The sequence below is a fragment of the Apium graveolens genome, chromosome 1, assembly GCF_009905375.1.
Source record: "Apium graveolens cultivar Ventura chromosome 1, ASM990537v1, whole genome shotgun sequence".
In the NCBI taxonomy this organism is placed as follows: domain Eukaryota; kingdom Viridiplantae; phylum Streptophyta; class Magnoliopsida; order Apiales; family Apiaceae; genus Apium; species Apium graveolens.
Genome location: NC_133647.1, coordinates 176,125,085 through 176,197,173, shown reverse-complemented (window position 1 = coordinate 176,197,173; position 72,089 = coordinate 176,125,085). Strand labels below are relative to the sequence as shown.

General features: G+C 36.6%; 1 non-coding gene across 1 annotated transcript; it reads left to right on the top strand.

Annotated features, from left to right (window-relative positions):
• Positions 1-43,356: 43,356 nt before the first annotated feature.
• Positions 43,357-43,463, top strand: LOC141682401 (small nucleolar RNA R71). Its single transcript, XR_012559778.1, has one exon. It is a non-coding gene; the product is annotated as a small nucleolar RNA R71 (small nucleolar RNA).
• The last annotated feature ends 28,626 nt before the right edge of the window (positions 43,464-72,089 follow it).

Below are 72,089 nucleotides of genomic sequence, written 5' to 3'. Positions count from 1 at the left end.
AGGAGTTGAGAAAGGCGAAGATTAATGATCTCAGAGCTGCAATATTTCAAACTGGTGAAGATACTGCAGAACTTAAAGTTGTCAAACGGAGAATGATTGATGAACTCAGATATGCTGAGAAATGTTTGTTGAGGAATTATCTCAGAACAACTCCTGACATCAGAGAGATCAGAAAATGAAGAAGCCAAGTCGAAGATCTACAACTGCTTAAATTCTGATGTTTATACAGACTAAAGTTGTTATCAGAAGTTGAACTGGTAAAAGCTTTAAGAACTGTAAGTTGTAGTTATCTTGTCTAATTCTCATGCATTTATACTTAATGTTTTTGACATCATCAAATATCTGTTAAACTTGTATATTTTGCTAATTTACAAGTTGGGGGAGATTGTTAGATATATTTGATAATGTCATGGTTAATATGTTTTATGTTTAGATTTCAGATCTTATTTGAACAGGACAAATCAGTACTTAACTGATCAGTACTTATACTGGACGTCAGGACTTAAGGGACATCAGTACTTATGTTATCAGGAGATAAGCATCAGGAGATAGGTGTCAGAACTTAAGTGCTGAAGGACGATCAGATAAGGACAGTAGCTGATTAAAGTTAAGAAGATCAAGATAAACATAAGAAGAGATATGCATGAAGAAGGAATTCCATAAAGAATGGAATACTTGGAAGAAAAGATATCTGATTGATATATATTAGGAAGCAGAATTATATTCCATATCAATTAGCGATTATCTTGTAACTGTGTAGTATATAAACACAGACATAGGGTTTACACTATAAGTGTTATCATAATCGAAGTTATTATTCTTTGTAACCCTAGCAGCTCTCGTGATATTGTTCATCACTGAGAGATAACAGTTCCAGATTGTAACAGAGTTTATTGTTTCAATAAAGTTTGTTTTCTGTTACATAAGTTCTTGAAATTCGATTTGATTGTAATAAACACTGTATTCACCCCCTCTACAGTGATATTGTGACCTAACATAAACCAAGACTTATACATGGTAATCTACTGAACTAACTCCCTTATTCTCAAAAATACCCTTGGGTGAGATCATCCTTACCTAAGGTACAATTATGGCAAAATAAAAGAAACTACACTTCACAACTCACAAATCTTCATGCTTTTGAAACAACAAGGTATATATTTTTTTTTATAAAAGATAACCATGAATTATTACCATACAACAAGAAGCATAAATCAATATTAACACATTATTCCTACTGAAATTAAGGCTCTCTAATAAAATCTTTCCAAATGATCAAAATCTTACAACAAACTAAGAGAAATCCACATGCATGCATGCCTTCGGGTTTTTCAATCCAAAACAACACATTTTCTACATATGTTCTATCATAAAATTGACATGCAAGCCTAGCATAAGATATACCTAGATGATCACTTAGCATGCAAGGAGTTTTATCAAATTTTCACCATAAAATTCAAGTCATTATCACATAAACATGCAAAAATTGAACAAAACAACAAGAATGATCTCAAGGACCATTCATTCGGCTCCCATATGGTCATGGCCGAATGAATTGGAAGGAAATGGCCATTTCATCAAGAGTTTCCTTCTCAAGACTTGGCACTTATCCATTCCTTGTAGTCCTCTAAAAAACAACCTTAAATCCATAAGAATCAAGATTGTATTTTGAGTTTCACTAAAACCTTTACATGCAACCTTTTAAACTTAAACTTTCTACTCAAAACTCTTTGAAATATGAGTGATCATGGTATGAGAAGTAACATTTACTTATGTAAAGAGTGGAAGCTTGGTTGAGGATTGAAGAAAAAAAATGGGGAGGGGGGTTCGGCTTTTAGCCGAGAGTGAGAGTGGAGAGCCGAGAGGAGGGAAAAAGAAGGAGGGAGGTGTGGAATGGTGGAGTGAAAAATGAAGTGGTAATCATATTTGTTTGGTTTTTATGCTTTTGATTTGACCCCAAGTGAGTGGATTTAAGAAATGACACAAGTATCCTTCTAGCTAAAGTTAGGTAGATTTGCATGCAAGGACAAAGTGGTAACTTGGTTAGTAGAATGAAAGTGAGTGGGGTTGGAAATGTCTTCCTTGCCCCTTAGTTAAATGGAAGAGTATTTGCATGCAAGGATAGCTATGTAATTTGCTAATTATAACAAATAAAATTTGTAAAGATTTATTTTTATAAAATAAAATACAAGTTCAAAAATTATAAAATTTATACCATAAAATAACTTGGATTTTTAGAGACTTTTTAAAATCATTTTCACAATTTGTGAACAAAATACTTTTTAAAAGAAAATTTTCCAAGACTTAGAATATTCCTTATAAATCAAAAATAAAGAAATTAAATAAACTCTTGCTTTGAAAAATCATATACTACATAAAGCAAATTTATAGTGCAGAAATTTTCACTCACACAAACGTACAATCGTTGAATATATTTTATTCGGCTTTATTATTATACCAAATCCACAAATAATATTACACGAAAGTACCGGTCGTAACAAATTGCATACCAATTCCTGTTAACCAAACTGTGCATAATAATTCTGCTGCAATGAATGGTTTCAAAGGTCCAACTCAAATGACTAAGGATGAATCTGATATTCCTAAGTCAATTGAGGTCAAACCTAAGAAACAGAAAAAGAAAGCTAACAAGGCAGGACCCAGGGAAACTTGAGTACCAAAATCAACTTGATCTGATTTTGGTGTGTGCAGGGAAACAGAAAGAATCTATGGTATTTGGATAGTGGCTGTTCAAGACACATGACTGGAGATTCTACCCTGCTCACAGAGTTTAAGGAGAGAGCTGACCCAAGTATCACTTTTGGAGATGACAACAAGGGTTATACTGTGGGATATGGCTTGATTTCAAAGGAAAATGGGGTAAATGGGCAAATTTATCACTGTACTTTTCGAAAACTTTCACTTGGGTCACCAACCCAAAAAAGCTTTCAGTCAAACACTTAAACAATAAAAATATTTCAAATAGGTTACTGCCGTTAGTGCCGTTAAGTTGACTAACGGAAAAGTGACGTGTAACTGATGTGGCATCAAGTGTACTTTCGAATTCATCACTGAACTTTGTATCATTTTCAATTAGGTTATCGACTATTTTTTTTAAAAAGCTTTTTTTTTAAAGTGAAATCTAGTTAATTATTTCAAAAATCCAAATTGATTAAATAACATATTTTTATTGATATTTTTTTCAACATCGACAATTGTATCTGACGGATAAATTTTTTGAATATTTATTTTTTTCCGAATAATAACACCTTAATTAAAAATTTTACGTACTTATTTTTTTAATATGCTTGAAAATCGATATAATCAATTTTTTGACCTTACAAATTTGTTTGAACATGTTTGATCTAACAAACGGTACATTTTATTACAAACTTAAAGATGAAAACTTACAGAGAATGAAAAAATATTTTCAAAAAATGATATTTTCTGGACAAACTTAAAGTATGAAACTTATTGAGAAAATAATTATATAAGAAAACTTTAAAATAAAATATACCTCTTAAATTTATAATAAAATGTTTTTTATTTTTGTTTGAGTATATTTCAATAAAATATAATAATAATCTGTTTTTTAAAAAATATTTTTTTTGGTTAAAAAAATAAAATTTTATTTTTTTTTAATTTTTTTTGCGACTCAGTGACCAATTTGAAAGTTTTCGGATTGTTTAACGGATCTCCGTTAATAGTCAACGCATTTTAACGGTCCTGCAAGAATTTTGGAGTTTAGTAATGTGATTGAAAGTTTTATGTAATTCAGTAATGCGAATGAAAACTTTTTTGGGTTGGTGACCCAAGTGAAAGTTTTCGAAAAGTACAATGATGAATTTGCCCATTTACCCAAGGAAAATGTCATCATTGAGGAAGTTGCCTTAGTGGATGGTCTCAAACACAACTTGTTGAGTATCAGCCAGCTTTGTGATAAAGGCAACTCAGTAACTTTCAATTCTGAAGCCTGTGTTGTAACAAACAGAAGGAGCAACAAGGTGGTTCTCACTGGAGTGAGAAAAGGAAATGTGTACCTAGCTGACTTCAACTCACCAAATGCTGAATCTGTTACTTGTCTTCTTAGTAAAGCAAGTCAGGATGAAAGTTGGCTATGGCACAAGAAGCTATCCCGTTTAAACTTCAAGACCATGAATGAGCTAGTAAAGAAAGAACTGGTTAGAGGCATCCCTCTAGTGGAGTTTTCTAAAGATGGATTGTGTGATGCCTGCCAAAAGGGACTAACACTGTATTCTAAGGATCAAGTCAAAAAACGTAGTTCTTGGTTTGTGGGGTGAGACCCCTTATATAGGCATGTAATGCCTTTGAATTGGATTAGGGTTAGGAGACTTATGTACAAGTCTCAGATTTAGAGTGGACTTTAGAGTCCTAGAATGCAGGAAATTGATTCCTTGTCTCATGGGATTTCTCGGAAGTCAATCTCCAAGGAATTGTATCCTTATTTGGATTTTACTTATTAGCTGGTTTTACCCCTATTAATTAATCACGAAATTAATTAATATTCAGGGTTTTGGGCCCTTTAAAATGGGCTTTATCGACATCCAAATCGGGCATAATTAATGCCATATTAATTACACACTTAGGGTTTATTTTACTCTCTATCATTTGCCCCCCCAACTTCTGGGAAATCATACAGGATTTTACAGAAGTTAAGTTAATATTTCACTCTCAATTAAAAAATTTCTCTCAACTATCTCTCAACTCTCTTTTTACTAAGGCGATTTCCAGTGCTCCTTTCCACCGTTGCTCCACCATCTTCAACCTTTTTCTGCATTTCAAGCCTCCTTTCCAAGCACTTCAATGACGAATCGCGACCTCGCTAGGCTGGCCAAGATGAACACTTCCAACCGAGGTACCCTCATTCAAATCTGTTCTCCGTATACATCTATAATTGATATGATTAACACTAGGGGGATGTTGGATATATTTGAGATGTCATGTCTAATATGTTTCATGTTTAGTTTTCAGATCTTAACAAACAGGAAATATCAGTTCTTACCAGAATTAGGACTTACTGGAAGTCAGGACTTAAGGATATCAGGACTTAGATTATCAGAAGATAATATCAGAAGATGGATATCCGAACTTAAGTACTGGAGGACTAATAGTTAATGAAGGAAGCTGATTTACAGGAAAGAAGATCGAGACCAATACAGAAGAAGATATGCATGGAAAGAGTTAGGGGACTAGAAGAATTATATAAGATATCTGATTGATATATTTTAGGAGACATAATTATATTCCATATCAATTAGAAGTTATCTTGTAACTGTGTGTCTATATAAACACATACATAGGTTTACACTATATGTGTTACGATCATCGAGAAGATCATACATTGTAACCTAGCAACTCTCGTGATATTTGTTCATCACTGAGAGAGGACAGTTCCATTATAACAGAGTTTATTATATCGAATACATCTGTTTTCTGTTACTTGTATTCTAAATCGATTTGATTGTATTCTACACTGTATTCAACCCCTTCTACAAGGTTGTGTGACCTAACAAGTGGTATCAGAGCCTATCTGTTAACACACATACAGTAAAGATCCAAAACAATCATGTCTAAAGAAGCAGAAAATCCAACCAAGCCCGCCAAAACTGAAGAAACTCCAAAGACTCAAACCCACCGTCGATATGAGACTATCAAGGTTCCCATGCTGAGACCTTCTGAGTATCCCATATGGAAAGTGAAGATGGCTATATTTCTGGAAGCTACAGATCCAGAATACCTTGACATAATTTATGAAGGACCGCATAAGGCAACCAAGCTCTCTGTTGTAGTTGCAGATCAGCCAGCAAAGACCATACCAAAGGAGAAAAGTGAATACACAGCTGAAGATATCTCATCTATTGCCAAGGATGCAAAGGTAAGACATTTGCTGCATAGTGCCATTGATCATGTCATGTCAAACCGGGTAATTCAATGCAAGACTGCAAAGGATATATGGGATGCTTTGGAAACAAGGTGTCAGGGAACTGAAGCAATCAAGAAAAACAGGAGGACTATACTTACTCAAGAGTATGATCACTTTGACTCAAAAAGTGATGAGTCATTAACTGACTTATATGACAGGTTTGTTAAACTCTTGAATGATCTATCACTGGTGGACAAGGAATATGATATTGAAGATTCAAATCTAAAATTCCTTTTAGCTCTTCCTGAAAGTTGGGATTTGAAAGCTACTATTATAAGAGACAACTATGCTCTTGATGAAACTACTCTTGATGAAATTTATGGTATGCTCAAGACTTATGAACTTGAGATGGATCAAAGAAGCAAGAGACATGGGAGAAAGTCAAGGACAGTTGCTCTTAAGGCTGAGGAGGAATCCCCCAAAGTGGTTGTCTCAAAGAAAGGCAAAGGAAAGGCTCTCATCATAAATTCTGATTCAGAATCATCAAGTTCTGATGATGATGATTCAGAAACTGAAAGTCTACCTGAAGTAGATGCTGATGAAGATATGATGAAGCTGTGTGCTCTTATGGTGAAGGGTATCATAAAGATAGCCTACAGGAAATTCAGAAAGGGAAAGAAGTTTTTCAGGAAAGGTAGAAGTTCTGATAAGAAGGGCTTCAGAAAATCTGAAGGCAAAGGAGGAAAGTCTGACATAGGAGATTACTCAAATGTCAAATGCTATAATTTTGGTGAGAAAGGCCATATATCTCCTGACTGTAAGAAAGGAAAGAGTGACAAAGGCAAGGCTCTTGTCACAAAGAAGAAAAGCTGGACAAACACTTCAGATTCTGAAGATGAGGAGAACTATGCCTTGATGGCAAATGCTGATAGCAGTTCTGATGCTGCTGAGTTAAAGGTACCTCAAACAACTTATGCCTTTCATACTGATGATATTACTGAGTTGAGATTATTTCTTAAAACCATGTTTATTAGTTATAGAGATCAAACTTTAACATGTGAAAGATTAACTTCTAAAAATCTTGCTTTTAAAAAGAGGAATGATTATTTAGAAAAAGAGTTAGTCATGTTCCATCAAACTCAGAAAGAAAGAGATGATGCCTTTTATGTTAGAGATGAATTGCTGAAAATGAATAAATCTCTAAAAACTGAGTTAGAAAAGGAGAGAGAGATTATCAGGACTTGGACTAACTCTGGTAGAACAACTCAGGATATACTAAGTAGAGGAAACTGGAAAGAGGGCTTAGGTTATGGAGATGATAAAAGTGAAAAAGGAACTGAACAAGTTAAGCCAATTATTGTTAAACAGACTACTAGGCCAAAGGTAAATCCTGATAAATTTGTAGCTAAAACTGTAAAGTCTGATTCTGAAAAGATGAAAGATATTGAGACATAAGTGATAGTAGGGTCAACTTCTGACAAATTAGAACATGATAGACCAACTGAAGTTAACATAGGCTTAATGACAAAGAAGCAGCTTAAACATAAGATGAAAGAAATTACCAGTGTGAACAAGGTAAAGGAAGCTAGGAAAAATAGGAATGGAAAGGAAGGTGTGAATAAAAGCAACAACTATATACCTGTTCCTAATGCTCCTAGAAAGAAATACGATAACTGTGGAAACTCTAACCATCTTGCTTCTTTTTGCAGGAAGAATAAGAATATAAACTCTTTACCTCGTAATTCAGAAGTTAAGAGTCAGTCTGTTAGGTTTAAGCCACAAAATCTTTGTTTTCATTGTGGTATATGGCATTCCATTTATACTTGTAAGGAATATCATAGTTTGTACTATGATTATTATCAGATAAAACCTTCTTTGAAAAAAGTTGCTTTAATTCCTTCTAGTGTACAGTATGATGCAAAGTCTGATACTATAAAATCTGATAAGAAAAATGTAACACCCCCAAATCCGGGGTCGGGGATCCGGGTTGTCACGAGTTCCATTTCCCTTAAAAACACCCAATCTTAATAATTAATCAACTACTCTGTACTGTGACCCCACAATAAACACACACACCACACGTTATAGTCTCAGAGATGAACATCCAAAAATAATCACAAGTCATTTTATTCCACAATTATCTGCCAATACACCTTAAAAGGTTTTCTGAATAAATTTACATTTTCTTTGCCATTATTACAATTCATAAATATACATAATCTGGTACATCAAAAGTTGAAAGCCTAGCCTATTGGTAGTTCCTACCTCAGCTACAGCAGCATCAACGCTTCCAGAAGACTGCCGAACGTTTTCTAACCTCTTGCGAATCGGGAGCTTGGTCCGGTTCATCTTGTCTATATGATGTTGTGTGATGAAAGAAGAAAGCAAGGGTGAGCAGCAAGCCCACCAAAATAATATGTATAATGATTAACAATATATGAGCCTTCTCATAATACTCATAAAAGTCTTGGTCAAAAGAAATGAACCAAGTTTGATATCTTAATGCGATGAAGTCGCAAAATATTCAGTATATATACATATATACTTTTCAAAATCTTGGAAGTCCTCTTCCATGCATAATATACACAAAGTTCCAGTTTATAACTGTATAAAAATATCGTTGCAAGGTGATCTCATATATCTAACCTTGTCTCAACATTTTTCTGAAAATCTTTGTCATTCATAAGACAATTATTAACTAGATACAAGTTTAAAAGATGAAGTTACAAGATACTCCAATATACTTATATCTTTTCCAAATACTACTTGAACTACCACCGTTCAAGATATACTAGTTTCAAAAGTTCATCACCTAGATGAGACTACAAGACAAGATTTGAATAGATTCAATCTTTGAATATCTTTATAAATAATGAAGTTACGAGATACTTCATTAAGTCCCGATATATATATATATATATATATATATATATATATATATATTCATATATATCTCCCATACATTTCCTGAAAACCTCTGTCATGTAAAGTATGGACAGAGTTGCAATATCCAATGAATTTGGAAGGAAAAGAATTTTGGCATAAACCCGATATCTTGTTGATCAGGCAAAGATACCAATAAGTAACCTTTTCTACTAGTAGATGGATGAATCCCCCACCGGTCATCACCCTGGCCACATAAGGACCTTGTGCTGGACCGCCACCCGGCCTCTTACGCGTTGATGGACTGCCACCCAGCCACTTACACATTGATAGACCGTACCCCGGCCTGTCGCTTATGCCAACTCAATTAGATGGGCTTACTTCCCGAACATTGGGCAAGTAATCAATTCATTCATCAAAACAGCAACCTTGTTGCGAATATAAAATACACCACAGAGCCGGATCCCTTAGATTTTTGAGCGAGTATTCAAGTTCCCTTAAAATGGAAGATCTTGAATTTGAAAACAAGTTTTGGGATCCGCTCTACCTTTTAAATTCATTTTGAAGACTCGAAAACATTTTTAAGAATGTTTGGATTAATGCTGATTTAATAAAATAAATCAGTCCAAATATGAAAGAAATATCTGAATATTATTATTAAAATAATATTTCCATAAAGAATAATTGAGGTAGAAGTTGGAAAACTTATAATTGAAATGAATAGCAAATAATCAAAGATATACTTATTAAAAAGTAATATCTTTATTTGAATAATCAAAAATAAGTTTGATTATCGACACCTTATTCTTTAATACAATAAAGAATATTATTAAATAATAAGCGGAGTCATAATACCTCGAATGAATATTATAAATAATATTCATTAAATAAAATAAGGGAGTCATACATCCTCAAATGAATATCCAATTAATAATCATTAAATAATATAAACTGAGTCATAAGCCCTCGAATGAATATTCAAATCATATTCAAATAATAAAATAACTGAGTCATAACCCTCGAATGAATATTCAAATCATATTCAAATAATAAAATAAACTGAGTCATAACCCTCGAATGAATATTTAAAATAGTATTCAATTAATAAAATAAAAGTTATCGAATAAACCTTATTCGATTAATAGTTTGGAAAACTATAACCATATATATATAAAAATATATATATTATACTCGGGAACATCGACTCCCGGTTTAGAAATATGTTCACCTTTGGGTCCCCTATACTAAGGGTATACGCAACTACTGCTTATCTCTATCATAGGTATTATGCAACTATAAGCATTGAAATCAACAGATAGATAACCAGATTACGAAACAGACATGCATATATACCATATCAGCATGCTCCAATATATCGTAAAATTTGCTAATAACAATCATGCACTTATCACAAGATAATGCATATACATATATTTACATCACAACAACAATATAACGGGTAGAAAACTTGCCTGAGTGCTCCCGGATAGACTTACGCTTAGAGTGGGTCCGATAACCTATGAACAACAACATAAGTCGGAATTAAACCCCGGTCGCTTAAGAAACTAGACTTTAACCATTTAGAGTCCTAACGTTCGCTTTCACGCTTAACGATTTACTTAAGTCCCTCGAGTACCCTCGGCTCCACCTTTTTTAATAAATTAACCATTAAGGGTTTTAAGGCGATTCTTTCGCGAGTACCTTACCAACTGCCTAATACACTTTACATAAATGTTCCATACTCCAATTAGTCCTTTAAGGTCTTTAACCAAGGTTCCAAAGTAAGGCGAGGGGAAATGATTCGTTCGCGAAACGCCGTTACTTAAAACGGTCGTTTCTCCTAAACCGTACATCGGAATCAAACGAACTACATATCAAAACGAAGCTCGTAACATGAACTACCTAAACATGGCAATGGTCAAAATCTAGCAGGGGGTTCTCGGGTCCTAATGTTATGCACAAAAGCAGTCTAAAAAAAATCGGACATTACGGCGGCTATATTTACGCGATTTCCCAAATTTAAACCATTCAAAAACCATCACAATTCAACCTCAAATCAATCATACAACCAACATCCATCCAAACCACATCATAATAGCCCCAACAAATCCACATTAACAATTTATACTTGTTCCCCACATGAACTAAAAGCTTTACTTAGGTTCTTTAACTAATTAACAAGATTTACAACTCCAAAAATACCACAAAACCAACTAATCTCTACAAACTCAACCAAACTTTAAACAAACAAGCCTCATGCTTCACATATACTATATCAATCATATTCATTCCTAATTACTCAAAACCAAAGCTAGGGTTTGGAGTTTATACCTTCCTTGGAGCTTTTAATCCATGAAAGATCCTTGAAATGCCCATGGAAGCCTTAATCTAACCTCCTACAAGCTTGTTCTTTCAAAGAAATCAAGAACACAAAAATTAATTTCAAGAAAGTACTATTCACCATCTTCTTCCATGATTTATAGAAAAAGATTGACTTGGAATTAGAAGCTTAAACTTATAGGAAGTATGTAACTATCCATGGGGAAGCTTAGATAAATACCTTGCTAAATAGTAAGTGGTGGAGCTTGGATCTTCATTTTTTAAGAAAAGGGGCCGAGAGCTTCATGAAGAAAATGGGGGTTCTGTGTTTTTTGATGAAAATGAAATGTTTTGGCTTGGTTGGTTGCTTTTTGTCTTGTTTTTTGGTTAATTACCTTTCTAGCCTTGACTTTGTGTGGTTTTAAATCAACCACATCTCCTTCCCCTTATGTCATGCTTATGTCACATTGCTATGTCATCATCCCTTCTAATCTCTTTGATTAGTTTCTAATTGTTTGCCTAATGACCGCTGATCTGTTATACGGTTCGCTTAACTTTCGTTTTCGTTTATCGTTTGAAGGATCATACCCGGGATCTTATTACTTAGGTTCCCTTAACCTTTCTCAATACATTATATTCCTTTTTATGATCCTCTATTATAATCCTTTAATTTAAATCCTTTTTATCCTGTTACCTTATACTCAATTCTCTCCGTATCTAGTGGATTTCCGGGAAAAATCAAAGTGTTCGGAATTGGATTCTGACGATCTTTACATACACTTATATACCATATAGAGTACTAATAAAATCTCAGAATATCCATATCAGAACCACTACATAGTGTGGCATGAAAAGTTTTCTCATTCAGCAAAAACACTATTCATAAGGGTTTCAAAAATTTCCAAAAATTGGGGTTATTACAGTCTCCCCTCCTTAAAAGGATTCCGTCCCGGAATCAAATAGAAAACAAATAGGGATACTCTCTTAGCATTACACTTTCTAACTCTCAAGTAAATTCTCCCACATTGTGGTTCTTCCACCAAACTTTGCCTAGTTTGATAACCCTTCTCCTAGCACTTGTTCCTTTTCACTCTATAACCCTTCCTGGTTGCTCCATATAGGTTACGTCTGGTTGCATGTCTATGCGCTCATATGCCCCTATTTATCTGGCATTCGAATTACATTTCCTTAACATTGATATATGGAACACGTTATGACTTGTTGCAGGTTCGGGGGTAAGGCTAGCTCGTAAGCCAACTTCCCAATCCGTCTTAGTATCTCAAAAGGTCCAATGTATCTTGGGCTTAGTTTTCCTTTCTTTCCAAATCTCATTAACCCCTTCCAAGGGAATACCTATAACAACACTAGGTCCCCTACTACCCATTCCTTGTCCTTTCGTGTCATATCAACATGCTTCTTATGTCCATCTTGGGCTACTACCAGCCGTCCCCCGATTAGGTCTATTATATCCTTGGTCCTTTGGACTACTGCGGGTCCGAGCATTTTGCGCTCTACAACTTCATCCTAACATAAGGGGAATCGACATTGTCTTCCCTCAAAATCTCATAAGGCGATATCTCAATACTGACATATGATCTATTGTCGTGAGAAAACTCACTCCGCGTTATGTGATCATTCCAATTTCTTTCGAGTCTATTACCCAGACTCTCATCATAGCTTCTAGCATTATAGCTTTTGCTTCTCAATACTCATTCTTTTCTAATTCATAGTCATTACTATCTTCCGTACATAATACTATACTGGTTACACTTTTGCTCGTTAGCGTTCTATAACCTTTTAATAACCACGTCAACCTTAGTATCACGAATGTGTTTCCATTCCGAATACCACCACAACTTTACTACTCCTTTTTCAGCTGTTTCTATTTTCCAAAGTTTGATCAATCATATAGAAGTAAAAGGATTTATTGAGAGATCACTATGATCATGAACACTTGTTATATCGCATAGTTAGTACAGAAGGTGGCCAGCCTTTAGTACTTGACAAGCAATTAAACAATAGATGGTATCCTACTAGGCTTCTATCACACAGATAGATAGTCATTCGGTAATACCTCCCCTTTTGGAAGGGTTGTTCTTCTCAGCTTACATGAAATGAACAGAAGAGAAAAGAACGAACTGAAGAGAATTGTATATTCGTAAAAAAAAAAAGAAAAATTTTATTGCCATAAAATATCTGGCTTGAAATCTACCTCTGAACTATAGAGATTTGTCATAGGAGAACAAAACATATATGTATTTATATCAACATCAAGTATTATAGCATCGTATTTCACATGCCTAAATATTTTTGCTATTCCGTCCATCATTCTATGGACCCATGCTCTTCCTCGAGCTTATACACAATCACCTTTGAAACTCCCTGGATATCGAAAATCGAATCTGGGATCTCATTCTAGACATCATCGTTACTAGAATTCTATGCTTGCACCGTAACCTTCCTCATATAGTAATACGACTCTCTTTTTATAAGAGGGAATAAATATTCAATAGGTAGATACTCTACTTAATTAGTCTATCAATGATAACTTATACACTACCACGACCCGATTAGTGGTACTCAATCTCAACATCCACTCCAATACAACTCTCACGGTTGTAATTAGCTCATTACTTGCAGAATCATTGCTGCATTACTATGGTCCACCACTGACCTACTGTCGTCATTCACTTTCCATGAAATCTTAATATCTAACCATACGGAGTCCATACATGTCGTATAGAATACTTGTAAGGAGTTAACATAATCACCAATCATAATTCATGAAGAACACTCCAAACTCTGACGTACTTTCATGACATGAAGTAGATAAAATTGCAGAAGAGTTTCAGTCAAAGCAACGATAGCAGGTTAATACCATTCTTAATCGTATGCCTTAAATAGAAGATTTAACTCAAGGGTTCGTCTAGTCCTTTTTGAAACATGGTCCTGGCTTATCTCAAGATAGTATCTTCTGAGATAGATAGCCCGCTCATGGCGATTACACGAATTAAACCTTTACCAACTACTATTACGGTTGGGTATTGCACAGTCATCAGAAGAAATGTCAATCTTCCAAACCATAATACAACCTTCAGCTTTAACCATCATCACTGTATTCCTTTGGCACAAGCGCCTATAATTATCCTCTTACCTTTAAAATGTCGGCCACCTCTTTGGCCTTTCCTGATAGTAAAATTTCCTTACAGTCAATGTCATTTTAACCACCTCCAAATAAATTTTCTACCTCCTTTCAATCACAGCTTATGTGAAGATGTTTTCCTTAAAGTCTGATGGGTAAAACAAAAAATTTTATCACCATTTTTCCATAAGTTATTGCCTCAGTCTTTAGAGGTTAATCACTGTCACGACTGACTCTCAATCATACTTAGAACATCTTTTATCTTAGGCCCTAATTGCCCTGAACAATTTCGACCTTTACTGGTTCGATCCATACTTTCTCGTGGTTTAACACGTGCCCCACTTGGCATCATTATAATTACGTCATATTTCCTTTATCAACATTTCTATTTTTGAGAATTTTGAATATTACCTTTCTCCTTGTAGAATTCCTAAGCTTATCCTTAAATCCTTCATCAGGTACACCCTAGGCACAGGGCATATCAAGATACCATTTATTAATACCAGAATCATAGTCTATATACTTCTGAAAAATTTCTCCACTGATTCTTAAAGGTTGTTGTTACCTTAACCCTTTCCAAATCATACTATCAAAACTCATACTGTCCCTATTAAGGGTGAAATGCCACCCTTTATGCATTCCCCTAGGATTCATTTTAAGTTACCGATGTTCTATCCTTAATTCCACCTTTAAAAGGTACCTGCATCCTTCCATGGATAAATCAAGTCATATATCCCTGATAAGGGTGTTTTATTCAATCATTCCCACCTCGATAGTATATGCCTAATTTCACAATAACATCCTTATTCAAACTGAGGTCAACCCATATGGCCTTCAAAAGATAACAATGTTTACCCGCTTTTCTTTCCTAATTTGGTAATGACAACAGGGAGGTTCTGGAAGATATTGGTCGTGTTAAACGTGAACTTCTTCTTAATAATTCCTCATTTACTTTTGTTGTTTATCTCAACAGTCACCTCAATGGTGGGATATCTTTCATACCTGGCGTCTCCCTTTCTGGGTATCGAGCCACCGGTCTTACACTTCACATTCTTGAAGGTCACTTCCTTCATCCAATTTTCCTAATTTCTTACTTCCTTGTCTCCTAAGTCTATCCGCGTCTCATTATTTATCCTTCAAACTATCTCAAGATTTCCTCGAATCCTCCCAACTTACAGGGGATAGAATATATGTATCTCTTATTCCTTCAATCATCAACTTTAACTCATGGTGAATCACCCTCATCCTGACGATGACATACTTTTCTATTTCTATTGCTACGAGTCTTTAGGGTTTCCTCATACCCAACTCCCTTATCATTCCTCAAACTCTATTGCCTTTATATTCCTTTCCTCTTCAGTTTTTTTTATTTTCCTTTCTCTTATCATTATTTCATGAACCAACACAACATAAGCATTGATTTCAAACATCCCGTCATTCTGGATTCGTGTCCTCAGAACGAATCTTGATAACTTTTACAACTTAGATTCCTAATTCATCATACTCGTCTGTCTTTGCTCTGGCTCTAAAGCTTTTACGCTATCTCCATAACCTTGGGAATTACTTTCCCGAAAACAATTGATTGAACTTTAATCAGTTTATTCCAACCTCTGGCTCCGTGCCTTTCTTGGTCTTTCACCAGCGGGTGGTCTCTCTCTTAGGAGGGTAAGTGACAAAAACAGTCTTTTGTGATTCGTCAATCATTTAGAATCTCAAATGATTCCTATATTTCCTTTAGCCAGGCTCTTGCCTCGACTGGGTCAACCTGTTCCTTGGAACTCTGAGAGCTTAGCGATTTAAAGGTCATGAAAGAATTTCCTACCACATTGTTTCCTCAAGGTGGTGGTTGGGGATAATAGTCTAAGTTCTTTTTAGACAGGTCCATGAATTGTCGTATAGGAGTACCATCTCGGGTCTCCTTTCCTTACTCGACTTTCTGTTTCCTTAGTATGAAATGTCTCATCCGTCTCCCATACTAAGAGTTATCTTATACATTAAAATCCTTGTTTTCCACTTCATTATATTCTGGGTTCCTTATATCTTAATTACGACCTCCCTGATTATCACATTCAGGGTTTGCCCTTAATCTTATTCCTTGAACTATGACTTTCATCTAAGATATCATCTTTAAGCTCTTGAACATTTGGAACCCAAATTCTGTAGGAATGCCTCATTATTCCCTTATTATCTTTCTCGGTATTAATCTCTTATCTATTTGTTGGCTCTCTGCCTTCATTCATCACTTTTTCTGGAACAATATGTTCTTTTCCAATAATTCGGACTGTATTGCAATCTCAAACATATTTTCGGTACCGGCTCCGGTTACCTTCACTTCTATTTCCATTTTCTCAAAATCTCTCATAAACTCTCCCAAAGACATTATCATCTTGAGTTTCTCCTTTTTACTAAGGGCATCAGCCACCACATTGGCTTTCCCTGAATGATAAAGAATCTCCCAATCAATATTCTTGATTAGCTCTAACCGCCTCCTCTAGCGTATGTTGAGCTCTTTCTACGTGAAAATGTACTAGAGCACTTATGGCTTGGGTAAATCTCGCACTTCTCTCCAAACAAGTAGTGCCTCAAATCTTTAGGGCAAAACTATTGCCACGAGCCTAAGCTCATGGGTGGGGATATCGAATTTTATATACCCTTAATTGTCTTGATGCGTACGCGATTTCCTTGATGTACTGTATAAGAAGCACCCTAATTCCTTATGTGAAGCGTTACTACAAATCACAAAATCTTCTTTTCCATCCGGCAATGCCATCATAGGGGCCATCACCAATCTTTGCTTCAGTTCTTGAAAGCTGTTCTCGCATTTCTCTGTCCATTCAAACTTCTCAGTCTTACAAGTAAGCCGCGTTAAAGGGGGCTACTATCTTTACAAACTTGAACGAACCTCCGGTAGTGACCGACCAATCCTACCTCTGGTAGTCGACCTAACCATGGTCATCAATTCACCAGCGGTCCTTTATTCATTCTTGTCAGGATCCTCCATGGGATCCTCCTCAGCAATTATCCCTTCTAGGACAACATCCTCAACCGCTACATCCTCAATATCAACTTCATCCGGTCCTGCGTTAGGACGCTCTATTGGATCCACAATCTGATCTCCAATAACTAATAAAACATCACCGCGTTGTTGCTCCTCAACCTCAGGGTTCGGAGTCCCGCTACTATATACGACAACGAACTACACTTCTATCACGATATTTATAAGGGTTCCCATAAGGGTTTTAACTGTCAGTAATACGTTAGGTAGTCTGACTATGAACTTGGCAAGAGTTCTTATTATCTTAGTGAACTTATTATCTTAACGTCACATCATCTCTAAGGTTTATAACGCTTAGCTCTGATACCACTTCTGTAACACCCCCAAATCCGGGGTCGGGGATCCGGGTTGTCACGAGTTCCATTTCCCTTAAAAACACTCAATCTTAATAATTAATCAACTACTCTATACTGTGACCCCACAATAAACACACACACCACACGTTATAGTCTCAGAGATGAACATCCAAAAATAATCACAAGTCATTTTATTCCACAATTATCTGCCAATACACCTTAAAAGGTTTTCTGAATAAATTTACATTTTCTTTGCCATTATTACAATTCATAAATATACATAATCTGGTACATCAAAAGTTGAAAGCCTAGCCTATTGGTAGTTCCTACCTCAGCTACAGCAGCATCAACGCTTCCAGAAGACTGCCGAACGTTTTCTAACCTCTTGCGAATCGGGAGCTTGGTCCGGTTCATCTTGTCTATATGATGTTGTGTGATGAAAGAAGAAAGCAAGGGTGAGCAGCAAGCCCACCAAAATAATATGTATAATGATTAACAATATATGAGCCTTCTCATAATACTCATAAAAGTCTTGGTCAAAAGAAATGAACCAAGTTTGATATCTTAATGCGATGAAGTCGCAAAATATTCAGTATATATACATATATACTTTTCAAAATCTTGGAAGTCCTCTTCCATGCATAATATACACAAAGTTCCAGTTTATAACTGTATAAAAATATCGTTGCAAGGTGATCTCATATATCTAACCTTGTCTCAACATTTTTCTGAAAATCTTTGTCATTCATAAGACAATTATTAACTAGATACAAGTTTAAAAGATGAAGTTACAAGATACTCCAATATACTTATATCTTTTCCAAATACTACTTGAACTACCACCGTTCAAGATATACTAGTTTCAAAAGTTCATCACCTAGATGAGACTACAAGACAAGATTTGAATAGATTCAATCTTTGAATATCTTTATAAATAATGAAGTTACGAGATACTTCATTAAGTCCCGATATATATATATATATATATATATATATATATATATTCATATATATCTCCCATACATTTCCTGAAAACCTCTGTCATGTAAAGTATGGACAGAGTTGCAATATCCAATGAATTTGGAAGGAAAAGAATTTTGGCATAAACCCGATATCTTGTTGATCAGGCAAAGATACCAATAAGTAACCTTTTCTACTAGTAGATGGATGAATCCCCCACCGGTCATCACCCTGGCCACATAAGGACCTTGTGCTGGACCGCCACCCGGCCTCTTACGCGTTGATGGACTGCCACCCAGCCACTTACACATTGATAGACCGTACCCCGGCCTGTCGCTTATGCCGACTCAATTAGATGGGCTTACTTCCCGAACATTGGGCAAGTAATCAATTCATTCATCAAAACAGCAACCTTGTTGCGAATATAAAATACACCACAGAGCCGGATCCCTTAGATTTTTGAGCGAGTATTCAAGTTCCCTTAAAATGGAAGATCTTGAATTTGAAAACAAGTTTTGGGATCCGCTCTACCTTTTAAATTCATTTTGAAGACTCGAAAACATTTTTAAGAATGTTTGGATTAATGCTGATTTAATAAAATAAATCAGTCCAAATATGAAAGAAATATCTGAATATTATTATTAAAATAATATTCCCATAAAGAATAATTGAGGTAGAAGTTGGAAAACTTATAATTGAAATGAATAGCAAATAATCAAAGATATACTTATTAAAAAGTAATATCTTTATTTGAATAATCAAAAATAAGTTTGATTATCGACACCTTATTCTTTAATACAATAAAGAATATTATTAAATAATAAGCGGAGTCATAATACCTCGAATGAATATTATAAATAATATTCATTAAATAAAATAAGGGAGTCATACATCCTCAAATGAATATCCAATTAATAATCATTAAATAATATAAACTGAGTCATAAGCCCTCGAATGAATATTCAAATCATATTCAAATAATAAAATAACTGAGTCATAACCCTCGAATGAATATTCAAATCATATTCAAATAATAAAATAAACTGAGTCATAACCCTCGAATGAATATTTAAAATAGTATTCAATTAATAAAATAAAAGTTATCGAATAAACCTTATTCGATTAATAGTTTGGAAAACTATAACCATATATATATAAAAATATATATATTATACTCGGGAACATCGACTCCCGGTTTAGAAATATGTTCACCTTTGGGTCCCCTATACTAAGGGTATACGCAACTACTGCTTATCTCTATCATAGGTATTATGCAACTATAAGCATTGAAATCAACAGATAGATAACCAGATTACGAAACAGACATGCATATATACCATATCAGCATGCTCCAATATATCGCAAAATTTGCTAATAACAATCATGCACTTATCACAAGATAATGCATATACATATATTTACATCACAACAACAATATAACGGGTAGAAAACTTGCCTGAGTGCTCCCGGATAGACTTACGCTTAGAGTGGGTCCGATAACCTATGAACAACAACATAAGTCGGAATTAAACCCCGGTCGCTTAAGAAACTAGACTTTAACCATTTAGAGTCCTAATGTTCGCTTTCCCGCTTAACGATTTACTTAAGTCGCTCGAGTACCCTCGGCTCCACCTTTTTTAATAAATTAACCATTAAGGGTTTTAAGGCGATTCTTTCGCGAGTACCTTACCAACTGCCTAATACACTTTACATAAATGTTCCATACTCCAATTAGTCCTTTAAGGTCTTTAACCAAGGTTCCAAAGTAAGGCGAGGAGAAATGATTCGTTCGCGAAACGCCGTTACTTAAAACGGTCGTTTCTCCTAAACCGTACATCGGAATCAAACGAACTACATATCAAAACGAAGCTCGTAACATGAACTACCTAAACATGGCAATGGTAAAAATCTAGCAGGGGGTTCTCGGGTCCTAATGTTATGCACAAAAGCAGTCTAAAAAAAATCGGACATTACGGCGGCTATATTTACGCGATTTCCCAAATTTAAACCATTCAAAAACCATCACAATTCAACCTCAAATCAATCATACAACCAACATCCATCCAAACCACATCATAATAGCCCCAACAAATCCACATTAACAATTTATACTTATTCCCCACATGAACTAAAAGCTTTACTTAGGTTCTTTAACTAATTAACAAGATTTACAACTCCAAAAACACCACAAAACCAACTAATCTCTACAAACTCAACCAAACTTTAAACAAACAAGCCTCATGCTTCACATATACTCTATCAATCATATTCATTCCTAATTACTCAAAACCAAAGCTAGGGTTTGGAGTTTATACCTTCCTTGGAGCTTTTAATCCATGAAAGATCCTTGAAATGCCCATGGAAGCCTTAATCTAACCTCCTACAAGCTTGTTCTTTCAAAGAAATCAAGAACACAAAAATTAATTTCAAGAAAGTACTATTCACCATCTTCTTCCATGATTTATAGAAAAAGATTGACTTGGAATTAGAAGCTTAAACTTATAGGAAGTATGTAACTATCCATGGGGAAGCTTAGATAAATACCTTGCTAAATAGTAAGTGGTGGAGCTTGGATCTTCATTTTTTAAGAAAAGGGGCCGAGAGCTTCATGAAGAAAATGGGGGTTCTGTGTTTTTTGATGAAAATGAAATGTTTTGGCTTGGTTGGTTGCTTTTTGTCTTGTTTTTTGGTTAATTACCTTTCTAGCCTTGACTTTGTGTGGTTTTAAATCAACCACATCTCCTTCCCCTTATGTCATGCTTATGTCACATTGCTATGTCATCATCCCTTCTAATCTCTTTGATTAGCTTCTAATTGTTTGCCTAATGACCGCTGATCTGTTATACGGTTCGCTTAACTTTCGTTTTCGTTTATCGTTTGAAGGATCATACCCGGGATCTTATTACTTAGGTTCCCTTAACCTTTCTCAATACATTATATTCCTTTTTATGATCCTCTATTATAATCCTTTAATTTAAATCCTTTTCATCCTGTTACCTTATACTCAATTCTCTCCGTATCTAGTGGATTTCCGGGAAAAATCAAAGTGTTCGGAATTGGATTCTGACGATCTTTACATACACTTATATACCATATAGAGTACTAATAAAATATCAGAATATCCATATCATAACCCCTACATAGTGTGGCATGAAAAGTTTTCTCATTCAGCAAAAAAAATATTCATAAGGGTTTCAAAAATTTCCAAAAATTGGGGTTATTACAAAAAATGTTAGCATAAACTCTGATGTTAAATCCGCTGCAAATGTTAACAAACTTAATAAGGCCAAAGGATCCAAGCAAGTCTGGGTCCTGAAAACTAACCATTAGTGGTCTTTGTGATTACAGGGCAACAGGAAGAACATCCTAGTTATGGATAGTGGATGTTCAAGACATATGACTGGAAATAAAGCCCTGCTATCAGAGTTTGTGGAGAAAGCTGGCCCAGGAGTTTCTTATGGAGATGGCAACATTGGAAAAACTCTGGGATATGGCAAGATCAATCTTGGGAATGTCATCATTGAATCAGTAGCTCTAGTCTCAGGACTTAAACACAATCTGTTGAGTATAAGTCAAATTTGTGACAGAGCTTATCATGTGGATTTCTTTGAAGAACACTGTGAAATTATAAGTAATTCTACAGGCAAAGTGGTTCTGAAAGGTTAGAGGCATGGTAACATTTATGAAGCCAGACTTTCAACAAGTACTGATGGTTCTGCTATCTGTCTATTGAGTAGAGCATCAATTGAAGAAAGATGGAATTGGCACAAGAAACTCTCTCATTTAAATTTCAACAATATAATTGAGCTTGTAAAGAAAGATCTTTTGAGAGGACTGCCAAAAACAGTATTTGCTCCTGATGGCCTTTGTGATTCATGTTAGAAGGCAAAACAAAGAAAATCTTCTTTCAAGAGCAAAACCGAGTCATCAATTCTTGAGCCTTATCACCTACTGCATATTGATCTATTTGGTCCAGTCAATGTCATGTGTATTGTAAAGAAGAAATATGTTATGGTTATAGTGGATGAGTTCACAAGGTACACTTGGGTGTACTTCTTGCACAAGAAGAATGAAACTGCATTTACTCTAACTGATCATGTCAGACAGCTGGATAAGTTGGTCAAAGATTCTGTTAAAATAATAAGGAGTGATAATGGAACTGACTTCAAGAATTCGATTATGGAAGAGTTCTGCAAAGAGCATGGAATCAAGCAGGAATTTTCTACACCTGGAACTCCACAGCAAAATGGAGTTGTAGAAAGAAAGAACATGACTCTGATTGAAGCTGCACGAACTATGCTTGATGAAGCAAAGTTGCCAACCTATTTTTTGGCTGAAGCTGTGCAGACTGCTTGTTTTACTCAAAATGCTACACTCATAAACAAGCATGGAAAAACACCATATGAGATGGTGAAGAAAAAGAAGCCAAATTTGAAATACTTTCATGTATCTGGTTGCATGTGTTTTGTTCTTAAGACTCATCCTGAACAGCTGTCAAAATTTGATATAAAAGCTGATGAAGGAATCTTTGTTGGATATCCACTTTCCACAAAAGCCTTCAGAGTCTACAATTTAAGAACAAGAGTTGTCATAGAATCTATCAATGTCTCTTTTGATGATAAGAAGATTACTGGACTTGAAGATTTCGATGATCATGATCAGCTAAGATTTGAGAATGAAGATTTAAATTCTGATTCTGGAAATTCTGATGACTTAAATCCTGATCCTGTAAGTTCTACCGGATTAAGTTCTGATGTCATTGAAACTGTGGTAACAACCCCAAAGGAAAATGCACCTGTCCAGGGGGAGCAAGCTGAAGATCCTACCACATCTCAAGACTCTCGAGAAGCATCAGAACCTGTCACTGACTCTTCAAGTTCTGATTCATCTAGTTCTGATTAGCCAAGTACTGATAATTCTGGAAGCTCTGATTCTCCAACACCTGAAAAATCAAACTCAAATTCTGAAGTCTCAGAGAGCATAACTACAGGAGGAGCATCAGAAAATGCTAATGGAGACAACATGGATCATGGGGGAGGATCCAGTTCTAGAGATCAACTTCCATCTGCAAGGAAAATGACTAAAGCATACACACCTGATTTAATCAATGGAGATCCTGAAGCAGGTGTCAGAACTAGAACTGCAACTTCAAATGAATGTCTCTATAATTTCTTTCTATCTCAGACTGAACCAAAGAAAGTGGAAGAAGCTCTTTAAGATGCTGATTGGGTGCAAGCAATGCAGGAAGAGTTAAATGAATTTGAAAGAAATAAAGTCTGGACCCTAGTGCCAAGACCAAAGAACAGATCTGTTGTAGGCACAAAATGGGTATTCAGAAATAAAACTGACAGTGATGGCATAATTACAAGGAATAAAGCAAGACTGGTTGCTAAAGGCTACTCTCAACAAGAGGGTATTGATTATGATGAAACATTTGCACCAGTTGCTAGATTAGAAGCTATAAGGATCTTTTTGGTTTATGCTGCTCACAAGAAGTTTAAAGTCTTTCAAATGGATGTGAAAAGTGCTTTTCTCAATGGAGAATTGGAAGAAGAGGTATATGTTGAACAACCTCCAGGCTTTGTAGATCCTAAATTTCCCAATCATGTCTACAGGCTTGACAAAGCACTTTATGGCCTTAAACAAGCTCCAAGAGCATGGTATGAGACTTTAGCTCAATTCTTTCTGGAAAGTGGATTTCACAGAGGCACAATTGACAAGACTTTATTCTACCTCAACCATGGAAAGGACTTACTTTTGGTGTAAATATATGTTGATGATATCATATTTGGTTCTACAAATTCTAAACTTTGTGAGAAGTTTGCAAAGCTAATGCAGTCAAGATATCAAATGAGTATGATGGGAGAACTCAGCTATTTTTTGGGCCTTCAAGTCAAGCAAAATGATGAAGGCACTTTTATCTGTCAATCCAAGTACACCAGAAATTTACTGAAGAAATTTGGAATGTAAGATTGTTCAACTGCATCCACTTCCATGGTCACTGCAACCAAGTTAGATAAGGATATTGGTAAATCAGTAGATATTACTAACTACAGAGGTATGATTGGCTCCTTACTCTATCTAACTGCAAGTAGACCTGATATCATGTATACTACCTGTCTTTGTGCAAGATTTCAGGCTGATCCAAGAGAACCTCACTTAATAGCTGTGAAAAGAATTTTCAAGTACCTTAAGGGTACAGTTGATCTAGGATTGTGGTATCCTAGGGAATCATATTTTAAGCTAATTGGTTACTCAGATCCAGATTTTGCAAGATGCAAAATAGACAGGAAAAGCACTAGTGGAAGCTGCCAATTTCTTGGAGGCAGATTGGTTTCTTGGTTTAGCAAGAAACAGAAGTCAATTTCCACATCAACTGTAGAAGCAGAATATATTGCTGCAGGAAGCTGTTGTGCACAGATTCTTTGGATGAAGAATCAGTTACTGGATTATGGGTTAGAATTTTCTAAAATCCCTATTTACTGTGATAATCAAAGTACAATTGCTATGACAGGTAATCCAGTTCAACACTCAATGAAAAAGCACATCAGCATTAGATACCATTTCATAAGGGAACATGTGGATGAAGGTACAGTGGAATTGCATTTTGTTCCAACAGATCAACATCTAGCAGATATCTTCACAAAACCCCTATGTGAAGCTACTTTTATAAGATTGGTAAATGAACTTGGAATGGTTTCAGGTTCTTTCTCTAAATCTGCTCAGTTTTTGTTCTCATGTATCAGACTTTATGATCAGTGTTTATAAATTGTATAATCTATATGTAATCTGTGCTTAATTTGAAAATTCATTAAATGCCGATTGTTATCTGATGTGGATATATATACTCTGATAAGTGTTTTGAATGTTCTGTGACTATTCAATCCAATGAGGATAACTGTGCTAGATGCTGACCTAGTAGTCTTTAACATACTAGAAATCGCATGTTTGAATTAGTTGTTGATGTGGAAACTCATTAACACAAGCAGATTCTGATATTGAGCTTACTCAAGTTTACTTTGTATATCTTATTACTAAGTCATAAACTAGATTCTTGTTTCTTATCTGTCAAATTCTGATGTCAGTAAATCTTAAGAATGAACTAAGTGCTGATAAGCCTCACTTATCAAAAGAAAAGAAAAGAAAGAAAAGAATAAAAGTCAGGTACTCCTTTGAGATCTAGAGTAAATATGTGGAAGGGAAGACCCAAGTGCATTGCTGGTATTAAGTAATATGCATTAGAAAAGCAAAAAATTTTTTGGTGACTTTTCACACTCTATGATTACTGGAGAAATACTCTGATAACAACATAAATTCTGATAAGCAGTCGTGACTCACTTACACTGAGAAGCCACTGTAAAAAGGAATTTCAAAAGATGCATAAAATGAGCACAAACAGTTGAGGTGGACTCTTGCATAATTTTTTTATAGTAGACATCATGACTGATGACATATTTTAAGCATTTTTCTCAGTTATGCCTTATTTCTAAGATGTACTGAGGTTTATCAGACTTTAATATTTATCTGATATTTTGCTGAATGCACACACACTTTCACTCCATATGAATGATGAAAATTACTGTGGTGATTAAGTTGTTGTTGACAAACAGTTAAGTGTCATTTGCATAAATTCTGAGGACAAGTTCTGATGATTAAACTCTGAAGAAAACAAGTCAGTATTTGTATGAAGAATTACAGAACAAGATATTTACTTTTTGAGAACAAAAGCCATGTTCTGATGACTGTTAACATCTGATATAAGTTAAGTTCTGATATTAAATCCTGATGGAATCCTTGATGCTTACGTGGCATTATTCTTTACTTGACTTATTTGTGGTAAAATCTGAAACAGTCATATTTAAATCAGAATATATTTGGGTAAGATAAAAATAGTCATAATCATTTTGGGTTAGTGGTAAACGTGTATGTCTTGAAAACCTGCATGTGCTCGGTAATTATTGCCTATTTTACGTGCCCATTAACTCCTGCTCTAACCGTTTATTGACTGTTCACATGTTGCCAGGTGTAAAGTGTATCCCATGCTTCAAATATATAACTGTTAAGTGGAGAGATTATATATATGGGAGTTAAAAGATTTTCTAATCTTTTACTTACTTTTCTATTTTTATCTCTTTTATTCTCTCTCTTTCTAATATTCTCTGAAGCATTTTCTTTCAGGACTTTTAACAAACACTTTGTAAACACCCTCTTTCTCACTTAATTTCTTACAGAGATGGCACCAAAAGACGTGATTTTCAATGGAGCTAAGTTTGTTCCTAACAACTACTCCGCCATTCTTAGTAAGGCTGAAGCTCCATCGAAACTTCACTTCATTCAGGATTTTCTCGCTAATTCTGATATTGGGTTCGCTCTGACCCAACCTGATGCAGTCTCTGGAACTCAAGTGCTGAAGTTCTGGAGAAGTGGAGTATATGATGATGGTGGTGCTCAAGGGTCCCCAAGTATAATCTTTACAATAGGGGAGGATGAGCATGTTGTAACCTTGGCTATAGTACACCAAGCACTTCAGTTGCCTGAAAATAGAGGCTATACAACTGTTGAGAAGCCCATTCTTCAAAATATGATGGCCAGTCTGGGGTATGAAAAGACATTGGCAAAGCTGGGTCAATTGAAGAGACCTTACATAAGGAGGGAATGGAGTTTCTTCTTTGACTGCATCACCAAGGCTTTTGCCAACAAATGTTCTAACTTCGATGCAATCCCTATATTCAGTCAATAAATCGGGTATGCTCTCATTAATCAAACTGATTTTGATTATGCAAGTGCTTTTTTAGGTTTCATTGAGGATAGGATGACAAAATATAGGAATACTGTCTATTTTGCTAGATTCTGTCAACTTATTTATAGTTTTTGTTGTGATGATAAGCCCCAATCAGCTAGTGAATTAATTCCATCATTCAGACTAGCTAAAAGAGCTTTTAATGACTTATTATCTACTGATAATAAGAAGGTTGTGTTAAGACCCCTCCGAGTTCCTTTATCTGTCAAACAAGCCTTAATAACCTATGATCCAGTTAAATACACTGCACTATATCCTGATGTCCAATCATCAGAACCTCAACCGTCAGCACCTACCACCTCTACACAAAAACCTCAAACTTCTCAACCATCAGCACAAACAACCAGAACTTCATCTTCCAAACCTTCTAAGAGGACAAAGTCTGTTCCTCAACCTCCACAAAAGAGAAGGAAGATGATTCTCAGAGATGAGTCTGCGAGTGAAGAGGAAACAATTGAAGCACGGGTTCATGCATCTGAACCTGTGACAGATGTAGCTGAGAATGTTACTTCTCAGAAAGAAACAGCAGCTCAAAGTACTGATATTTGAAATGAAAGAAATCTGTAAGTTCTGTTGCTGCTGAAGCAACTCCTTCATTGGCAAGGAGATTGAAGAAAATGAAGGCTAGGAGGTATTTGGCTAAGGCTCCATCAGAAGATACTGAAGAAGTTGAGGAAGGGGATCAGGAATCTCTGATCTCACATGAACCAGTTATCATTGAAGCCCTTCCAGCTCAAGCCAAAGATATTGCTAATGATACAGTTGTTACCCCTCTTGTCTCTCCTATTAAAGCTACAGATGATGTTAAAGAACAAACTGAAAATTCTAAAAAAGATGTTCATAATTTGAATATACCTGAAGTTCTTTATCTGGTAGCTCCATCTACATCTAAGACACCAGCTCCGGAGATAAATTCTGATCCTCAGAATTTAGATGATGTTATTCCTGAATCTCCAGTTGCTTCACACACCGTTGAGCTATCAGAACAACATGAGTCTTCCTCAAGTTCTGATGACAGTGTTTCTGCTGAGCATCCAGTTCCTAATCTGGGCAAGGAAGAATTGGTGAAGAAATTTGTTGAAAAGGAAACACCTATTCCTTGGGAAGATACTCACAGAGGTGTTGAGTGGACCAAGAAGTGGAATGAATCAGATTTTATTCCATGTTCTAAAGTTCTGACAGAGCATATTGCAAAAGCTGATGAGTTGCTCATAAATGCTGATTTTAAGACACAACTCAAGATCACAACTCTGTCTACAAAACATCTTTAAGGTCTACATACTTCTACTCATGAAAAGGTTGATACACTCATAGAAAAAGCTGATAAGCTCGATCTATAGCTCATGCTTGATAAGAATAGATATATCAGACCTATTTCTAAAAAGGTTGAAGCTATTGAGAAAACTCAAGAGGAGCAACAGACCCAAATTGCTGAGGTCCTGGCTAATCAAGCTTCTCAGAAAGCTCAATTGGATGAAATCCAATCTTCAGTTGAACTTCTTCTTTCTCTCTTACTTCCTGATGATGCCAAAAAGGGGGAGAAGGTATTTAAGTCCAAATGCTCACCTACCTATGAACTGAAGAAAAAGGATGATAAAGGTGATGACCAGGGAAACTCTGAAAAGAGCAGAGGTCAAAGACAAGTTCAAGGAAAATCTTCTATTCAGAACAAGTCAAGTTCTGATGATGTGAATGCTCAAAGACTGAAGTCAAGTGCTGATAAATAAAGTCTGATGTCAAGTTCTGATATTCTGATTCAGTTAGGATCTGAAGACTCTCAGAAGTTTTTGCAAACTCTGAAGTTAAAGGGGAAGCAGACTACTGTTTATTACAAAAATCCTAAAATTCAGACACTTGATGAGGAGATAGCTAGAAGATTATTTCTGAAACACAATACAAGAATGGATTTAGAAACTCTCAAGGAGGAAGAAGCTAAATTTGCTGAGAAGAGAAATCTTAAGTCTAAAGCTTCTGATGTAAAGAAACCTCCAAGGCCTAAGGAAAAAAGTATTGTAATCAAGGAAAAGTCAAATTCTGAAACTTTAAAGTTCTAGACTAGATCACAGACTGAGAATGATCCCAAAGACAAAGGGAAAGGAAAAGTTGATGAACCAACCAAGCCACTGGACTTGAAAACTTTTCAAGATCTGATGAAACCCTTGTGCAAAATGGTTTAAGTAACTGATGATAATCTTGTTGAAGATGAAACTGTTCAAATTCTGAAAAGAAGAAAGATAATTGAAGAATCTAAAACAACCTCTGACACTACTCAAGTTGTTGTTCAGAATAAAGGACAGCAAGGTACAGAAGAAACAACTAATTCTGATCAAGCTATCAAGACATCAACTACTGAATATGCTCAAGTTGATTTGAAGAAAATGACAATTGCTGATAAGAAGAAGCTGTTATGGAAGAAAGCTACTCCAGTTGAACCAAAATCCAATCTCATGATTAATCAACTCGCTACATTTGGGTTGAGAGCCAAGCAACCTAGAGATAGAGTTGGATTAGGTTCTGACGAAGAGAAGATTCAAACAGGAGTAGAGGCTACTCTAAGAGATCCTTTCATGTTGACAGACAAACCATATGAACAAATTAAACAAAGGCACCTTGACAAGGTGTTGTCTGCTCAAATTGTGATAGATGCTCATGACAAAGAGAATCTAAAAGAGAAATTGATCTTATTTCTCAATGATGGAAGGACTTATAGACTAGCTGATACTGATGTACTAAAGAAGTTTGTCAGAGAGCTTCAACATATTCACTATCTTCTGGAAGTAAAATGTGATGTTACAAGAAGATGGTCAGAATACATTTTGAAGGCTATAAGAGATCTATTCAGAATCTTTGGTACAAAGACTTCTCATTACAGTCCAATGATTACTGAAGGTGATGGAAGAGAAATTCCTATGCTGAAGAATTCTGCTAAGGTGGAAGTTATTCTGAAAGGAAGATGCTTATGTTATAATGAAAACTCTTCACATTCTAAGGTTATCAGACTTGGTGATGGACTTGAAAGAACATCCATTCAAGCTCTCAGAATAGCCATTTATCAAATTGGTGATAGTAAAGAAGAAGAAATGATGCAGGTCGAAGCACAGTTAGCTGGAGTTCTGAGGAAAGCTGAAGATAATCTGATAAATGATTTTGTTAAGAATCATTATGGATTCAGATTGATTCAGTGATGTTGGTAAAGCTGGATGTTTTGTAAGTTGTAAATAATAGTCTTATTAAATTCTTATTGTATTTGAACTTAAATATTTTTGACATCATCAAATCTATTAACTTGTACATTCTTGCATAATTTACAAGTTGGGGGAGATTGTTGGATATATTTGAGATGTCATGTCTAATATGTTTCATGTTTAGTTTTCATATCTTAACAAACAGGAAATATCAGTTTTTACTGGAATCAGGACTTACTGGAAGTCAGGATTTAAGGATATCAGGATTAGATTATCAGAAGATAATATCAGAAGATGGATATCAGAACTTATGTATTGGAGGACTAATAGTTAAGGAAGGAAGCTGATTTACAAGAAAGAAGATCGAGACTAATACATAAGAAGATATGCATGGAAAGAGTTAGGGGACTACAAGAATTATATAAGATATCTGATTGATATATTTTCGGAGACAGAATTATATTCCATATCAATTAGAAGTTATCTTGTAACTGTGTGTCTATATAAACATAGACATAGGTTTACACTATATGTATTACGATCATCGAGAAGATCATATATTGTAACCTAGCAGCTCTCGTGATATTTGTTCATCACTGAGAGAGGACAGTTCCATTGTAACAGAGTTTATTATATCAAATATATCTGTTTTCTATTACTTGTGTTCTAAATCAATTTGATTGTATTCTACACTGTATTCAACCCCCTTCTACATTGTTGTGTAACCTAACAAGGGATGAATATCCTTCCCTTGTTGAGTTAGATCTTATAACTACGACAACACCTTTCACGAACTAGACGGTAGAATAGCTAGTTACAATAATTTGTATAAACTTCCTCCTTACCTTAGGATTACTCCGGCCACCCCGGGTAATAGAACTTGCAATTGGGAGGGGGACACTATTTTTATTTATCGAGGAACCCTAGTTGCTGGCCTTAGGTTCCCCTTTCATGAATTTATCCCCCTCCTTCTTGTAGATGTTCAAATAAATCCCCGTCAAATCCCTCCAAATGCATGAAGGAATATTCTTTATTTTATGGTTTTATGCCTTAAAAATAACTTCCCCCTCTCAGTTTCCCTTTTTAGGAAAAGATTTCAAATTTATAATAGTCCTTTAACCCAACCGGGCTCGGTTTTTATCCTCCAAAGGCCCATGTGTCCACACATTTTTTATGGTAACTCCATTGTCAAAACAACCCAAAATGGAGAGATGAGTTTGTTAGGCTAACTTGGGCTTGAGGCGATTGAGCCAGTTTATTTCATAGGCCCTTTTGCAAGGTAGTTGACGGTAGCCCAGCTAGTATTAGGCTAACCGACGAGGAAGAGGTCGCTTATCAAGCCCTTACCGCGGATAACGGCCAAACAAATACTTGGACTCTTTTAGAGGAGTTTTCTTTGAAGCAAGTTGGTCTTTCTCAGGCCAATGATAAGGGTAACTTTACCTGTATTTTTCTTCATTTTTTTTACTATATTATATTTTAATCACTCATGGGTTTCAATGTTTATTTTTCAGCTTGCGAGGTCATTAATAACATTAACAGGCCCAAGGACGGAGAATCGGGCCGCCAAAAGAGGGCCAAACTCAACAAGGACCCAAGGGGCAAACCTGACGGGCCTTCATTTTTAAATCCTCATATTCCTGAGGTTTCCCTAGGAGATGACGTGGATCCCCCAATCAAGGGGCATGCTTACAGGCCCAACTGGGGCTTTAGAAGAGGTGATACGGTGGTTGGGTCAACCAAACATGTGAAAGACTGGTCTTTCCACTCTATCACTCCCCAGGACTACACATAAATTGTTACGGGGAGTGATATTGAGTCAATTGAGCACTTGGGTTCTCAGGCCCAAGCTTCGGTAAACCTTATCTCCTTTTCTTTCTCCTTTATATTTCCCTTTTTGTTGTTGCCCTTTACTGAATTTTTCTCCTTTTGCAGAGTAATGCCTACTTCTAGGCTGCACTCCACCAGGCCAAGTCCTGGAAAGGTAACTCTGATGAGTTTGAGAAGGAGATGAACAAATGGAAGGAGAGGACTGAGACCCTTGATAAGAAGCTGAAGAACAAGGGCGAGGAGCTGTTCAAGGCCCCTGCTGAGCTGGTTAAGCTTCAGAGTGATAAGGAGACTCTCATCGACGAGTACATGGAATCCCAAAAGTTCAAAGAATTAATGAAGATACATGATGAGGGTCTCTATCCTATCCAATTCACGCAAGGATGGGATGCTGCGGTGAAGGCGGTGATGGAGAAGCATCCTGGCTTAATAGAGGCCAAAGATTTTATCAGCCCTGAGCAGGCAGAGACTGAGGATAGTTTGGACGCTCTCTTGGACTCTCCCATGCAGGAAGATCACATCCTTGACCCTAGCATTAATTCTCCTCCATCCTCCACAACAAAATATGCAGAGACTTCAGCTGATGCAGAGGAAGGGGCAACGAGGGGGAGAGGGACAAGGATGACTCTACTAGGGATGAGTAGAGATTTTACTTAGCCTTTTATGGCTTTATGTATTATCTTGTTGTATTTTGAACTTAATAACCTTCGGGGTTTATTTATGTTACTTCCTTTATCTACATTTCTAAAATATTTTACAATTTTCTTCCTGCTTCACTTGCTTGTTATATATATAGTTTTCCTTTCAAGTCTTTTATAAAGTATTACTTTAACTCAAGAGTTTAACCTGGTTTCTCAAAGTTTTAGTATTCAACTCATATTCTGGTATTATCAATTGGAATATAAATCCCAAGGAGTCAAATGACTTAACAAAATTGAATATAAATCCTAAAGAGTCGAAATGACTTAACAAGCTGGAATATAAATCCTAAAGAGTCGAAATGACTTAACAAACTGGAATATAGATCCTAAGCGAGCAAAGTTTCATGGTGCTTTTGAACCTTGTTGCTGCTTTAACGAGCAAACACTTCCTTTTCAACGAAATATATATAATAGATCTTTAGATTTTGAGCATGCCAAGTCCTTGGTATTTCTTCTCCTTCCATAGTCTCTAACTTGTAAGATCCTCTTCCTTGAACGCTCTTAACCTTGTATGGTCCTTCCCAATTTGGGGCGAGTTTTCCTTTCTGCCCGACTCCTGATGCTTCAATCTTTCTCAAGACCAGATCTCCTTGCTTAAAGAACCTTTCTTTTACCCTCAAGTTGTAATTAAATGAGGTTTTTTTCTAATACTCCATAATCTTTGTATGTGTTGCATCTCACACTTCATCTATTAAATCCAGTGCTAGTCTTTGACCCTCCTCATTTTCCTCAGCATTGAATGCTTGAATTCTTGGGGATGAATGCGATATCTCTACCAGTACGACCACTTCTGCCCCATATGCTAACATAAATGGGGTTGTTCATGTAGTAACTTTGCAAGTGGTTTTATAAGCCCAACGTATCGGAAGTATCTCATCCACCCAGCCACCCCTGGACTTTTCAATCCTTTTCTTTAAACAATCCAGAATAATCCGATTTGCCACTTCTACTTGCGCATTGGCTTGAGGATGAGCCACAGAAGTGAAGTGCAACTCAATTTCATTCCCCTCACAGTATTTCCTAAACTCCTCATCATTGAATTGTGTTCCATTGTCAGTTACCAAGATTCGAGGAATTCCATACATGCACATATGCTTTCCGTTAGGGCTAAAACATGCGCTAATAATTCACGCAAGTATACGCGTTCGCAAGTAATAAAGAATTCTTTCTAGTTCGTTCCCACAGAGACTGGTTAGGTTAACTTTGTGATTTATGCACTTATGCAACAATGATATGGCTATTATTCAATGCTAAGACGAATAACAAGTTGGTTTTGATTATAACTAAGATTAACTATTGAGAGTTTACACTAAAGAACATTAACTAAGAGATTAAAGAGAGTTGAATAATATATGATACAAACATGGGATTCTAATTTCATTAAATTCTTCATTCAATAGCCTTATTATTCTTAACCTTATCATGTAATGGTGATAACACTAATCAGATAACACGAAACTGATAAACGCCAACTTTCCTTGCACGAATAACATACTACCAGACATCCATAAAAGAGATATAAGCTGAGTAGACACCAATTATATTGAGACCCTATATGTCTATAGAATTTGACAACATAATGGTTTAATGAGCAAGTTATCTATCGTGATTACATAGGGCAAGTAAGATGGTTAAAATTACCTACGCATCATGCTTAACAAATACATGAACCTATGCTAGCATGGCAAGTTCTGAATCCTTAAATTCACTGTCGCTTCATTAAAGATTAACACGCTATCTTATAAGTTCGCGATGCTCATAAGACGAATAAGCACAATCAATACTAGGTTATCATACAATCACCACACATCAAGGCATCGAAATAAATTAACTAAAGAAATCCATAAATAAATCCGCCAGAACCCCACGATAACGATTAGCCCATAATCGGACTCATCATCAACGTGGGTTCCGATGAAAGCATGGTATAATAAATGTAGTCTTTATACTGAATAAATAATAAACCAAGTACGAAACAAGAGTATAGGTTCACGAATAAGAAAACTAGCATCCAAAGTTATAACTTAGAACAAAGAATCACAAGTATAAACTAGATCCTCTTCGCCTTGGTTGAATTGTGCTATACAGTCTTCTTACGCCTTCTCCTTGAGCTCTGGTACGTCTTCTTTTTGAAAAATAAACTTTATTTATGTATATATATATGCTATAGAATTAACCAGGGCTTCAAACTCTCAAAATCCAAGTAGAAACAAAATTTTATCATCCCGACTTGGCGCGGGTGCGCGCTTCACCAGCGCGGGCATCCTGAGTTTCTGTTCTTTGGGCACGGGCGCGCGCTACTTCAGCGCGGGCGCGCCGTCCTTTTGGATAAAATTCTGATTTCCTTTCTTCTTGCTGATTTGAGTTGGTCTTTTCACGATCCTTTATTCTCGACACCATCCTAACACCATATTAGCTTCAAATCAATGCCAATTCACATGTATTCCTGATAAATGCCTGAAATGCAAAAACACTATAAAACACGTTAAAAACACCAACAACTTGAGTACAAAAAACCAATTCAAAGATTTATGGAGCATTATAAAGTGTCATAAATGTCACTCAACATACCCCCAAACTTGAATCGATGCTTGTCCTCAAGCATAAACAGATTCAAAGAACAAGAAATAAAAATGCATGAATGCAACTATATGAATGCAACGATCCCCAAAGAATAACTAAACCAATCAACAAGCAACATCTCAACAAATGCAGTTATTCGCACAAAGATCAATGAAACCCTACAAATCAACTTACAAGACAGAAACATGCATGTGTGCAAATGCTTACAGATATACCATCGCAACTAGATCAATAATCATGACTCACTACTCATCAAAGCAATCTCAAGGTTATAAATAAAATAAAAGCTAAACTCAAAATAACTTATAACATTTCAATTCTTATATCGGAGTTTTATATGGATTCATGCTTTTATTCACAACATCAAAACAACACAAATATGCTTATTTGACCGTGCAATGAGTGAGGTCCACAAAAGACTTATACAATAGTACCCATGTAGCGAGCGTTGGGTTAGCGGATCCCAGACTATAAAAGCCTTAGGTCACTAGGCACAAAGTCTCCCAAGAACTTAATAACTCGAGTACTAAAGAGCCCACTCGTGATCAATTATACATAACACCTATTTTTTTCTTTTTCTTTTTTTTTTCTCTTTTTTTTCTCTTTTTTTTTCAATTTCTGAATGAGTTCGTTTCGCTTCATCTCATTCAACTCTAGACTACTCATATAAATATGAGTCGGCTATTAGCCATTTGACACCTAGCCACAACAACTAGCAATGAAATCCAATTTTCTCCAATTTTTAAATATTCATGTTATTTTATCATTAAGAGAATATCCTAAATTTTAAATATAAACAAGCGATTCAACTTTGACAAATAATTAAACCATGACCATGATCTAGCACTCAAGCAACCTATAAGACTTAGTGAAATACAATTGTCTCTAGCATGCAAATCAACTCGATACGACTTAACATCACTAAATGCGGCATCACTACACTAACATCAATATCAAAAATCAATCAGAAAAATCATCTAAGGGATCACGTTATTATGCAAATGCATGAACTATATGAACAAACTATCATAAAAACTACAAAAATAAAAAAAATTATATGGCAAAAATGCAAATATATGCACTAAACTATCATGAATATGCAACTATATGCGACTCACATAAAACACATTCCTTAAACTACTACCCCAAACTTGAAATTTTCACTGTCTTCAGTGAAGGTAATATTAAGAAATCAGGCATACCTACTCAGAATCAGGATCCTCACCCTCAACGAGTGAAGTGTCAGGCGTGTCTGGAGGTGGATACACCGAGTCCTCACCGAATACTGGCCCCTGGATGTCAACTCCTGTGGCTCTGAATGTAGTCCCCAATGCCTGGTGAGATCACGTGCAAACCGACTATGGATGGCATGCATCCTATCCATCCTCCTAGCTAAACGCCTATACTGCGCCATGCTCATACCAACTCCAACATCTGCTTCCTCCTGGTGCTGCTCCTGTGATGAACCAACTTTTTCACTCAACTGAGATCTCTAACCGGTTCTGCTCGTCTGAGTCGCCCCAACAGTTGGCCTTCCACCTGGAAGATGGTCAAAAGAGTACCCAAGCCCTTTCAGATCAGGCTTTCCTCCATCCCATTCTTGCATAGTCAACAAAGTGGTCCTATCAATCGGAGCACTCGGAAGCTGAAGTTGCTCGTGTGCTGGCCAATAAACACAAACTGCCACACAAAACTTCGTCACAATGGACGCATAGGGTATAAAACTCGTAGTACTCCCTCACAAGAATCTCAAAATCCCTTGGTGAATAACCATACTAAGGTCCACATAGTCCCCCTGAAGAATACCCCATAACAAACGTACACGCTCCACAGTAACATCATGCACGTGAGAAGATGGCATGATATTAGCACAAATAAAAGAATTCCATGCACATGCAAACCTGTTCATGCACGAGCAGGGAACGTGGCATAATCAGTCGTGCCCCTCTTGAACTTTCAGTGAATCTCAGGCACACACAGAATAGCAACTATCAAATCTAAATTAAACTCCTCCGGAGTCTTCTCGTTCCAGTTATCCTGACCGGGCCTCCTCTCGGGCTGATCAATCACCCTCCTTATCGCCTCAACACTATACTCCACCGTCATCCCCTCACAACGGTGAAACCATTCTTCTCTACCTTAGCATTAACATAAAACTCACGAACCACACTCATGGGCACAGCAGCGGGTGCCTCGCAAGAAGAAACCCATCCCATCTCCAAGATCATCTCCAACAACTTACCATCTTTCCCCGATGGCAGAAAACCATGCTTCTTGGCTATAGGTTTCGAGAGAAGCCTCGTATACTCAGCCTCAACCTCGGGAGTTGAAAATCTAGGCCTCACACCACCTGCACTCGAAGAATCAGTGGTGCTGATGCTTACTTGAGTTTGGGTGCAATTGGGATTGAATAAGAGAGAATAAGAGATAAGTGTTTGAGAGAGATTTGTTTTTAAGAATTTGAGAAGTGATGGAGAAGTTTGTGTATAAGTGTATGTATATATAGGAGATTTTGAGATAATTAGATATCGAATAGAAGCGGGAATTGATTACGGGAATAACGGGAATAATAGGTTTTATTTGGAGAGGGAAATTTGGGATGTGAAAGAGTAAAAATCGGGTGGGAATTGATTTTGGAATAAAGTCCCCGATTTTTCTCTATTTACTGCTGTATATTTTTTTTCGGACACTGGGGTTCAGCGCGGCCGCGCGCCAGGTAGCGCGGGGGCGCCGTACTTCTGACATTTCAGCGCGGCCACCCCACCAATCAGCGCGGGCACGCACAGCTTCTGGAAAAGTAGCGCGACCGCCCCGCCTCCATAGCGCGGGTATGCCGTGCTACTGAAGTTGGCCCTGTTTTTTTTTTTTGATTTTTTTGTGCTTTTCTCGTTCTTTCTTCTTCCTTTATCTACTAATGTACAACAAACTTGGGTTGCCTCCCAAGAAGCGCTTGATTTACGTCCTTATCTTGACGTAAAAATGCGAGATCAAATGGACAACAAAACGGCACTAACCACCTCGCGGTTTACCGTGTCACCATAGTAATGCTTCAACCTCTGACCATTTACCTTGAACGCTTGGCCGGATCATTCTCAAAAATCTCCACCACTCCATTTGGAAACACAATTTTGACAACAAACAGCTCTGACCACCTCGACTTCAACTTTCCAGGAAAAGACGAAGACAAGAGTTAAACAAAAGAACTTGTTGTCCCGGCACAAATGATTTGAGCACTAGACCCCTGTCGTGCCACCTCTTGACTTTCTCCTTACACATTTTGTTGTTTTCATATGTTTAAAGTCGACACTCGTCGAGTTCATTCAATTGAAGCATCCTCTTCTTACCAGCTGCATACAAGTCAAGATTCAACTTCTTCAAAGCCCAATACACTTTATGCTCTAGTTCCACCGGTAAATGACACCCATTACCATAAACCAACTGATACGGTGACATCCCTTGCGGCGTCTTGTACGTTGTTCGATACGCCCAAACAGCTTCATCAAGCTTCAAAGACCAATCTTTTCCCTATGGACACATGACTTTCTCTAAAATGCGCTTGATCTCTCTGTTAGATACCTCAGCTTGACCATTCGTCTGAGGTTGATAAGATGTAGCAATGCGATGATTCACATAATACCTTTGCATCATAGCAGTGAACTTACGATTGCAGAAATGCGACCCCTCATCAGTAATTATGACTCTTGGAGTTCCAAATCTTGTGAATATCTGCTTGTAAAGAAAATTAAGCACTACTTTCACAACATTTATCGGCAACGCCTTGACTTCAACCCATTTTGAGACATAATCAACCGCCGACAAGATATACTGATTGTTATATGATGAGACAAATGGCCCCATGAAGTCAATTCCCCAAACATCGAAGACTTCAACCTCAAGAAGCACATTAAGAGGCATCTCATCCCTCTTGGACATATTACCCACACGTTGACATCGATCACATTTCAAAACGAACTGATGAGAATCTTTAAATAAAGTCGGCCAAAAGAAACATGCTTGAAGAATACGAGCTGCTACCTTTTCTCCACCATAGTGTCCTCCATAAGCCGTTGAGTGGCAATCCCGCAAGATTACCCCCATTTCGCTGTAAGAAATACATCTCCTGATGATTTGGTCAGCTTTTTGTCAAAAAAGAAATGGCTCATTCCACATGTACCACTTCACTTCATGTAGAAACTTCTTTCTTTGAGCGTGAGTCAAATTTGGAGGCATAACGTTACTCACAAGGTAGTTCACAATGTCGGCGAACCACGGTTCTTCTGCTTGCACTCCAAATTATTGCTCATCGGGAAAAGATTCGTTAACCAAAGACTTATCTCGTGAAGTTGCATTTGGATCCTCTAAACGCGAGAGATGATCGGCAACTTGATTTTCAGTCCCTTTTTCTGTCCTTGATCTCTAATTCAAACTCCTGAACTAAAAGAACCCATCGAATTAATCTAGACTTCGAGTCCTTCTTCGAGATGAGATATCGAATTTCAGCGTGATCAGTGAAAACTGTCACCTTCATCCCAAGCAGATAAGATCAAAATTTCTTAAAATCATAGATAATAACCAAAAGTTCTTTCTCAGTAGTGGTGTAGTTCAGTTGAGAACCATTAAGAATCTTACTAGCATAGTAGACTACATGAAATATGTTGTTCTTTTTTTGCCCAAGAACTGATCCAACTACATAGCCACTTACATCGCACATCATTTCAAACGGTTCAGACCAATCAGGTACAGTTATGACAGGTGCCGTAATCAAACTCTTCTTCAATATCTCAAAAGCAGCAAGGGACTCGTCATTAAACTTGAAAGGAACATCTTTCTCTATCAAATTGCACAACGGCTTCGAGATATTAGAGAAGTCCTTGATGATACGCCTATAGAAACCCGCATGACCAAGAAAACTGCGAATTCCCTTAACAGAAATTGGTGGAGGAAGATTTTCGATAACCCCCACCTTGGCTTTGTCCACCTCAAGACCCTTACTAGAAACCTTGTGACCAAGAATGATGCCTTGGCGCACCATAAAATGACATTTCTCCCAATTGAGAACCAAATTGGTCTCAACGCACCTTTTCAGCACTAACCCAAGATTGTGCAAGCATTCATCATAAGAAGTTCCAGAGACCGAGAAATCTTCCATGAATACTTCTACATTATTTCCAATCATATCAAAGAAGATAGCCATCATGCATCTCTGAAAAGTGGCTGGTGCACCACATAATCCAAAAGAAACTCTCTTAAATGTAAAAGTACCAAAAGGACATGTGAATGTAGTTTTCTCTTGATCTTATGGAGCGATACAAATATGATTATAACCCGAATAGCCATCCAGAAGACAGTAGTAATCATGCCCAGCCAATTTATCAAGCATCTGATTAATGAAAGGAAGAGGGAAATGATCTTTCCTTGTAGCCTTGTTCAGCTTTCGATAATCCATGCAAACTCTCCACCCCGTGACTGTTCGTATAGGAATAAGCTCATTCTTCTAATTTGCTACCAGAGTGATACCATCTTTCTTTGGCACACACTGAACTGGGTTCACCCATGAACTATCAAAAATATGATAGATGATCCCTGCATCTAGCCACTTGAGGATTTTCTTCTTCACAACCTCTTTCATGATCGGATTTAGCCTTCTCTATTGCTCAACAGTAGGCTTGCTTCCTTCCTCTAGCAGAATTTTGTGCATACAAGACGAAGGGATGATTCCCTTGATATCTGCTATGGTCCAACCAATTACCGATTTGAATTCTCTAAGAATTCTCAAAAGATTTTCCTCGTTGCTACCTGAAAGGTCAGATACAATAATAACAGGCAAAGTAGATGCATCACCTAAAAACGCATACCTCAAATGTTCAGGTAAAGGCTTAAACTCAAGAGTAGGAGCTTCCTCAATAGATGGCTTGAGGCACTTTGGAGAACTTTTCAGCTCCTCCAACCCAAGAGATTCAAAAGGCATATCCATCCTTCACTTCCAGGTAGAAGCATTTAAATATTGCAAATGCTCATCACCTTCGTCCTCTTCAATATCGGAATTCCCTAACAAGGTCTTTTCTAAGGCATCAGACCTTAGCAATCGATCAAGTTCTGAAGTAACCATATAATTGGCCATCTCCACCTTTAAACACTCCTCATTTTCCGTAGGGAATTTCATGGCATTGAACTCATTAGAAGTTATATCCTGATCCAACACTCGCATGGTGAGCTCACCCTTCTGCACATCTATCAAGGTTCGGCCAGTAGTCAAGAAAGGTCTTCCCAAGATTATGGGAATCTTCTTATGCTCCTCGAAATCAAGAATTACAAAATCAACAGAAAAGATGAGTTTATCCACCTTGACCAAGACATCCTCCACAATACCTCGTGGATATGTAATAGAATGGTCGGCCAAATACAAAGTCATATAAGTAGGTTTTGGATCAGGTAAGTCCAACTTCTTAAAGATTGACAAGGGCATCAGATTGATACTAGCTCCCAAGTCACATAATTTTTTTTCAAATGACACTTTTCCAATGGTGCAAGGAATAGTGAAGCTTCCAGGATCTTTAAGCTTTGGAGGCAACTTCTGTTGCAGCACAATACTACATTCCTCCGTGAGAGCAACGGTCTCTAAGTCATTAAGCTTTACTTTCCTTGAGAGAATAACTTTCATGAACTTCGCGTAACTAGGCATTTGTTCAAGAGCTCCAGTGAAAGGTATGTTGATGTGAAGTTTCTTGAACACCTCCAGAAACTTCTCAAACTGCTTATTCAGATTTTTCTTTTGCAGCCTCTTAGGAAAGGGAGGTGGAGGATAGATCTGTTTCTCCCCTTTATTACCCTCAGGAAGAGTGTGCTCAACAGTAGTCTTCCTTGGTTCCACTTCTGCTTCCTTCTGCACTTCTTCTTCATCCACAACTTCAGATTCTGGAGTCTTAACTTTTTCAGGATTTGCAACCTTTCCAAACCTCAATATAATTGCCTTAACATGCTCCTTAGCTTCCTTCTTGCCTGGTACTTCAGTGTCGCTAGGAAGCGTGCGAGGTTGATGATTCAGTAATACATTATCAATCTGCCCAATCTGATTCTCCAAGGTCTTGATAGAAAGAGCTTAGCTCTTGCACATGAGCCTCAACTCCTCCAATTCAGATTTTTCATTAGCTTGAGGTAACTGTTGAAGTTGAAGTTGTTGCCTAGGGGCATATTGCGGTTGTTGAGAACCAGGAGGGTTATGCTGCTTTGCTGTGTATGGTTGATAAGGTTATTATACCGTATTCTGATTGTTACTCCAGCTGAAGTTAGGATGATTGCGGTTGTTGAGATGATAAGTGGCTGGAGCTTGCTACTGTGATCTCTGAAAGTTGCTCACAAATTGAGCTGATTCGCTAGAAATAGCACAATTCCCAGTCTCATGTGCCCCCGCACAAAGCTCACAAACACTAGTGATTTGATTAACTCCATAATTAGCCAAAGAGTCCACTTTTATCGTCAAAGCTTGAAGTTGAGCAGCTATAGCAGTAGTTGTATCCACTTCCAGAATTCCTGCTACCTTGCCTTGCAACATTCTTTGTGTTGGATTCTGGTATTCATTAGCTGCCATTAGCTCAATCAACTCATAAGCTTCATTATAGCTTTTGGCCCTTAAAGATCCACCAGACGCTGCATCGAGCATAGGTCTAGACTGTGCACCTAAACCATTATAAAAATAGTTAATAATCATCCAATCAGGCATGCCATGGTGTGGGCACTTCCTTAACATCTCCTTATAGCAATCCCAAGCCTCACACAGAGATTCTCCATATTGCTGCGCAAACTGAGTGAGAGCATTACTGATTACAGCCGTCTTTGCCATAGGAAAGAATTTAATGAAAAATTTTTGAGCAAGTTCCTCCCATTTGGTGATTTACCCTGGTGGTAGAGAATGTAACTAACACTTTTCTTTATCCCTCAGAGAGAATGGGAAGAGTCGCAGCTTGATAGCATCTTCAGTCACTCCGTTGAACTTGAAAGTATCGCAGATCTCGATGAAATCCCTGATGTGCATGTTGGGATTTTCTGTAGGAGAACCCCTAAACTGAACTGAGTTCTGTATCATCTGAATCGTGCTCAACTTGATCTCCAAGGAGTTAGCCTAGATGGCTGGCTTGATGATGCTTGACTGAATATCATTGATCTTAGGCTAAGAATAGTCCATCAAAGGCTTCAAAATTTCTGCTTGATCTCCCATCACTACTAAAGCTGGTTCGTCAACTTTCTCTTCTTCCTCTACTTTCTCTTCGTCCTCGACTTTCTCTTCTTCCTCAAAAACTTGTCGATGAACCACTACAACTTCTTCCTCGGATTGATCCAGAGTTCTCTTACGAGACCGCGAACGCGTTTGCATACACGCTCGCTAGAGTACCTGAAACACGACAAGGAAAAGAGTAGGTAAGTAACAATGTCCGAGTCATTGAAATTTAACGATCACTGATGACAAACACATAAACTAAAAGTTAACACCGAGTCCCCGGCAACGGCGCCAAAAACTTGTTAGGGCTAAAACACTGCGCTAATAATTCACGCAAGTATACGCGTTCGCAAGTAATATAGAATTCTTTCTAGTTCGTTCACACAGAGACTGGTTAGGTTAACTTTGTGATTTATGCACTTATGCAACAATGTTGTGGCTATTATTCAATGCTAAGATGAATAACAAGTTGGTTTTGATTATAACTAAGATTAACTATTGAGAGTTTATACTAAAGAACATTAACTAAGAGACTAAAGAGAGTTGAATAATATATGACACAAACATGGGATTCTAACTTCACTAAATACTTCATTTAATAGCCTTATTATTCTTATCCTTAGCATGTCATGATGATGACACCAATCAGATAACATGAAACTGATAACGCTAAATTTCGTTGCACGAATAATATACTACCAGACATCCACAAAAGGAGATAGAAGCTAAATAGACACCAATTATATTGAGACCCTATATGTGTATAGAATTTGACAATATAATGGTTTAATGAGCAAGTTATTTATCGTGATTACATAGGGCAATTAAGATGGTTAAAATTACCTACGCATCATGCATAACAAATACATGAACCTATGCTGGCATGGCAAGTTCTAAATCCTTAAATTCACTGTCGCTTCATTAAAGATTAACACGCTATCTTATAAGTTCGCGACACTCAGAAGATGAATAAGCACATCCTATACTAGGTTATCATACAATCACCACACACTAAGGCATCGAAACAAATTAACTAAAGAAATCCATAAATAAATCCGCTAGAACCCCACGATAATGATTAGCCCATAATCGAACTCATCATCAACGTGGGTTCCGATGAAAGCATGGTATAATAAACATAGTCTTTATACTGAAGAAATAATAAACCAAGTACGAAACAAGAGTATAGGTTCACGAATAAGAAAACTAGCATCCAAAGTAACAACTTAGAATAAAGAATCACAAGTATAAACTAGATCCTCTTCGCCTTGGTTGAATTGTGCTATATGGTCTTCTTACGCATTCTCCTTGAGCTCTGGTACGTCTTCTTCTTGAAAAATGAACTTTATTTATGTATATATATGCTGTAGAATCAACCAGGGCTTCAAACTCTCAAAATCCAAGGAGAAACAGAATTCTGTCATCCCGACCTGGCGCGGGCGCGCGCTTCACCAGCGCGGGCGCGCCATCCTTCTGGATAAAATTCTGATTTCTTTTCTTCTTGTTGATTTGAGTTGGTCTTTTCACGAGCCTTTATTCTCGACACCATCCTAACACCATATTAGCATCAAATCAATGCCAATTCACATGTATTCCTGATAAATGCCTGAAATGCAAAAACACTACAAAACACGTTAAAAAAACCAACAACTTGAGTATAAAAACACCAATTCAAAGCTTTATGGAGCATTGTAAAGTGTCATAAATGCCACTCAACACTTTCCCATATGAATTGTGCAACTTGCTTGGTTGTTGTCTTGGCTAAAGGCTTGGCTTCGATCCACTTAGTGGAGTAGTCAATTTCCACAATCAAAAATTTTCTTTGAGCAGTACCCATCGGGAAAGGCCCAAGAATATCTATTCCCCATATAGCAAATGGGATTGGGGAGTTTATGGAAGTAAGCATCTCGGGTGGCTGCCTTATTACAGGGGCATGCTTCTGACAATGATCACATCTCTTCACATTTTTTTAGCATCGACCATCATTTCTGGCCAGTAAAAGCCTAAACGAGTAATTACATGGGCTAAGGCCCTGCCCCCCAAGTTTTGACCACATATACCTTCATGTACCTCTTTCAGGGCTAATTGGGCCTCATCTGGCCTGAAACATCTTAGATAAGGGATTAAGAGAGACCTTTTATAAAGAATCCCATCAATCAAAGAATACCTTAGGGCTCGTACAGACAATTTTCTCGCCTCCATTACATTACTAGGAAGCCATCTGATTTATAGATGAGCCTTAATGGGATTTATCCATGATTCTTCAAGCCCTATGAGGGAAACTAGATTGACATCTATACTTCGTACTTTTAAAACACGGAAGTACATGCTTCCAAAACTTTCTTCTATTTCCGATGAGGCAAATTTGGACAATGCATCGGCCTTGGAGTTTTCTTCTCTTGGAATGTGCTCGACATTTTACTCATCAACTTGAGTCATTACTGCTCTTACTAGGCATACATACTTTGCCATTGTTTCGTCTCTTGCTTCAAACTCTCCCTTGACCTGAGATATCACAAGTTTCGAATCTCCACACACTTTCAAATTTTTGACTCTCAATATTCACGCTAGGCCAAGGCCATCTATCAGAGCTTCATACTCAGCTTCGTTATTTGTAGTTGGAAAATCTAACTTCATGGCATATTTAATCAAGAATCCATCGGGGTTTTGTAAAACTAGCCCTGCCCCGCTTTAATTTGTTTTTGATGCTCCATCAAAATAGAGAACCCAGAATTCCTTTTCCTTGTTCTGTTCACCTTCATTCTCCTTCTTTTCCTCTTTGTCCCGAGGTCCAGTACATTTCTGCCCCAAACCTCTTGCTTGGGGATGGTACATTCAACCACGAACTCAGCTAAGGCCTGAGATTTTATTGCCGTTCGTGGCTTATACTTTATGTCGAATTCTCCTAGCTCAATGGCCCATCTAATCAATCTTCCACTGGCTTTAGGACTGTAAATGATGTTTCTCAAAGGCTGATTTATTTGTACCTCAAACTTATGAGCTTGGAAATAAGGACGCAACTTCCTTGAGGCCATCACCAAGGCTAAAGCAAACTTTTCAATAATCGAATCAGCTCAGCCCCGTGCGGAATTTTATTGACATAATATATGGGTTTCTGGACTTTAAGTTCCTCCTTAACCAATACGACGCTCAAGGCATTATCTGCAACGGCCAATATAAGTACAAAGTTTCATTAGGAATAGGTTTGGCCAACAGCGGTGCTCGAGTCATGTATTTCTTAAGCTCCTCACATGCCACCTGACTTTCTTCTGTCCATGCAAAATCTTTCACATTCTTCAAAGCCTTGAAGAACGGAAAACACTTGTCCCCAGACTTGGATATGAATCATCCCAAAGCTGCAACTCTTATAGTGAGTTTCTGCACATCCTTTACGGAACGTGGAGGTTCCATATCTAAGATGACCTTTATCTTGTCCGGGTTGGCCTCAATTCCCCTTTTGGAGACCATCAATCCTAAAAAATTTCCAGATCTCACTCCGAAAGCACACTTTGCAAGATTTAACATCATTTTGTGGTATCTCAGGACCTCAAAAGCTTCCCTTAAATGGATTATATGGTCAGTCTTCCCAAGTCTCTTGACTAACATGTCATCTACATATACTTCCATAGTTTTCCCAATAATAAAGATCTTATTTACCAACCTTTGGTAGGTAGTCCCGGCGTTCTTGAGACCAAATACCATAACAAGATAACAAAAAACACCAAAGTTAATGATTAATGATACCTTCGAGATGTCATCCTTATACATTTTGATCTGGTTGTAACCGCTGAACCCATCCATAAAGCTTAACATTTCGTGACCTGCAGTTGCGTCTATTAGAGTATCTATCCTTGGGAATGGGAAACAATCCTTTGGGCATGCATCATTCAGATAAGTGAAATCCACACAGATTTTCCACTTTCCATTAGCCTTCTTTACCATTATAAGATTTGCTAGCCATTCCGGAAACTGTATCTCTTCAATAAAACCAGCCTCTAAGAGCTTCTCTACTTCTTGCTTGATGGCTTCCTATCTTTCAGGGGCGAAACTCCTTTTCTTTTGCTTCACGGTTTTTCGATTAGGATCCACATTCAACTTGTGGGTGATCAATTCCAGGTCTATGCGGGGCATATCTGTCGCCGACCACGCAAACACATCATTATTCTCTTGCAAGAACCTTACTAACTTCCCTCTAAGGGGATCCTCTAATGATGCTCCTATGAAAGTCACTTTTTTGGGGTCTTCGGGAGCCAAGGGAACAGTGATCAAATCTTCCGATGGCTTTCCTCGTTTTTCATCATTCTCACTGATATCCAGGTCTTTGATAGGCAAGATTTTCCCCCTACTCCGCCTGCCCTCAGCGAGGCTACATAACAACTTCTGGCCATCTTCTGGTCTCCCCTTTCTTCTTCTATTCCGTCTCTAGTTTGAAACTTGATTACAGAATGGTAGGACAAGGGGAATGACTTATAGGCGTGTATACCTGTCCTACCCATGATCGCATTATTTGTTGATCCAGCCTTCACCACCAAAAAGTTTAACATCTGCGTGGCCTGTCTTGGCTTCTGACCCATTGTTAAAGGTAGCTTAATTATCCCTTCCACGGGGCATTCGACTCCAGTGAAACCATATATTGGCATATCAGTTGAGTTCAATTGGGAGTCATTATAACCCATCCTTATAAAAGTATCATAGAGTAAAATATTTACCGATGCTCCATTGTCTACAAGGACTCATTTCACCGGGTTGTTCCCTATTACGGGTGTTATGACTAAGGGATCATCATGGGGAAACTTGACCCCTTCAAAGTAGAAATCATCAAACACCATTGCTACTCCTGTACTAGCCCTTTTTGGAGCTTCTCCTACTTTATGCATGACTTCTCTAGCATAAGATTTCCTCGAGTTCTTAGAGGATCCTGCAGCAGTTGGCCCTCCAAAGATTATATTTATAACCGATCCTCGAGGTTGAGGATTTCTCCCCTGATCATCTTGGTCCCTCCTACGATCATCAAAGTTCCTTCTTCTACTATTGTGTTTCTCTCCGTCCCCAATATAATTACTCAATCTTCCATTTCAGATTAGGAATTCGATTTCATCCTTCAATTATCGGCACTCATCGGTGTCATGACCAGCGTCCTTGTGGAATCTATAATATTTGCTTTTATCTAGCTTTACGGGATCAACCTTCAGGGGTTTAGGCCAAGGAACATCCATATATTTCTCGATTTCCATCAAAATTTGGCTCCCATGGGCATTCAGCCTAGCATATTCGGTAAAATTTGTCCAGACCCTCCCTTTTTCGGGGTTGAGTTAACGACTTTCTCAACTCTAGGATACTTGTCATTGTTATTGTATTCTAGATCAGTCTTTTGCTTCTTGTCCCCAGCGGGCTCGTTGTTCACCACCGTCTTCTTCATAATTTCCTCCACCTTGATATACTTCTCGACCCTATCTTGGAGCTGTAACATGCTTTCAGGGGGGCGCTTAGCTAAGGACATCTTGAAGAGCTCATCTCCAGTTCTCTGCTGCAGTGCTATCATAGCTACCTTGTCGTCAAGATCTGGGACCTTCAAGGCTTCCTTTGTGAATCGATTCAAATAGTCTCTCAAGGACTCCTTTGCTCCTTGCACAATGCTCATGAGAGATGTTGAACCTTTCTCATGTACTTTACCACTGATAAATTTCTTGATGAAAGCTTGACTCAAATCTTTAAAAGATCCAATCGAGTTTGGAGGTAGACGATTGTACCACCTTTGAGCCATACTCGACAGGGTTTGAGGAAAGTCTTGACACTTAATAGCATCATTCACGGGCTGTAGCAACAGGGCGTTAGAAAATATCCTAACATGATTAGTGGGATCCCCTGTTCAATCATAAGTATTTATAGTCGACATCTTGAACTTGCTTGTGATATGGGTGTTCATGATTTCTGCCGTGAACGGCGGAGTTGGATCGTCTGGATCCCCGAGGGGGAGCAACTCAAATGGGTTTCCCCGGGGAGCATCCGCTGATTTTCTCCTAAGAGCTTCCTCTAAATCGATGATCTGGGTGTTTCCCCTAGTTCCCCTAACTCGGTTGGTCCTTGTTGGCTGCCTAACCTGACTTCTCTCCATGTCCCTCCTTAACCTCAGGACTTCTGCCTCATGGGCACGTATCATTTCCTCAAAAGTCTGAGACGCCACTCTTGTGCCACCTGAAACACGGGTTGCCTGCCCCCAATGGGCTCAACATGCCTCCCTCCAGCGGGCTCCTTATCCCTCATTCTCCTCTTATGATGGGCGTCCTCATCGGTTGATTCTCCATTTTCGTCGGTGGTATAGGGTCCTGATACATCCCTCTTATTGGTGATTGGTTGCAGACCTTTAAGATAATTAGGGTCAAGCCAAGGCTGGGATCGAGGTGGTAGGGGTGGCTTGCTCCCTTCTGCCTCCAAGTAGATCGGCATCCCATAGGGGGGTTCAAAGGTGTGTGATGTACTGTAGTTGACATCTCAAAGCCCACAGATTGAGTTCCCAATGGTGCATTCATATTTGAATTTTGAGGATTTACCCCTAGGATCGGGGGTGGATGTAATTCTAATCGAGGATTCAATGGATCCGTTGTCACTTTGGAGTAAGTCGAGTGTGGGGGAATCTCAATAGCGGATGAAATAGTTTGAGTGGTCCCAGCCGGTGTTCCTTCAGGGACGTTACTTCTACTCTGGGTTTTCACCATGGTTATTTCTCTTTTCCCACAGACAATGCCAAATATTATGGGTAAAAAACTAGAGTGAATTTAATGCTAGGGTTCGTGAGCTTTAAATGCTCTATTTGACTGTTCTCGTGTTTCGTGACTCAATCTTCCTTCACAAGATGCCTACGTACCTTGCTGTATGCTAAGGATCAAGTCAAAAAATGTAGTTCTTGGTTTTTAGGGTGAGACCCCTTATATAGGCATGGGATGCCTTTGAATTGGATTGGGTTTAGGAGACTTGGTGTATAAGTCTCAGATTTAGATTGGACTTTGGAGTCCTAGAATGCAGGAAATTGATTCCTTGTCTCATAGGGTTTCTTGGAGGTCAATCTCCAAGGAATTGTATCCCTGTTTGAATTTTACGTATCAGTTGGTTTTAGCCCTATTAATTAATTACGAAATTAATTAATATTCAGGATTTTAGACCCTTTAAAATGGGCTTTATGACAACCCAAATCGGGCATAATTAATGCGATGTTAATTACACACCTAGGGTTTATTTTACTCCCTATGAGATATGATTTAATAAAGTAACTTTAATATTGTCTTTTATTATAAATACATTTAAATTCAATTTTTTATTTCAAATGTGATGTTAAATTTAAAACATATTTATGTATCATGACTTTATTAAATATGCATTAAAAATTTAATTTAATATAAAAATATTAAAAACTCCGATTACCGCAACGATCCTCGTTTTCTGTTCGGGCGAGGATTTTGGAACAAAATAATCTCAGTTCGGAATCGAGGATCAGGGAGTGGGTTAGGATAAATTAGGAGTGGTGATAGAATACATTGACCCCGAATTAACCGATACCCATCCCTAACCTAAACAAATGATAAAGATGGTGTTCGTGTAATTTCGTTAGCAGCAGAAGTTTAACCCAATAGTTTGCATAATTTTTTTCCCATTATTCCCTCCCTTATCTCCCCTTTTCTAAATACAGAAGGTTATTATTTTAATACAGAATTGTATCCTCAGTACAGCTCCGCTTATCTACTTTTGCTCTATGGATAGACATGTTGTGCTCATGTGGGCAATTAGGTGTTATACGAAAATCGCGGATTAACAACAATGTTGGGTGTAGATTTCTTGGATGCATATTTGGAACTAATGTTGCAACTTTTTCCAATGGGATGATCCATCAAACTTTCTTTCTTAGGTGTTTCAACATAATTTCACAGTTATTGCACAAGATTGACGAAAATGTTGAGATGTTGAAGTCGGCGGATGCAAAGAAGATTTCTCAGAGGAAGTGGGTTTTAAGAATTTACTTGCAATTTTTTGTACATAGATGCTTTTCAGGTGGATTTAGTGTTTTTATTTCTAAATGTTGTTCAAGTATTGTGGTAGTTTTTCTACAAGTATGCCTCGTAATTCATCAATCTTTCAATATAATCCTAGTTATTGTTTAGTGATTTTTGTTCATATGTTGTAATGTTTGTTTGAACTGAAATTTGGGCACAAGAAAAAAGCATAAAAACCATAATAAAAATTTAGTATAAGAACACAACATTAAAATTCATAAATTACTAGATGATAAATATATAGGTACATAAACATTAATTTTATTTAAATAAATTCTTAAAGACTTTGGCTTATGATGGCTTAAACGATGTGGTTGATGGTAAATGGCGACTCCGTCGTCTCAACGACCTGCCTTCTACACCAACATAGTGATTTATCATGGCATTGTCCGCTCCATAAGCTTTGGATGTAGGTTTGATGTCCTTGTGAGTTCACACCTCCCCAAACAGCACCTTGATCATGTCCACGAGCATAATTATTAGACGTCTCTCTTGATTCTATACATTTGAAAAATAATGCTCCCTCCGTCCCCCGGGATTCTTTACATTTGAAAAAGATTGATCGACACGCATTTTAAAACACACATATACTCCAACTTCATAACTTATTTTTAAAATTTTCTTTTTCTAAATAAAAATTAAATGTTCAAACTTTTATTCTAAAAAATAAAATTTTAAAAATAAGTTATGTAACTCTACTTTGTATACACCTTAAAATGCGTGTCTACCAATGAAAAAGAAATGTAAAGAAATGAGAGGGACTGAGGTAGAAAAAAATTTATATTATACAAACTAATTATATCTAGTACTTTCTTTTATACTCATTATATACATTAAAAATTGATTGATCACACCACTTTACCCATTTTTCTGACCCACTAAATTATATTTTTTAATCTCTGCTTCGAACCCTTAACGTATAAATTTCAATGAGACAAAGCGAGTATTATCTTCTCATATAATCCCGTATTATTGGTTGTATGAGTTGATGGGTTTGTACAATGCTGGATCACCAATAATTTTATCAGAATGCACATTAGTTTCAGTTTGTGGTCTTTGCTGCTTGATCCACCCATATTTTTCATGCGGTTCAATACCAGATGCATCTATTGTATTCCATATTATATGTGTTAGAGGTCCACCCATTCCCGACCCAAAATGGGGTAGTTGGGCCGATGACAAAGAAAGCTGGGCTGACCAAAAGAGATCGGCCCTTTAAAGAAGATAGTGGACCAGCCCAAGAAAGGCGATGACGTGGTCATGAGCCACAACATCCACTTCCCCTATTATTGAACAACCCAAAGTCCCCCGGGTGAAACGTTAATAATTCAGGTTATATACATGATGATGTTATTTTATCAACACGCACAATACATATTATAGAGATTATCTTGTATCCGATTTACTCACAAAGACCAGTTAACTTATTCTCATACCGGAGTTGAATCGGGTGAGGGTCATCCCTCACATTCTTCTCTTTGCAGGCCGAAGTCAATTCATCTGAACGAAGATTGGTCAGCAAAAAACTGGTTTCAACATTTGGCGCCGCTTGTGGGAAATACAAGATTAAGTCATGATATATGAGATGATGACTAATAGCAATGATGAACAGGGCCCTCGGGGGTTCACCGATTCGAAAACTAATCCTACAAAGCAACCTTTAATTACCCCTCGGAATTTGAAAATTAATTTCGATGAGAAAGTCGATATAGTCTCAACTCCCAAAGAAAAGGTGATGCTAAAGAAATTGAGGGCTGAAAAGAAAGCCAAAGAGAAGGGAAAATCGAAAGAAAGCGATGAGGCTGAACAGGAAAAGGCCAAAAAGCGAGAGGCCGATGCGCTGAAGCTTCAAGCTATAAATCTATAACGTGAGGAGTTAGAACTCGAGGAGAAGGCACTTAGGGTGTCAGTGGAAGAGACCGAAGGGGTTAAGAATTCTCTAAAAGAGAAACGAGTCCACGTTGAGGAAGATAAGTCCATGCATTCTGACTCACACCACAGAAGGAGGAGAATGAATGTTACATTGACTTTGGACTCTGACCAGGAAGAAGAAGAGGATATGTCTCACACTAGGTTGTCCAGACTCGAAAAAGCCATGTCTGGGGACATGAAGTTTAGCCTTGAACCGGTGGTGACCGAAGAGATAGAAGCATACCATCCTCTTCCATGGGAAGAGAAAAAAATCCTGAAGATGACTGAGTTCAATGTGAGGGGGGATCCCGAAGACCATTATGACAAGTACAAATTATTGATGACATGCATGCGCCACAGTCAAACGATGATGTATAAGATGTTCTGGACATACTTGAAAGGAGGAACATCAATGTGGTATAAATTGCTTCGGCCACGTTTGATCTACTCCAATGAGCAGCTGAAAGAGAATTTCATAAGGCACTATTTACATCTGTATTGAAGAGAAAAAGACACTGAGACCTTCATCCATTTTAGACAGATGACGAACAAGTCCCTAGGAGATTAAATGTCCAGGTTTAAGGAGGAAGCATGCATGAATACCAGCCTAAAGAAGACAAAATCTAAGGGGTATCTGACCACTGGACTGGACCCAATTAAAGGTAAAAAACTCATATTTTTGCTTTATGATTATCCCTCTAAATTCCTAAATGACATATATGTGAGATGTGAGAACATTTAGAAGAAAGTGGAAATTATGGAGGGGTATAGTGAACCCCGAAGGGACGATAATAGGATTGATGGAAAGAAACATACTGATCGGGGCCTGAAAAGGCGTGAAGATAGAGATTCGACCGCGTTCACCCCCCTTAATGCACCAATATCCAAAATTCTCCATGAAATTAAAGGCAAACTAGGCTTCGTCCGTCCTGCCAAAATGAAAATGGCCGATCAGAAGAAAAATGCCGACAAATACTGTGACAACCATCAGGATAAGGGACATAATACTGATGAAAGCTTCCACCTGAAGAAGTTGATAGAAAAGATAATCAAGGGCGGAGAGCTGAATGAGTTTGTAAGGGATTTGAGAGACAAGTTGGAGCAGAATGATGCAAGAAATAGAGGAGCCAAAGAAAGGTATTTGGGGGAGGTCAAAATTATTTTCGGAGGTAGTGCCCTCGGTCTCGATAACAAGAATGCACAGAAAAGATATGCATGTCAAAGCTATAACTTGTACCAGTTCAGCCCTGCTAGGTATGTAACGCTTTCCAAACCTGGGTCAGAAGTTTAGGGCTTACAACACACACACACAATATATATAAACCTGTATATAAAATATTATATGCATTGACCTTTCTTTACACAACCACGGATCGCAACAGGTTCAAGTATAAAAACAAGCCACAACCTTATCTTTTATTATATCGTACCAAAACCCAACTAGTTCAGCTTATAATGATATCGTTCTTACAATCTTGCATAACTCATCTATAATTTAAAGCTTCTGCTGGCTCGATACAACTTAACCTGGAATCCTAGCTTGCACACTGGACTGGAAAATCTCGTTACCAACAATTTCCTTTTCAACTGTTGAAAACATAAAAAAGTTTGCAAGAGTGAGCTAACTAGCTCAGCAAGTCATAATATCAATAACTGAGGTTAAACAATAATCAATTGAAATGATTCAGAAGAATCAAGTTTCTGAATAGGCAATGATTACAATTGGATATTTACTTTTCATTTTAAAAATCAAGGTTAGGCTGCTGATCAGTCACGCACTAACCCCGAGCAAGGCTCCCAGCTTTGCTTTATATACTGGATCCAAGACACACATTGGCCTATTATGATCACGAATCTGGTTCGACCACGAATCTGGTCCACATTTATAAAACCATCCAATTCTAAAACAATTCAATATGATAACCAATGTAAATCAATAAGCTGAATCATAAATAATATTTATCTTGAAGCATAGGGTGATTGACAATACCATGAAGGTATAACAAGAAATTCAAAAAGATTGGCTTTCAATCAAGGAAAGAATCAGAAAGTAGAAGACCAAGGGTCCAAGGGTTCCAAGGATTGGTCTTCTGTTAAACAAGGAATAAGGGTTGGTATGTCAAGCAATTTAATATAGGAAATCAGTATATGGTAGATATGTATTTGTGGAGTAGTATCATATGTGTCTAGCTCGTATCTGAGAATTCAACAATCAATGGTTTATGAAGAATAAGGCTTATGGCTCAAGATCAATAAGAATCAGGGTTCAAGGTTGAACAGTTTAAAGTGCTTGCAATATAAAACATGAGTTATTTTGAATAATAGAAACATGTTATGAGATAGTTCGAAAATATTTGCAATATATCTTGAAGAAGGTTCAGAAGTACTTGCCTTATCACAGATGATTTCCAACTTTACTTGTATTCATCTCATAATTTTACTCATCAATCACTTTTCTTCTCTTTCTATGCCTTGCTTCAATTTATCAATCACTTGCCTTCTCTTTCTACGCTTCCGTTCTATTTACGGATCATTGGCTTTCTTTCCTATGCCTCGCTTACACTGCTAGGCATCATAAATATCTATTAATACTCAACCTCATATCATTCTAATTGTCACATAGACATCATAAGCTTTCATCTACCCTTCGTTTCACCTAAATCCGACGTACGGATTGAAAGTTATAAACAAAACCGTCAAACAATGCACATACAGTCATATTATCCATCAATCAGATCACATATAACACGTAACACGTACGATATTCAATTAAAATAATTATTCGAAGAAGATTCGGGGTTAAAATGATTTTCCAGGTATTTAATACGAATTTTTGAACATTTTTCGGAATTAAAACGGATCTCCGAATCATTTTATAATTAAATAACAGGGTTCGAACACCCAAATATGACTTTAAAATAATTTTATAATAATTATCGAGCCTTGAAAATAATTTAAAATAATATTTTAAAGCTCGAAACTATTTTTCAGGATTTTTAAATCAAAATAAATAATTAAATCTAATTAAATAATCAATTAAAATTAATTAATTACTAATTAAATTAATCAATCAATTAATATTTAAATTAATTAACTAATTTAATAATTAATTATCAACTAAAATTAATTAAGATTTATTTTTATAGTTAAAAATAATTTTCAAAAATTAAATTAGGAATTTTTGAATTTTTTTAAAAATAATAAAAATCAATTTCTGGAAATTAAATAAGCAGAAATATAAATTTTGAACATTTTTTAAACTGAAATCCTATTTTCGTAAATTTTGGAAACTAAAGTACAGGATTTGAAAGTTTTGAAAACTGCAGGGGTAAAATTAATAATAACATAAACGTAGGGGGCAGAAGTGGTAATTTACCACCTCCTTCCCCACTCGCCGTCTCCGGTGGCCGGAAACCATGGCCACCGCCGGAGCTCGGTGTTTTCTACTCCAATCATCCCCAGATTTGCACCACAACCTCAGGACATGGCAAGGAATTTGATTGTGGTACTAATTGCGTCTAGTTCACGGCCTTCTAACCGGAAAACGCTTCATCGAAGACGGTGACGGCGTTTTTTCGGCGACCCCAAATCGATTCCAACTCTCTTTTTCTTTACATTACTCTGTTGCAAACCTTACGATCTATCAATTGGTAATATCCAATAAGGCCCAGGTGTAACAGATTAAAAATCCGGCAAAAATATGAGTTTTCCGGTGGAATTATTCAAGAACACCAAGAACACTCAAACTCGAAGATCAAACTAACTTTTCTACATGTTATTGAACTCCAAATTAGTCATATAATATACCAAAATGACCAGGGAGAAAAGATCTACTTGATTCTAGAATCAAATCACACAAACAACATCAAGAACAAAAATTCATATTTTAATTCTTAAATAATTTGAATTAAAATAAATAAATAATAAAATCACCTTGATTTCTGCACTAAAATGGTTGATTGATTCAGAAAGAACTTTTCGAGAGCTTCGATTTGATATATGGCACGCCCGAATCAGAGTTCGATAACGCCTTTGTTCGTGCGATTGATTCTCAAGAACGTAACGTTTTTAGGGTTTTCTGTGTAAATTCTATATTTCTACTGATCGATTATGATTATACGAATAAAATGAAATAATAAAAGGGTTATATATATATATATATTTATGGAATACTGATTCATGTTGGATCGTTTTGGATCGATAAATTAGTTACTTAGCGCCTAAGTAACTGCAAAAATGATCCGATTTGATACCCGTATTGGATAATTATTTAAACCGGGCTTCATATAAAACACTTTATATGAAAACAACATAATAATATCCCGTCTTTTGATAATACGGGTTTTGTTGATTCACCGAAATGATTATTGTATCGAAAATCTTGCGCCGGGCCGCGCACGGGTCAAACCGTAATTCGGATTGAAAAAGTCAAAACACGGAAAATGTCCGGAATTACCAGATTAGGCTAGGAAGGAATTATCGGAAGAGTTTCTGGTTGTAAAAACGTAAAAACGGTTGAAGTTGGACGATTCCCGACTTTATAAAATAATTTTGTAATTATTCAGAAAATAATTAATAAATTAATAAATCAATATAAAATCATATAACGGTCCAAAAATTACCAAAAAAATATCGTAATTATCTGCATTTTATTCTGGACATATAAAATTAACATACTTATACTTTACCACATATAAGCATCCACATATCCACACCCATCATCAGATACTTCACCAAAAATCACATAAAAATCATTTATTGATGAAAATCATTACACACAATATCCCGGATATTACATCCTTCCCCCCTTAAAAGGATTCTGTCCTCAAAATCATACTAAGGATCAGATAATGACATATTTAAGTATCTCACTTCCATTTTCTCAGGTTGATTCTACAACCTTACAACTTTTCATAAACTTTTACTCGCAACATCGCTCATTACTTAACAGCCTCTCGCTGACATCATATTCGATTAGTTGCTCATATAACTCAACTCAAGTCTCCATTCTATATAAATTGGAGCTTAATTTCTTTTCCTAAATATACACATATAAACATCTTATGAACCACGTGTGGCGGTGAAGCCAACTCACTTACACTTATCTTGTCTATTTTACTTTTTAAAAAAGGACCAGCATAACGCATATTAATTCTCTCGTCTTTCTATATCTAGTAATTCGTGCTCATGAACGTTTCCAATAGTTACTGGTTATTGAACCCCATTTCCACATGTTTTTCTGTTCAATTAGCCTAGTTTATAATCGCTTCCGATTGCATTCGAGGCTCTTACTCGTCCTCTTAATCTTCTCGTCCATCTGCGAATGATATACTGAACCCATGATGTATTCGATTTCTAACGTTCTCGAAATTTACTCCAAAATTAAAAATTAACGAGAAAATCTTGACTGAATATGATTGATGCACAAACTTATCACCATATCTTATTTTCCTTGAATCACAATTGAGTATATTTGCTGAGCGAAACTTTCTTACTATTTTGAAGAAAATGCACTAACCTGGAGGCATTACCCGCATATTCTAACCCATATTATCATTTGTTTTGGTTCTAAAAAGTTCTCATACGAAACTGACTACAATGCTTTTCTTGACGTCTAGTCACATATAACGTTTATTCTTTCTTTGTGCCATACTATCAGAAAGTCTTCGTTGCCATCTAGGTCTTGTATCATATTTTCGGAGTAGCTTAAATCCCTTGAGCTATCGAGGTTTAACCAAAATCCTATCTTTTAGTTTTGCCTTACTTAATGCCCCATTCATCTAGGATTGGTATATACTATTCTGGTTGGACATAATTCATCGTATTCTGAATACTCCTGTCAAATCTCAAATCAAACAATCTTGATCATTTACAATCAATTTCTGGATCTGATGACGTACCACTATTTCTTCAAGTAGCAACTAACCCACTTATTGGATAAGCTGTTTATTAATAAAAAAGAATGATTAGGTTTGGATAACCTCTCGATAATGATGCAGTTAACGCTTTCCTCACCTTTGGTTCTCATATGACTTCACTACGATGTCTCTTGGAGAAATGTATCCATCCAGTCTTTGATGTCCTGCCTTAACTCTTCGGTAGGTATAACATTTATTAACATGTTTCCCCCAATTTCTCTTCATGTCTGGTCACTAGATATTTTCTTTTAGCCCTCGGTACTTGATCGTACTCTTGGGGTGCATTCCCTATCTCAATTTACAAATATTTCCTAAATTTTCACCTTACTTCTGTCTTTCATATTACCCATCTCTTACCTATATCCCGGCATCTTATAAAGTTTCTTTATCACCCTTTTTATTCCACTTCCTTTCCTATTTCCGTTCTTCATTCTCATAGCTCATTCAAAACCGAACTCTTGACATTCATACTTATTTTGATGTCATATCAAATTAGATATCAATTCAAACTTTGATGCTCACAACATCGCATTTTGAAGTAAATATCAATCATCTATATTAATACCACTTTCGATATTTAACAACAACTTAAGTATCAACATCAATCAGAAACTGAATTAAAACTGTATCTCATATTTTATTCAAAACAGAAATACTTGATAAATCATTTACTGTATGATTATCAAAACAATTTGGAAACAAGACTTCTTTTAATAAAAGTTTATTGTAGATGATAAAATCTCTTTGATTATCTAATAAAACCCATATTGGTGTGATTATTAATCTCTTCTTTATTCCACCTCCCTTCTTCCTTTCCTTCCTTCCTTCTCTTTGATCTATCTTCAATCTTTAGTTCTTGAAAATATTTTTCTCACTTGTCCATACAAATAACTTTTTATTTCTCTTGTCTATTACAAAGGCATATTCATCTAAGTAAAGCCTCATGCACTTGCAGCAACTTCTGAGTTCTACTGGTGTCCATACCTTCTCCATTTTCCTCATTGCTTTGATTTTGGATTCGGAGGTCACATCAAAATTTGACTTAATATAATTAGAATCGATTTCCATCTATCTGACCATTAATTGGTAAAATTAACAAATTAACTAACTTAATTGATTAATTACACCAAGTGATGACTAGCTAAATGAAATCAAAGGCCAATTATATATAGTCGGATTGGCTGTAACAACCTTTTTCAAGAGCCGAGATCATAATTATTTGGAGTATCAACATTAATATCAATAACACATGGAAGTATACTCTCTATTTTTAAGAGTAGGGTATTTTTCAAAAATTTGGGAAGCATCTCCTTTATATTATTAACTACCAGTCGGACTCAAGCCGACACCAACAATCAATCACACAACCAACAATTAATCCAGAAGTAGACCAATCAACTTCCGCCTTCTAAACTCACCATTTCACCACCATACATAATACTAATCAGTATAACTCATATCTTTAGTTCAACTTAAGATTATAGCGACCAATTCTTATTATAACATACTTTTTTCCATATCTTCTGATTATAACGGAATATCACTGTAATAACCCCAATTTTTGGAAATATTTGAAACCTTGATGAATAAAACCTTTTTGCTGATGATGCTGAATAAGGAAAATTATCAAACCACACTATATAGGATTACTGTTATGAAAATTCTGAGATCGTATTAATATTCTATAAAGTAAATGAGTGTATGTAAAGGTCGTCAGAATTCGAATTCGAACACTTTGATTTTTCCCGAAAATCCACCAGATACCGAAAGAATTAAGTATAAGTAACATGATTAAAAGGATTTAAATTCAAGGATTATAAGAGAGGATCATTAAAGGAGTATAAGAAAGGTTTATGGAAGCCTAAGTAACAAGATCCCGGATATGATCCCTCAAACGATTAATGAAAACGAGAGTTAAGCGAACTTTAAAACAAATAAGCGACCAAGAGACAAGCTTGTTCAAGAAGTTAAGGGACTATGACAACATCAGATCACAAGATAATGACAAATGGTTAGCTAGTGATGTGAGCAAGATGATGTATGCAAAGGAGGAAGATATTTGTTCAAAATTGATTCCCATCCACATGTTTTTAATACCTAAATTACCTTTGTTAATTTGCAACCAAGCAATTCAATTCATTTTCCAAGACAAACAAGAAGCATTTTCATTTCTTCATTTCTTCCCTTGCTCTCGGTCAAAACCAGAGCAACAACTTCAAACTGCCATATCTCCTTCAATACTCACTCAAATATTATGTTCTATAGCTCTTTGGAAAGGTATTGAGATGGTCTACAACTCGTGTTCACAAGTCTCGTCCAAATAAGTATGGTAAGACCCTAATTTTTACAGTTCTTTCAATCGGACTTTTAGAAACTTCAAAACCTAATTTTGTGTTTTCTTGATTGTTTGTGAGATCCAAGCTTGTATAAGGATTAATCAAGGTTTTAAGGATTCCTAGAAAATTTACCCTCACAAATAAAGGTATAAAACTTCTGAACCTTTAAGTACTAAGTTTATTTGCTTGAATTTTGGGATGGTTTGGATGGATGAGTAGTTGTTTGAATGATTAAGTTTGAATTGAACTTTGATTGTTAAGTAGATTAGTTGATTATGGAGATGGTATAATATTGAAGTGGATTGAGGATATTGAGCTTGTTTTGGCTAAGATCAGTATCCTAGGTTTGAATCTTAAAGTTGTGGATGGATTGTAGTTGGAAGGGATTGATTTGGAGTGGTAAAAATATTGGAAATCGCTAAGTTCTAGCCGTCATAATGCCCGATTTTCCTTAACTATTTCTGCGCCTAACTTTAGGACCCGTGAACTCACTGTGATATTCTGACCTTTGCCATTTTTAGATAGTTCATGTTATGAGCTTCGTTTTGATATGTCGTTCGCCTAAATCCAAGTTACGAGTGATGAGAAACGACCGTTTTAAGTAATGGTGTTTCACGAGCGAACCCCGAAACCTCGAGTAACTTTGAGACCATAATTTAAATGATTAATCGAAACACGAAACAATGATGTAAGGTGGAATAGGAAGTTGGTAAAGTATTCGTGAAAGAGTCGCCTTAAAATGTTTAATCATTAATTTTATAAAAATGGTGGAGCCGAGGGTACGCGAGCGACTTATGTAAATCGTTAAGCGCAAAAGTGAACGTTAGGGTCTAAGTGGATAAAGTTTAGTTTCTTAAGCAACCGTGGTTTAATTCTGGCTTTTGTTGTTGTTCATAGGTTACCGGACCCACTCTAAGCTTAAGTCTACCCCAGAACACTCAGACAAGTTATCTACCCGTATAACTGTTGTTGTGATGTATATATGTATATGCATTATCTTGTGATAAGTGCATGATTGTTATTAGCAAATCTTATGATATATTGGAGCATGTTGATATATATATATATATATATGCATGCTTATTTCATAATCTTGATATCTCGTTATCGATTCAATTATTTATAAACTGCATAATACCTATGCTAGAGATAGGCAATATTTGCGTATACCTTTAGTATAGGGGACCCAAAGGTTAACATTTTTCTAAACCGGGAGTCGATGTTCCCGGGTATATTATATATATATATAGTTTTGAAAACTATTAATCGAATAATGTTTATTCGATAGTTTTAAATTATAAGTGAATATTAGTTTGAATATTGTTATTCCCTAACAATACAACAAGAATTACAGAAGGGGGGTTGAATGTAATTCTGGCTACTTTTTCAAGATTTTAAAACATTTCTTACTCGATAATATATAAGTGTTTGATTTGCAGAGTGCGGAATGAATGATTTATATGAATCAAAATACAAAGTAATAAAAACACGGGCTTTTAAAACTTTCTGGTGGATTTGAAAGTATCCACCGGATATATATATATATATATATATATATATATAAATATATATATCGAATGAGAACCCTGTGAAGCTTGAATAGCTCACAGCTGCTTACAAGTAGAACAACTAAACTTACAGAGAAATGCTACATAATACAGCTTGAAAATGTTTCTTTGAAAATGTGTGTGCTTAATTAATTGTTCTACTAGCTACACTTGGTTTATATATCACCAAGTTTACATGATAATAAGACAAGATAATAAAATAAAACATATATAGTCCAACTCCATGCTACTTCACTACTCTATTCCAGCATCTTTGAATGTCTTCATAATAACATGGAAATGGTAATGCTTCTTTGTTTTCAAATTCCCGCTTAACAGGCTGCCACATTCCTTTTGCAAACACCCAACACATGTGACTGTGTTGTCACTGTCAACAAATATTTGAATTTGATCATCCGTCGGGTACATGTTTGTCATCCATCCGGTAGCTTTGTTGATCATCCGTCGGGTAGCTTTGTTGATCATCTGTCGGGTAGATTTTTGTCACTTGACTCTATTTCATATTACACAGAATTAAAAGACATCTCATATTTACAATTAATCAACCTATTCTGCATATCTACTAGTAGTCAACATGACTCATATGCTCCTACAGAATCTACACAAAGTTGTTTGCAGAAATGTTCTACAAATCTTATTTTTACATAAGCTACTCACCCGGTGGATGTCAAATCGTCATCCGTTGGGACTATATTAAATCATCCGTTGGGACTATATTTGATCATCCGTCGAGTGCTACAAAATCCACTAAGTTAAATCTACTAAGGTGTTTTTGTTAGGTCACACACACTGTAGAAGGGGGTTGAATACAGTGTTTAGCACAATCAAATCGAATTAAAGAACACAAGTAACAGAAAAAAAACTTTATTAAACTCTGTTACAATATGGAACTGTCCTCTCTCAGTGATGAACAAATTATCACGAGAGCTGTTAGGGTTACAATGAATATTATTCTCGATTATTATAACATATATAGTGTAAACCCTATGTCTGTGTTTATATACTACACAGTTACAAGATAAGTTCTAATTGATATGGAATATAATTCTGCTTCCTAAAATATATCAATCAGATATCTTTTCTTCCAAATATTCTATTCTTCATAGAATTCTTCTCCATGCATATCTCTTCTTGTGTTTGTCTTGATCTTCTTTCCTTTCAATCAGCCTTTCCTTAACTGTTCGTCCTCCCGCACTTAAGTTCTGATATCCATCTTCTGATAATTATCTCCTGATAATTTAAGTACTGATATCCTTAAGTTCTGACTTCCAATAAGTGCTGATTTCAGTAAGTACTGATATTTCCTGTTTGTTAAGATCTGAAAATTAAACATGAAACACATTAGACATGACATTATCAAATATATCTAACAATCTCCCCCAACTTGTAAATTAGCATAATATACAAGTTTAACTGATATTTGATGATGTCAAAAACATTAAGTACAAATGCATGAGAATTTGACTAGATAGCTACAACTTATAGTCCTTAAAGCTTTACCATCTTTAACTTCTGATAACAACTTCAGTCTGTATATACATCAGAATTTATGCAGTTGTAGATCTTGACTTGGCTTCAATTACTGATCTCTTTGATGTCAGGAGTTGTTCTGAGATAATTCTTCAAAAGACATCTCTCAGCATATTCAAGTTCATTAATCATCCTCCTTTTTGCATCTGTAAGCTCTGTAGTATCTTCACCAGTTTGGAAGATAACATATCTGAGATCATCAATCTTTGCTTTTCTTATCCCCTGATCTAGTATGATGACATATGCTTTGTCAGACTCTAGATTAAATTCAAGTCCCTTAATACCAAGATATGTTTTGATCTCTGCAGTATTAGGCTTCATTTTCACAATTTCTCCATTATGATCTCCGTACTTAGGAAAATATGGGTTGTCATACTTTACAGAGTAAAGCCTCTTCTGTCTTTGAATATTTGATTTTAAATACCCTGCAGCACCATTTGTTGATATGTTTTTCACTTGAAGTAGAAATAGAACATGTTCCAGTTCTTCAAAATACTTCAATGGAATAGCATTCTTTCTGATTTGGAATACCCTCCCATCTGTCATAAAATATAACATGACATCTTCTTTTAAAACATAGTGATAAACCATTTATACAGATTCAAGTTGGTTTAATTTCTCAGGAGTTGCTCCAACACCTGGTTCACTTAAGGAAGTTGGATCATTGGTAGTCTTGTGTGTTCTTCTTTCATAAGAACTACCCAATACAGATTTATCTCTTGCTTCCTTTCCTGTAACAACTCTTGCTTCAAAACCACTTATTGCAGTCTTCAAAGGTTGAGTCTGTTTAGCTTTAGTGAATCCTAGTAGTAGAGTTGTAGTAGGTTTAACATGAGCAATGTCAGAGGTTAATTTGCCTTTCATTTCATCTTCTGATGTCAAGCCAACTTGAACAATGTCAGAGGTTGCTTGCTTCACTATCACATCAGAACTTACTATATCTTGACTCTGAACAACTTGAGCCATGTCAGAGGTTGTTTGAGAAATCTTCTTTGAAATCAGAGTAAGATTAGCATCTTCAACAGACATTTCTTCATCCATAGCAGGTACATAAACCTTTACAGGTTCACCAACTTTTTCTTTGCCCTTGGACCTTGGATCTATCTCCATTTGTGATTTGACCTTAGTTGCCACATGATTTGTCCTTTCTTTTATCACAATGCCTTTAGCCTTAGGAAGTTTCTTTTCAACAACAGAAGCTTCAGATTTGGAGTTGACTTTTTCTAACTTAAGTCTAGCTTCTTCTTCCTTTAGACTCTCAAAGTCCAATCCTGGATTTTCTTTCCGAAATAACTGTCTTGAAATTTCCTCATCAAGTTCCAGATGTTCATCAGAACTTAGCCTTTTACCAGTATCAGAAGTTATTCTTTTCCCAGTATCAGAACTTGTTCTTTGACTTGTAGTTCCAGTTCTTCTTGATGAAAAACCTCTACCTTGACCATGACCTCCACCCATTCCAGAGTTTCCCTGGTCATCTTTTTCATCATCCTTTCCCTTCAGTGTCTTGATAGATTTGTATTTGGACTTAATTACTTTCTCCCCCTTTTTGGCATCAGCAGGTAAAAGAAGAGAGACAAGCAATTCCACTAAGGATTGGATCTCATTGAGTTGATTTTGATGAGAAGCTTGATTCTTCAAAATTTCATCAATCTGAGGCTGTTGCTTCTCCTGAGTTTTCTCAATGTTGACAATTCTGTCAAAGGTAGGCTTGAAAAACATTTTCTTGTCCAGCTTGACAACTGTATCTTGCTGATTTAAGGATTCTTGAATCTTGTCCACCTTGGCCTGAGTTACAGATTGTTGACCTTGAAGGTGCCTTGTACTAAGTGCAGTAACTCTTAGATGTATCTTGAAATCATCATTGACTAGCATCTCATCGGCTTTTGCCAAGTGATCAACAAGAATCTTTTCAGAAGGAACAAAACTAATTGAGTTCCATTCTTTAGTCCACTCCTGTCCTCGATGAGTTTCACTCCAAGGTACTGGTGCATCTCCTCTAACAAACTTTTTAACTAGTTCAGCTTTTGAAGGAGCTTGTAGAGGTGCATGTCCAGAAGGACTAGCTGCATCATCATCTGCATTTGTAGCAGCATTACCAGTAACTTCATCATTATCAACATCAGAACTTATAGAATCAGCATCAGCAACATCCCCTGATAAAAGAATAGTATGAGAGGCTATGGAGGCTTCAACATCATACTCTAAGAGCTGATCTCCAATTAAGTTCTGATCAACAGCCATATTCTGATGCTCACCTAAAATCTGATCTTCAGTATCTAGATGCAGAGAAGGTGTTGTAGGCAATTCTGGATCAACATCAGGAATTGGTGTTGTTGGTGGAGTGATTGTAGCTGGTGGAGCTTCTAGATTCACTAACCAAAATTATTTTGACTGTTTATATCTCACCCAAACATATTCTGATTTTAAATATGACTGTGTCATATTTAACCACAAATAAGTCAAGTAAAGAATCAGGATTTAATATCAGAATTTAGACTTATATCAGAACTTAACAGTCATCAAAACATGACTCCTTAACTCGAAAAATGAATGTCTATTTTTGTAATTTTTCACACAGATACTGATTTCATTTCTTCAGAAATTAATCATCATCAGAATTTCCATCAAAACTTGTCCTCAGAATTTATGCAACTGACACTTAAACTGTTCATCTAAAATAATATTTATCACCACAATAATTTTCATCATTCATATGGAGTGTATGTGTGTGCAGTCAGCTAAATATCAGATAAAGATTAATGTTTGATTCACTTCAGTACATCTTAGAAATAAGGCATAACTAAGAACTTTGCTCAAAATCTGTCATGATTCTGAAGTCTACTTTAGAATGAGTTCATGCATGAGTCCACCTCAACTGTTTTGTGCTTATTTTATGCATCTTTTGAAATTTCTTTTTACAGTGGCTTCTCAGAGTAAGTGAGTCACGACTGCTTATCAGAATTTATGTTATTATCAGAGTATTTCTCCAGTAATCATAGAGTGTGAAAAGTCACCAAGAAAATTTTATTTTGCTTTTCTAATGCATATTACTTAATACCAGCAATGCACTTGGGTCTTCCCTTCCACATTTTTACTCTAGATCTCAAAGGAGTACCTGATTTTTTATTCTCTTTTCTTTTCTTTTTCTTTTGATAGGTGAGGCCTATCAGCACTTAGTACATTCACCATATTTACTAACATCAGATGTTAACAGATAAGAAGCACTATTCTAGTTTTTGACTTAGTAACAAGATACACAAAGTAAACTTTAACTAAGCTCAATATCAGAATTTGCTTGTGTTAAAAGATTTCCACATAAACAATTACTTTAACATGGGATTTTTAGTATATTAAAGACTACTAAGTCAGCATCTAGCACAGTTATCCTCATTGGATTGAATAGTTACAGAAATATTCATATCACTATCAGAGTTTAGAAGTTCACATCAGACAACAATCAGCACTTAGAAAATTTCAATTTAAGCACATAATACACAAAGAGTAATATCTGTAAATACTCATCATAAAATCTGATGTATCAGAACATAAGCTACGCAGATTTAGAGAAAGAACCTGAAACCATTCCAAGTTTATTTACCAATCTTGTAAAAGTAGCTTCACACAGTGGTTTTGTGAAGATATCTGCTAGTTGTTGATCTGTTGGAACAAAATGCAATTCCACTGTACCTTCATCAACATGTTCCCTTATGAAGTGGTACCTAATGCTGATGTGCTTTGTCATTGAGTGTTGAACTGGATTACCTGTCATAGCAATAGCACTTTGATTATCACAGTAAATAGGGTTTTAAAATATGTTAACCCATAATCCAGTAACTGATTCTTCATCCAAAGAATCTGTGCACAACAGCTTCCTGCAGCAATATATTCTGCTTCTGCAGTTGATGTGGAAATTGACTTTTGTTTCTTTCTAAACCAAGAAACCAATCTGCCTCCAAGAAATTGGCAGCTTCCACTTGTGCTTTTCCTGTCAATTTTGCACCCTGCAAAATCTGCATCTGAGTAACCTATTAGCTTAAAGTCTGATTCTCTAGGATACCACAATCCCAGATCAGCTGTACCCTTAAGGTACTAAAAAATTCTTTTCACAGCTGTTAAGTGAGGTTCTTTTGGATCTGCTTGAAATCGTGCACAAAGACAGGTAGCATACATAATATCAGGTCTACTTGCAGTAAGATAGAGTAGTGAGCCAACCATACCTCTGTAATCAGTAATATCTACTGATTTACCAGTATCCTTATCCAATTTTGTTGCAGTGGCCATGGGAGTGGATGCACTTGAACAGTCTTACATTCCAAATTTCTTCAACAAATTTTTGGTGTACTTGGATTGACAAATAAAAGTGCCTTCTTCATTCTGCTTGACTTGAAGGCCCAGAAAATAGTTAAGTTCTCCCATCATACTCATTTGATATCTTAACTGCATGAGCTTGGCAAACCTTTTATAAAGTTTATCATTTGTAGAACTAAAAATAATATCATCAACATATATCTGCACCAAAAGTAAGTCCTTTCCATGGTTGAGATAAAACAATGTTTTATCAATAGTCCCTCTGTTAAATCCACTTTCCAGAAGAAACTGAGCTAAAGTCTCATACCATGCTCTTGGAGCTTGCTTAAGGCCATAAAGTGCTTTGTCAAGTCTGTAGACATGATTAGGAAATTTTGAGTCTACAAAACCTGGAGGTTGTTCAACATACACTTCTTCCTCCAATTCTCCATTGAGAAAAGCACTTTTTACATCCATTTGAAAGACTGTAAACTGTTTGTGAGTAGCATAAGCCAAAAATATCCTTATGGCTTCCAATCTAGCAACTGGTGCAAATGTTTCATCATAATCAATTCCCTCCTGTTGAGAATATCCTTTTGTAACCAGCCTTGCTTTATTCCTTGTAATTATGCCATCACTGTCAGTTTTGTTTCTGAACACCCATTTTGTAACAACAACTGACCTGTTCTTTGGTCTTGGCACTAGGGTCCAGACTTTATTTCTTTTAAATTCATTTAACTCTTCCTGCATTGCTTGCACCCAATCAGCATCTTGAAGAGCTTCTTCCACTTTCTTTGGTTCAGTCTGAGAGAGAAAAGAGTGATAAAGACATTCATTTGATGTAGTTGTTCTAGTTCTGACACCTGCATCAGGATTTCCAATAATTAAGTCAGGTGTATGTGATTTAGTCCACTTCCTTGCAGATGGAAGGTTATCTCTAGAACTGGTTGCTCCCCCATGATCCATGCTGTCTTCATCAACATTTTTTGATGCTCCCCCTGAAATTATGCTTTCTGAGTTGGATCCTTCAGAATTTGAGTTTCCAGAATTATCAGAACTCGGCCCATCAGAACTTGATGAATCAGAACTTGAAGACTGTTGTACGTTTTGATGCTTCTTGAAATGTGGTTATATCTTCAGTATGCTCCCCCTACACAGGTGCATCTTCCTTTGGCGTAGTCACCACGGTTTCAATAACATCAGAGTTTAATCCATCAGAGTTTGCGGTATCAGGATTTAGACTGTCAGGATTTACAGAATCAGAATTTAAAACTTCATTTTCAAATCTCAGCTGATCATGATCATTGAAATCTTCAAGTCCAGTAATCTTCTTATCATCAAAGGAGACATTGATAGATTCCATGACAACCCTTGTTCTTAAATTGTAGACTCTGAAGGCTTTTGTAGAAAGTGGATATCCAACAAAAATTCCTTCATCAACTTTTAGATCAAATTTGGATAGCTGTTCAGGATGAGTCTTAAGAACAAAACACTTGCATCCAAATACATGAAAATACTTCAGATTTGGCTTCTTTTTCTTCACCATCTCATATGGTGTCTTTCCATGCTTGTTAATGAGTGTTGCATTCTGAGTAAAACAAGTAGTCTGCACAACTTCATCCCAAAAATAGGTTGGTAGCTTTGCTTCATCAAGCATAGTTCTTGCAGCTTCAATAAGAGTTCTATTCTTTCTTTCAACAACTCCATTTTGCTGTGGAATTCCAGGAGCAGAAAATTCCTGCTTTATTCCATGGTCTTTGCAGAACTCTTCCATGATCAAATTCTTGAACTCAGTGCCATTATCACTTCTTATAATCTTCACAGAATCTTTGACCAATTTGTCCAGTTGCTTGACATGATCAATCAAATAGATGCAGTTTCACTTTTTGTGTGCAAGAAATACACCCATGTGTATCTGGTGAACTCATCCACTATAACCATAGCATATTTCTTCTTTGCAATAGACATGACATTCACTGGACTAAATAGATCAACATGTAGTAGGTGATAAGGCTCAAGAATTGAATATTCAGTCTTGCTCTTGAATGAAGATTTTCTTTGTTTTGCCTTTTGACAGGAATCACAATGGCCATCAGGAGCAAATACTGATTTTGGCAGTCCTCTCACAAGATCTTTCTTGACTAGTTCATTTATATTGTTGAAATTTAAATGAGAGAGTTTCTTGTGCCAACTCCAGCTTTCTTCAATTGATGCTCTGCTTAAGAGACAGATTGCAGAACCATCAGAACTTGTTGAAAGCTTGGCTTCATAAATGTTACCATGCCTGTATCCCTTCAGAACAACTTTACCTATAGATTTGCTTACAACTTCACAGTGTTCTTCAAAGAAATCCACATGATAACCTCTGTCACATATTTGACTCACACTCAGCAGATTGTGTTTAAGTCCTGAGACCAGAGCTACTTTTTCAATGATGACATTCCCCAGATTGATATTGCCATATCCCAAAGTTTTTCCCTTGTTGCCATCTCCATAAGAAACACCTGGGCCAGCTTTCTCCACAAAGTCTGATAGCAGGGCTTTATTTCCAGTCATATGTCCTGAACATCCACTGTCCAGAACTAGGATGTTTTTCCTGTTGCCCTGCAATCACAAAGACCACTAATGATTAGTTTTAAGG